Genomic DNA, 72,089 nt, shown 5'->3' with positions numbered 1-72,089 from the left:
CCGTGGTTTCCTACCCAGTATCTGGTAGGTGTAATCCCCTCCTTGACGGTTATCATTATCCAATATTCGGTATTGATAGTCCTTCACCCCCTTTTTTGAGTATATCTCCCGGATCATTACCTTCGTTAATGTATCCTCAGCGAGTCATCTTTCAGGTACCGTTTGTCGGTAATGATCGTTTCTCCCTTTGAATGGTCATCATTTTGTACCTAGTTCGCGGTATCCCGATGTCTTTTCTTTTCGGTCGATTTATCCTTTATTAACCCAGTAGCCGGTTGTGGATAGTCCTCCATGCGAGTATGTTATCTATGTTCTGACGGTAATAGATAATATATCTCATGCACTCTTCGGTCGAAGTCTTTGATCTTCCCCAGTCGAGTAAGATTTGTATCCCCTTTGCGGAATCGAATGCCTATCCTGTAGTCGAGTTTGCTATTAGCCCTCTTTTGGATGATGAGTGTCTTGGAAATATTCCCTAATTCACGCCCTGGTCGGTCACCTATTATATATCCAGTAATCGGTATCCCTGGTGTTCCTTCCTCTCTGCTCCCTATTATGACTTTTGTGCCCCGTGGAGTCAGATTTTCCTGAGTTGAAATATACCTTTAGGTTTTCCTCAGATGATTTTGGGATGTTTGATATCTCTCACCCTTATACCGGTCTTAGATAGTCATTCTCCCCGAGCGTGTTGTTCTCTCACCCTTATACCGGTGTTTTGATCACATGTCTCCTTGAGCTTATTACCCAGTAATCGGTAATACCTCATCCTGTTGTTTCCTCAGAGGAGTCCTGTTGGGATTATTCCCCAGCAAGTTCCTTTAGTGGATTCTCCCCACCTGAGTCTGGATTTTCATCTGAAGTATCCTTTGTGGATAATTTCGCTGTATTGGCATATTCCCCAATACATGCGCCTTTGAGTCAGCTCGGGTCTTTCCATTGATTTATTCTTTGGAATCCTGTTCTCCAAGCTTTGAGTCGTGCCCTGCTCACGCAATTTACCCCTTTTCTATCCCCATAAGAGTCCCTGTGTCTCTATCCCATTGAGTGTGTCACTCATATGGATTGTTGGTTTCCCCTGATTTATTTCCCTCTCTATGGACACATATCTCCACAGAGTATTACCCTTTTGCATGCATACATTTGCATCATGAGGTCTCTTAGGGACCCAGAATTCGTCTCTGTGTTATTATTTAAGCCCATTCTACCTCGTCGAGACGAAGATTTTAACCTTCATATCTCCGGCTAGAATGACCTTAAATAGAGGCATCTATAAGACCCTAATTTTGACCCTAAGATCCCTCATGGCATCATAACATTGCATTTGCATAGCCTCAAGGATCATAAGCATCTTGGTTCCCTTTGCCTTTGGGTGAGGTCTCTCTTGTGAGTGGTTTGAGATCACCAAGCATGTTTGAATTGTATATCATTGCTTTTCTAATTTTATTTATTAACCAAAAGCACAAAAATATGTCACTAACATTTCTTGTTTGTAGCTTGAGCAATCATAAGGTTTAAAAGCTTCTAGGAGATCTTTTGTGCAATGATAAGACCAAGAGGAACATGGCAATGGTTCCCAAAGCTCTCATCCCTCAAATATGCTTCCCTAGTATCTCAACTCATCATGTTTGATCAAAGCAAGTCAAAGGATTTGAGGTTTGTTTCCCAAGGAAACCCTAATTCATCTGATCATCAATAATGCCTTGCTCATGAAGCAACCTCAGCCCATGATCAAATACAATCAAGGGAAGTTCTTTAATTCATCATTTCATGCATATTTGAACTTATTTTAGTATCCTCAATCATCAATTCATCAAGATATGAGTTGTGGACTTGAGAAGTTGATCAGTCAATTCATCTGACTATTTTGGAATGCACTGAGACCTAACTTTTTATGTGTTGGTCAAATGGTGATGATCCCAAGAGAAAAAATGTTCTTAAGGAAAATATGAACAACTTTAATGTTCATCAAAATTGTATTTGAAGCTTGGAAGATCATCATCCATTCCAAGACATTATAGGTCATTTTGACTAAAACCCTAATTTTAGGTCAACTTCCCAAGACCATAACTCATTCATTTTTTATGATTTTGATGTGGAACCAAATGCACTGGAAAGCTTATTGTGTCTAACTCAAATTTTATGTTGAGTACAATTTCAAAATCTTAAAAGAAATACATGTGATAATGCAAAACATTATAGGTCACTTTGGGCCAAATGCATTGGAATGGAAAAAAAGTCCAACTTCAAGTGCCCATAACTTCTTCATCAAAAATCCAAATTATGCAAAATGTAAGTCCAAATTTGTTGTCTTGAAAAGGTCTACAACTTTCATGTTGAAGGTTTTGTCATTTGGAGCTTGCATCATTGAGACAAAAGGGCTTGAACATTGGCCAAATTTGGAAACTTCACTTATGCATGTTTTGCACCTTACACTTTAAACTCAAAATTCACTCATTTCCAAGGCCCAATTGAAATTTTGGTCAACATTTCATTTGTTCCTTATGCAACAAGCTTTCTAACCATTACTCATGAGGTAGCATTTGGAGTTTGGAAACACCATTTTCGAAGGCATGAAGATTTAATGCATTTTGTGAAATTCAATTCAAATTGCCATGCATGAGCTGTTTATACTCAATGTACACGTTCATTTGCAATTCACCTGAGCTCAACAGATCATGCAAGGAGAAATCCATTTGCCATGCACACGAGTAAACTCACTTGTTCAGCCATTTCCAGCTATAAATACATGTGCTATGCTTCATAATTTTCCAACCTAAGGGCGCCTGAAATGCTGCAAGAGTGAATCCTCAACCATACCAAAGGAACTAAATTCGTCTTTCTTCAAAAATTCAGATCTGAAATTCAATTGCATTTGGTAGAATTCTCAGATCTAAAGTTCATAAACCTTCATCATTTGATCCATTGAAGTTCTGTTTTGCAAAAGGAACCAAGGAAAGGGACTTAAAGCTTCACAATCCAAAGGTGTGGATCAACTGGTTTTTGCTTCGAATCTCTTTGTTCTTTGATCTATTGGCCTTGATATTTTGTTGTCTGAAGTCCTCTCTATAGAGGCACCATTGTTGTATGCTTAATTTTTGAAATCGAGCAAGTTCATGAACACCATCAAGCTTCCATCTCTGATTTCTCTCTTAATAGGAATCTAGAGTGGAAGTGAGTGGTATAGAAGTGATGTACATCACTTCACCTTTCGAACGGTGCCTAGATCGTCCATTTTGGTGAGCATTTGAACCTCTGTGTTTTTTGGCCCTCGCTGGAGCTCACCGGAGAAGATGGTGGCGCTGGCCACCGTCTCATTGCCAGATCACATGTAGATCGTTTGATCATGTTTCCAGTTTGAATCGTGGCCCTTGGATGATATGACTTATTTTAATTCAGTGTGTGGTTGAATTGACTTGAGCCTATGGTACGCGCGCGCTTCATGACCATCCAAGCGCTGTGGTTTTTTCTGATTTTTATAATTTCCATTTTATTTCTTTTATTTCATTTAATTTCAAAAATTCATAACTCTCTCATTTTAATTCCAAAAAATATGGGACCAATTGCATTATTTCTCTTTTAATTTCTAGTTTCTAAAAATGATTTTTAATATTTTTATTTTATCATTTGCTATTTTTTAATAATTTTCTCTTTTCTGGTTATTTTTAATTTATTTTAAATAGTTTTTGATATCCAAAAAATATAAAAATATTTTCTTAACCTATTTGAATGATGATGGATCTATGAAAAATATTCTCATCAATTTATTAATTGATTTGAGATTTATTTGAGATTTTAGTTCAATTAGGTTATTTTTATTCTTTTTTAATTGATTAAAAATAGTTCCTGACTTTTAAAAATGCTGAAATTTTTTGTCAAAGTTTGTTTGACCATGTTGAACTTGTGATAATTCACTTGGACTTTTTAAAGTTGATTTGAAGTTAATTTGAAGTTTGACCTTTCTTTAATATTTTAATTCAAGTTTATTTTCAAATATTAAAATGCCAAAAATACTTTGTTTATTTTTCTTGACTTCCAATCTTCATCTCACTTCTGTTTTTGATTGTTTGACCATGATCCTCAATATCTTTGGTCAACTCTTAATAGATTGGTACATTCCATTTCATTCCATGCACTTTAATTCTTCATCTCCATTATTCATCTTCATCTTCTTCTTCTTTTCTTTTTTATCAATGAGTTAAAGGTTGATAAGTTAGCATTGATTAGGGAGGTTTAATCTTCCTTGATTCAAATCTAATTCATCTTGATCAAATGATCAAGTGAGTGGCTTTGCATTAAGGATAGATTACTTCTTAAATCATGCAAAGAACTTAAACCAATACAAGATCATTTCTCTTCTTCTTTTTGGCATGGCAAGTTGTTGGAACTTGGTTCACTAATCAAGACTTCTAACTTGTGTTGTTGCCTACATTATTGATGACCGGCCTCAGATAGTTGTGACTTCTACATAAATCTAATTACGATTGCTTAACATAGCGCTAAATTTGCCTTATGGCACACTAACTACTAACATTAACCATTAACAATTAACATTTACTTTTTTGCTCTTTACTTTTATGCAATTTACTATTCTTGTACATATTATTCATTTGTTTTTTCCTTTGTTCATTTGAGCACATGTTTATGTTAATGCAATTTGCCTTTTGCTCACTTGAGCACATAATTGTGTATATACTATTGTGCTTGTGTTTTGTTTTGATTGTTGTGGACCAAATGCAAAGAAGTGGACAAAATGGACTTAGATTTTAGGACTTTCCCTATGCAAATGTGGAGTCAAAGAGCAACTAGGCATTGAGCCTTTAGAGTGCTATAAAAGTCAAAGAGCAATTAGGCATTGGGCCTTTAGAATGCTACAAATGTTGAAGAGGACTTTGAAAGGACCAATCTCTAAAACTCCTTTTTGTTCATTCTTGATTGTTTGATGGAACTTTTTAATGTGTGTGTTCTTGTGCTAGGGATTCCAATATTGAGCCTAAGTGTGGAACCATTGCCATGTTCACCCAAAGTGAAAGAGACAAGATGCATTGAGGATCTCTTAAGAGACTTATGTGATTGTTGTTTGAGCTTACTATAATTTTTCTTGTATATTCCAAAGGATGGGAGCTACTTGGATCATCAATATGATCTCAAGAGGGGAACTCCATTTGTGGTCTTGTTTCTTATCCCTTATCTCTTGTATGATTAGGACTTTAGCCATTCTTCTTCTTCCCTCCACTCTAACCCAAGCCAAAACTTTTTGTGCAAACATTTAACACTTGTTTTCAAACATTAGAAACCTAAGCCTTATGCTTTTGATTTTCAAACTTTCTTTTCTTAAACACTTATTTTGAATTGAACTTCTAAGTCAACTTTGATCATATTTTGTAAATACTTTTCATTGGTAAATACCACTCATTCAAATGTCTTTTGTGGTTTCAATGGCCACCTTCTTAATCAAATTTTTTCATAACCTTTAGCTATTAGGTTTGAGTTATCCTTGAGGTAGATGTAATACTCACATATATCCTTAGTGATGGACAATGAGTCTTCCATGCTTATTATAGGGTTAACCCCTCACTAGCATGTTGAAGCTATCCGCACATGGTGGATTTGTGGTTTTAGGTTGAGTCTTCTCCCTTGGATAACAAAAGATCTTAAGGCTTTTGGACCAATCAATTCACCAATTCATTTTGAGATTTTTACCCCGAACTACGAGGTTTTGATCCTAATCTTTTTTTAAGATGGTACGTAGGCAATGGGTTTATCCATCCAAACACAAAATGTAAATAAACTTGTATATCCTCTTCTCATCTCTTCAATCATGTTTGCACAAATAAATTTTCACAAAAATACCAACCTTACAACAAATGTGAAAAGGGCTCCCTAGGAGTACCTAGGATGTTTTGGGTGCTTAAAACCTTCCCATTGCATAACCAACCCCCTTACCCAGATCTCTGACATTTTTACTAGTTTTTTATTCGATAAAACTCTTAGGTTTTTGTTCGCTTTCTAACCATTCCTTTGGATAAATAGAAGTGCGGTGGCGACTCGACTTGTATGGTTTACCTTAGATTTAGTCAATATCTTTAAAGGTAACGAATACCCCGCTACATGTAATCACATAAGAATACATCTTACAAAAGCACAAAGCTCCCCCTGAGATGTATAGTCCTATAAAGATAAACTCAGAATGAAAGAACACTTTCCTGATTTACCTTTTGATGTACCAGAATGAATATTTAGTCAGAATATGGTTTAGCTTCAGAAGTTAATTGATGTTGTCCAGAGCACTGGTTGATAACATCATCCTTTTGATAGACCTTACATCAGAATCTTTTCTTTAGAAGACCTTTCTTCATAAACTTCTTTTCTTTAGAAGACCTTTCTTCATAAACTTCTTTTGATAGCCTTGATTTTTGAGAAGTAGCCCTTCAGAACCATTCTGATTCTTGAAAGTTAACCCTGCAAAAACACTTAACAAACTTTTCTCGAAGCATTTGTTAATAGAAACATTTAAACAATGTTTGGGTCTTTACTTAGGAAATTATATATCAAAATAAACACTTAATTCTTCCCCTTTAGAATGTTATGTTTTCTCCCCTTTTGTCATCAATCAAAAAGATAAAAGACAAAACTAAATAAAGAGAAGCAAAATAAATTTCATTGATTAAAAAGTGCCAACAGGCAGTGCAGAGTACAACTGGTAAACATCAAAACGGAATAACAAAGTACTGAAATGAACTACAAACGAAATGTAGTAAGAAAAGCATTAAAAAAAATACACACGTGTGAGAAGAAATTAGAGAAAAACTAAGGGTTTTGGGAAGAAGGAGGAGGCGGAGGAACAAATGGGTAGTCATCCGGAAGATTTAAGGGATCTACTATCGGATCGATACCCTCTTCAAGACAGATCTCCATGTAGTGTGCTAAAATATCAGGTGGGTCGATATTCGTGAAGATATGATAGTTTTCCACCGGAGTAATACTGCCGTTTATTTCTTCCTTGACTGAAGGAGTCCCTTCAATAGATACAGATCTAGAATGAGATCTAGTCTGATCTAGTTGCAGTTGTTTAAATTGTTGTTGAACCAGTTGTTACTGGGCAGTCTTTGATCGACTTTGAGAGAGTTGTTGTTGTTCAGCTGTCTTTGAAGATTGTTCAGCCATTGATGATTATTGTTGTTCAACCATTGAGAGAGGATGAAGATGAAGATGAAGAACAGTTTAAGAGAGAAAAGAGAGTTTGTTTGAGGTTTGAAAAACTTGAAAGTGTGGGAGAATTATGCGTGTAGTGTGAAAATGTGAGTGAAGTGGGTTTAAATATTTTTTTTTACAATGATGACAAAACAAAGTGCGCAGTCATGGGGGGAAGTGTAAATGTTTAAAACTAATTCCAAGAATTGTTAAACCCAACGTGTTATGCTTTAATCATGCATGCTCAGAAAGTGGGACAGCTGTCTCCACTAAGAACCACACGAAATCAAACGACAAGACAACCATTCAATGTAGCAACTGTTCAAAATCAAGAAGACAAATCGATAAGATTGCTTCTGATCAGAATCTTTCTGATTCATGAAAACTTCCTTACTTTAGAAAGCTTCATGTTTTAGAGTCAGAAAGCAAAACAATCTCAGAGTTCTAAAGACTTAACATTCTGAATCACATCTTTTCATTTTGGACACAGTTTCATAAATAGATTTTTCAGAATGAATATGAGTCTATCTTCAGCAAGGGGTTTTGTAAAGATATCATCCCATTGATGGTTTATATCAACAAATTTTAAGTGAAAAATTCCCTTTTGAACATAGTCACGTAAAAAGTGATATTTTATTTCAATATGCTTAGCCCTAGAATGTAAGATAAGATTATTAGATAAATAGATAACAAAAGTATTATCACAGAGAATAGGAATGTTACTCTCAAATATCTAATAATCATCCAGCTGAATCTTCATCCAGAGTATTTGAGTGTTACATCTAGAAGCTGCAATGTATTCAGCTTCGACTGTTGATAGCGCAATTGTTGATTGTCTCTTGCTGGACCATGAGATCAAGTTATCTCCCAGAAATTGGCAACTTTCAGAAGTACTTTTTCTTTCAATTATATCTCCAGCATAATCAGCGTCACAATAACCTACTAATTTATACTCACTTGATTTTTTATAAAATAAACCAAGATTAGTAATACCTTTCAGATACCTAAAGATTCTCTTAACAGCAGATAAGTGAGTTTCCCTAGGATCTGATTGGAAGCGAGCATATAAGCAGACACTAAATAAGATATCATGTCTAGAAGTTGTTAGATATAGAAGAGAACCTATCATACCTCTGAAAAACTTCTGATTTACCTTACTGCTTACCTCTTCTTTTTCCATAATGCATGTAGGATGCATTGGAGTCTTTGCTAGCTTACATTATGATAAGTTGAATTTCTTCATAAGTTCCTTTGTATATTTTATTTGATGAATATATATGCCTTCTGGTCTTTGATCAATTTAGATTCCCAAAAAGAACTTTAGTTCTCCCATCAGACGCATTTCGAATTCTGCCTGCATAGACTTATCAAAATCCTTGCACAACGACACATGAGAAGAACCAAAAATAATATCATCAATGTATATTTGCACAACCAGAATGTAATTCTTGAAGGTTTTGTAAAAGAGAGTTATGTCCACTTTTCCTCTGGTAAAATCATTTTCCAACAAAAAGTTGCTTAGTCTATCATACCAAGCTCTTGGAGCTTGCTTTAGACCATACAGAGACTTTTTCAGTTCAAAAACAAAATCAGGATTTTAAGAGCTTTCAAAACCAGGAGGTTGATGCACATAAACTTATTCAGAAATATAACCATTCAAGAATGCACTCTTAACATCCATCTGATAAAGTATGATGTTATGATTGACTGCAAAAGAAATTAAAAGACAAACAAACTCTAACCTGGAAACTGGAGCAAAGGTTTATGTATAGTTTATACCTTCTTGCGTACTATAACCTTGTACTACCAATCGAGCTTTATTTATGATGACTTCGCCTTTCTCATTCAGCTTGTTTCTGAAAACCCATTTGGTTCCAATGACATGGAAGCCTTTTGGTTTCTGAACAAGATCACAAACATCACTTCTGGTGAGTTGATTCAATTCATCTTGCATGGCCATAACCCATGCATTATCTAGAAGAGCTTCATCAATGGATGTGGGTTCTATCAGAGACACCAAACCTAGAAGAGTCTCTTCAGAAGGTCTAAATGAAGATCTAGTTATGACTGGAGCATTCTTGTCTCCTAAAATCAGTTCTACAAAATGAGAAGTTCTTGATCTACTCTTCTTCTGATGAGTTGGATCAACAATTGCTTCTGGTTGAGTCGTTTCTTCAGATTCTTTGGCTTTGCCTTCTGAGTCTTTTTCTCCATAGACAATATCTTTGTTTTCTGAAAGGTTGATCTTTAGATCTGCAAATTTCTCAACTAGCTTTGACTTTTCAGGGTCAAGCTTATCATTGAATCTAACATGAATTGATTCCCCAACAATTTGTTTTTATGTATTAAAGATTTTGTAGCCTTTAGAGCGGTCAGAATATCCTAACAGTAAACACTTATGTGCCTTAGAGTCAAACTTGCCAAGATTCTCTTTAGTGTTTAACATAAAGCATTCACATCCAAAAGGATGGAAGTAAGAAATGTTGGGGCTTTCTGTTCTTCCATAATTCATAAGTAGTCTTACCCAGAATAGGTCGGATAGAAATCATGTTCTGAATATAACACGTTATGTTTAATGCTTTTGCCCATAAATGCTTAGCCATATTAGTTTATTGGATCATGGTGCAGGTCATTTCTTGCAACATCCTATTCTTCCTTTCTACAAGTCCATTTTGCTGTGGAGTTCTAGGAATTGAGAAATCATGGGAAATTCCATTTGAATCAAAAAGATTTTCAAAATGTTTATTTTCAAATTCTCCACCATGATCACTTCTGACTTTGACTATTTTGCAATTCATTTATGTTTGCACTAGTGAGCAGAAGGTAGAAAACATAGAGTGTGACTCATCCTTGTGTTTCATGAACTTTACCCATGTACAACGATTGTAGTCATCAACAATGACTAATCCATACTTCTTTCCATTGATAGAAGTAGTTTTCACTGGTCCAAACAAATCAATATGCAGAAGTTCTAATGATCTAGAGGTAGAAACAACAATTTTAGCTTTGAAAGATGTTTTAGAAGACTTGTCTTTTTGACATGCTTCACAAAGAGCATCTGAAGCGAACTTCAGTTTGGGTATATCTCTGATTAATTCAGGTTTGTTTAGATGATAATCCTTCTCATGCTAACATGACTCAAACGTCTATGCCAGACCCATTGCTCTTCATTAACAGACATTAGATATTTTACATTTTGATCTTCAAGATCAGAAAGTCTAATTTTATAAATGTTGTTTTTCCTCTTTCCGTTAAAAAGGATTGTGCCATCTTTCTGACTAAAAGCCTTACAAGACTTTTGATTAAAGATGATATCATAACCATTGTCACTAAGTTGGCTAATAGATAGTAGATTATGCATTAGACCATAAACTAAAAGAACATTAGCATTAGAAGGAAGTTTACCGTTACCAATGGTTCCAGAGCCAATGATATTCCCCTTCTGGTTACTTCTGAAACCAACGAAGCCTCCAGGCTTAAGTTCCAAATCTTGGAACATAAACCTTCTTCCAGTCATGTGTCACGAGCATCCACTGTCTAGGTACCATGAATGGTATCTCAATTTAGCTGTTAAGGATGTCTCCAACATAAATGATTTTATCCTTAGGTACCCACTTTCTGGGTCCTCTTTTGTTATTTTTCCCAGAGTTTCTCATAACTTTGGGTCTTTTAGCATACAGATAATCATGAGGGATTTGTGCATGACACTTAGCTTTCAAAACGAAGTTCCTATCCTTAGTATGCTTTTGTGTCTGTGCAAAAATATCATACTCAGTGCCAGCAGGCACGAAATACACATAGAGAGGTTTTCGTTTGACCTTATAACTTTCGTCAGGTTTTGTAGTTTATGTACAACCCAAACCTTTCTTGCCATTTCTGCTAACTCCATAGATCAAGGAAGACATTTTGCTTCTATCCATGCTTTTATTCAGAAAGTACTGGAATGCTCTTTCATATCTGATGACACAATCAGTTCCAAAAGCTTCGGAAGTTATTTCCTCCTCTAGTTTTGAAGATTTTCTTTTCAAGACAGAGTTATTGAAGGAGAAGGGTGATCCAAAACGCAGCGGAATTTAAAATTTCTCCTTTAATGATCCTTACGAATGGGCATGATCAGTTATAGAATCATTACCTCTTGTGGCGATTGTAACCTTTGATGCAGATCTACGGAGCGATCACGAACATTGAACGATGACAACGCCTCTACTCAGTCCACACAAACGGATTCCTTCAATCTCAGTGCTAGCTGCTACGAATGAAGGCTTTGAGTGAGAGAGAGAGAGAGAGAGAGAGAGAGAGAGAGAGAGAAACGAAATTGCAACTGCTAAATGCTTCTACACAAGGGTTCTATTTATAGAACCACTTGTGTGGGCTTCAAGCTAAAAAGCCCACTTAAGTGTATGTGGCCCATATCTTATAATATGCCAAATTCACTTAAACGCGTGGTACCTTACTATATTTCGTATTCTACTTAAGTACACCGTACCTTACGATGTTCTACAATTCACTTAAGTGCACTGTACCTTACGGTGCTCCTAAGTTACTCTATCTCTCATCAATCCGTCATTTGTGTGTGACCCTGTAGGTTTTCGCGGCATTGGCAATTATATTAAATCACGTATTTAACATAATAAACAGTGAGTGGTATCTAGCAACACATCACTGCTACCCAAGACACGAAAATGTCATGTGATCTGACAAATACTTCTGTGATAATACTAATGTGTATAATTACCCTTTTGCCCTTATGTCTATATTGAACACAAGGCATAGACCGTGTCATCCTTGTCCAGTTCAATATTGGGCCCATAGAAATTTATCATGTTACGCAGGATGGATAAATTCCATCTAGGTCACTCATGTCCCTTAGCATGCTTCGTGGAGTACCCATCAACTGTCTTTATGATCATCCAATTACGGACAATGTTTGATCAGCAATAAGGCACTCGACTCTACATCTAGGGTCCATAGTAGTTTCAGGTCGAAGGGTGGTATACACCATTATCACCATGAGAATAACTTATGACACTTTGCATAACATTCTATATAGTATTCTCATAGCGGGTCAATCCAGTATAAATATTACTCTTAATATTCATACCTATGTTTAAGACTTGATAACTCCTTATCCATGATCCATGAGATGTGATCATCAGTCTATAAACATAATAGTCTTCATGCTATAATATTATCCCACTTCACAATAAAGCTCGACTATGGATACTTTAAGAATAGCGTCCTTATGTTTAATGTGATCTCATGATTAAGTCACACTTGATACATTAAACGGACTAGCTATTCTAGGGACTTTATTAAACAAACATAATAAAGAAAAAGTCTTTTATTATTAATAAATAATTCGATACAAGTACCAAAAGCATTGGCCTCTAGGGCTTACACCAACAGTTATTACTTTCTAAAGAAAATACTTTTTTGTTTATAGAGGAAATATCATTCTCAAGCTCTTTTTGGGTTTTAGAAGCAGTTACTTGGACTTGTTTAAGGTCCTTGTATTTACTCTGAAGACTCTGATACTTTTCCAGCATTTCAGAAAGACAAATTTCAATATCAGAACAAGATAGATTAGAGAATACCTCTTCAGAATTGGAGTCGGATTTTGATGTTGATACAACCATGTCTTTTGGTTCATTAGAGCTAGTGGGATCCTCAGTAGTTGTCATTAATTCAATATTGGATTTTTCTTTGTCAAAATCTTCTTCTTCAGATTCTGAGTCATCCCAGGTAGCCATCATCCCCTTCTTGACTTTGGAGAAGTTCTTCTTGGGACTTCTGTCCTTCTTCAGTTTAGCGCAGTCATTCTTGTAGTGGTCTGGCTCCTTGCACTCGAAACAAATAACTTCTTTTCCATAAGTTTGATTCTTTTAACCAGATAAGGATTCGAAGCGACCAGCAGTCCTTCTGACTTCTTTGAATTTACCTTGACCACTTTGCCCGTGTTTCTAGAGTCTGTTGACTCTCTTTGAGATTAGAGACAACTCATCATCATCTTCTGAGTCTTCATCAGATCCTTCTGATTCTTCCTAAGCTTTATATGCTCTAGTCTTCTCAGGCTTGGATTTTAGAGCTACATATTTACCTCTCTTCTGAGGTTTATCTTCTTCTAGCTCAATCTCGTGACTTCTTAAAGAACTAACAAGTTCTTCAAAACTGATGTTATTGAGATCATTAACCAGCTTTAATGCAGTTACCATAGGTCTCCATTTTTTGGGAAGACTTCTGATAATTTTCTTGACATGATCAACTGTAGAATAACCTTTGTCCAGAATCTTAAGTCCTGCAACAAGCATCTGAAACCTTGAGAACATGGTTTCAACATTTTCATCATCTTCCATTTTAAAAGCCTCATATTTCTGGATTAAGGCCAAGGCATGTGTCTCCTTTACTTGAACGTTTCCCTCGTGAGTCATTCTCAGAGAGTCAAAAACGGATTTGGCAGAATCTCTGTTTATTATCTTCTCATACTCTGTATAAGAGATAATATTAAGCAATATGGTTATGGCCTTATGATGATTTTTGAAGTCTTTCTTTTGTTGATCAGACATATCACTTCTTGCTAAAATATTTTCTTTAGCATTTACTAGGTGAACATATCCATCAACTATGAGATCCCAGAGATCAACATCGTAACCAAGAAAGAAACTTTCTATTATGTCTTTCCAGTAGTCAAATTTTTCACCATCAAAAAGGTGGTTTAGTAATATAATGATCTCTATCATTATTATTAACAATGTTAGCAACATTATCAGGAACCATTGTTTCTCACACAATTGGATTGGTAGAACACTATGAGGTGTTGATAAAAAAAATTTATCACAATCAGAACCGGAGCTCTGATGCCAATTGAAGTTGTGAAAAACGCAAGAAAGGGGGGGTTTCATTTGGGTTTTAAAAGCAAAAGCTTTTTCCAAAACAAAAACACCACTAACAAGTCTAATAATGAAGAGATAAAAAAATGATTTTTATCCTGGTTCTCTTGAAACTCAAAGCTAATCTAGTCCACCCGCCAAGGTGATTTGCCTTATACACAAGGACTTAATCCACTATAATCAACAAATTACAATAAACACAAAGAATAACCTTCTTTGTCTTCTCAAGGATCCAACTAAATCTTAGTCTACTCAAGGACTCACAAAGAACAACTTTCTTTGTCTTCTCAAGGATAACCTCTTTAAGGATTCAAACAAATAGTTTGAAGAATATTTAGTGTGTTACAAGATGTTTCTACAAAAGCAGATTTACACAAATGAATAATAACAACTTAAAGAACATTATATACAAAAGACGATAGCTTTTCATAAAGAAAAATAGCTTATCAAAATACTTGTGTAGATTAATGTTTTCTTCAAGTCTCAAATGCATGCTTATATAGTGTAAGCATGTGACAGTTGGAGGGTAAATGGGGAAATCTCCTTGAGCGGTTGTCCACTGTTGGATGAGAAAGGAATGATACCTTGTACTGTCCTTTCGCCCACATATTTAGTGACAGGTGTGATGAATAGTACAATCCTTGCCCACGAAATCAAGTAGTGCAAAGGTTGTTCGATTTGTACTATGTAGTATTTGATCACGTCCCCATTTGATCTTATCTTCATATTCGTTGGCTTCTGATAAAAGATTATTGGAGCATGAAATGAAGAAGTAGATAGATAGATTCATAATCTTTAGAACCTTGGGTCAGAACCTTGACAGCGTCAATAGTCTGGCTTGAGTTCTTTAGTATCTTCAGAATCTTCAGAGTCTTCAGAATCCTCAGTCAGAACCTTGATAACTTCAATCGTCTGTCTTGAGATCTTCATAATCTTTAGCTACATAAAACAAATTCAGATGCTTGCCATTCTTCAGAAGTTTGGTGATCAGAGTCACGTCTAGAAGCAAAAACTAAGAGAACATTGCAACAGCAATATAGAGTCTCCTCAGAAGCTTCTGATGGGTGAAATAACACATAAGCAGAAAGAACATTGCAATATCAATATTGACGTCTTTCAGAACTTCTAATTGCAGTGCAGAAGCGGATTTGGAATGCTGAGTTCAAAAACTAACGATGATGCACATCATATGATCAGAATCAGAACTGGTTGTTAAAGCTACACAATAAAAAACCATTAGGGTACCAAAATTGTTCTCACACAAATACAACATTATTATCATCAAAACTCAAGGTATAGATGCAAAACCAAATCTTGTTCTAACAGTGTACACACACATGTCGCATACTAGGGAACAATTATAATGCAAAAACCTAGCCAAATAGACTGACCTGCTATGATACCACTATTGTAATACCATAAACCCCGAAACTTATAAATAAAGAATTACTAGACAATTTAAGGTGTCACCAATGACAATCCTTCAACAACACATAGAAATTTTAAAAACATGCAGCGATAATATAAGCCACATACAACACCTGTCATCGTATGCTCACCTTCACTTAGGGTATCATCGCAGTGGAATAATTTAAATTGCAGTAATAAAAAATTTAACTTCAATCTTCATCTTATAAAGACATATCTTTCACAAAATAATCCAAAAACGAAATTCAATATCCAACTCTCAACAACTTCAAAAACATCTCAACATGATAGTTGTTAAACTTCAGAAAAATAAGCACATCAACATTAAACATAATAACAAAAATATCGTTCGCCCCCCAGTGTTACAGAATCAGAGCATGACGACTAATAATAAAAGAGACAACAAATGAAAATAACTCTGAGAGCTATTTCCCACTCACAGCAGCAACTTTACTCCTGAGTAGCTGCAAGACGTCGATGGTGGAAAACATCAAAGAAAAAGGGGGTGAGAATTCACATCAATAAATTAATTGTATACAATTCAAGGTAGAATTCAAACATTTTCTCGTACAATAACAATCAATCAACATCATTCTCACACTCAATCTGTCAATATACACAAACAATAACTTATTCATAATTTAAATTATGCAATGACACTCATAACCTTAACTAGACTCATATGCATGTGGTACCATATCACCATCAATTGTTTCACTCAGGACCCAAGTTCACCCTGCTCGAACCCTAAATCCACCCGCTCGGATTCGAGACAAATCACCAATCCACCCTGTTAGGATTATAACTTTACTCTTTCATCAACAACAATGACATAATGAATGCATGTCATAACACGTCAATCCACTAAAAACATAATGTTTAAAGTCCCCTCCCAACAATAAACAAAACATGTATTGACCCAATGATAACAATTGCCCTACCGAATTGTTATCCTACAACGACATCAACATAACACTTTTCATTATCAATATGCTCAAGAATTTTTCATAATCATATTCAACATCATATTTATCGGCAACATTTAATTAATTGTAATAATTTGCAACACCAATTAAAGTCATTCTAAATCGGCAACTCACATTAAAACAATAACTAACACTAGTCAAACAATTCATAAAATTCGAAAAATTAAATTCTGTAACTCATTACAAGAAAACAGACAATTTGCGCAACTCCCAGGCTCATGACGCCCGTCATCAACAACCAACACCAACCCATCACCATTGTACGCTCTATATCAACAAGCGTGATCGGGAACCATGATGGGATATCTGCCATTGCTTCAAAGGGCATGACGCCCTGGGCATCACTAAGTTGACGCCCGTCAGCAACCTGCTGCAACATCAGAAACGTGATTTTGAAGGTGAAGACTTATGGAATCTCCCAGAATCATTTCCAAGCTCTCAATTTCTACCCGAAACATATCATACATGTTATAATACATTCATAACAGATTAATTTAACAGTTTTAACACATTTAATCACTTAATCTCATATTATCATGTTCATCCCAAAAGCTTCAAACCCCAACAATGGTGAACATATCAAAACAACATCAAAACATAATTTATCCACATAGTAGTGCACGAATTTCCACATCCAAAACAACATATAATATTAGGACATCATCAAACTCATGATTAAATAAAAATCCCAATTTCCCTAATGGAGGTTAAGGACTCCTTAATTCTATTCCTCATGCATATACTCATTATTGATATAGTTCTCCCCCTTACCTAGTTTTGCTAACAATAATAGAAAAGTTATAGTCTTTGGTCGTTCTTCCGCTATCTCCAAAGATCTAACCTTCTATCTCCCTTGTGCCTCAAATCCTCTTTTTTCGTACTGGTAAAAATCCTTTCAACCTAGGTTATCTCTTAACCTTATAGTTAGGGTAATCTAATTAAAATTATAATTATCTCCCTTACTAACAATTATTCTTACTCCATCCTCCCTTATAGTTCTCTTAATTTACAAGTTGAACCCAACTCTCTAAATTTTTATTTTTAATTAAATAAATCCAATAAAATAGTATTATTTTAATTATTAAAATAAATTCCAATTATTCTAAATAAACTCCAATGTCTTCTACTTACTCTCTAGACCTCCATCTCAAGGTCACACCCCCCCAAATCAATTCAATTATCCCTCATCATAATTAAATTAAAACATTCATAAATCAATTAAAATAATAAATCAAAAATTAGGGTGTTACATCATCTGCTACAAAGTTGCTTATAGAGTTATAAAATCCTGGTAAAGGATTTTTGTTGCCTAGAAAGTTTGAGGCATAAGTTCTAGGATATGTAGATGCAAACTGGACAGGTTGTATTGAGTCAAGAATATCAACCACCGGTTTACTTTTCTTTCTAGGTAGTTCACTTATATCTTGGAGAGCAAAGAATCAACAAACCATCTCAAGGTATTCTTCAGAGGCAGGGCGTCGTGCTTTATCCACTACACCATGTGAATTACAACGACTTTTATACTTTTTGAAGGATTTAAGTGTCAATTGGAACAAACAACTTGTGTTATATTGTGATTCACAAAGCGAAATATATATTGCACCAAACCTTATATTCCATGAAAGAACTAAACAGTTGGAGATAGATTGTCACTTTGTGAGAGAAAAGGTTTAAAAGAGTGTTCTTAGACTACTACATATACCTACACAAGAACAACTAGCTAATTTGTTAACAAAGGCATTGGCTCCACCAAAGTTTAAGACCTTTTTGTCCAAGCTTAAAATGATAAATACTTATCATGGTCAAACTTGTGGGAGGGTATTAAATGACAGAAAATGAATATTAGAAGCATGGAAGATAAACTAATGCGACATGTATGAAAATAGAATGATGATCATAGATTACCTGCATTACAACTTATAGACTTTGAGAAAAATTTGATTTTTAACTGTTTTTCAAATTATGTTATGGCAGTTAGCTTAGATCATGGGCACGCCATCCATTATAGTTAATGTGTACATGTTTGATGTTAGTATAAAATCTTAAACACAATTTGTAATCAACTAGATAATGTAATAATAACTTGGTATTCTCTCTGTTGTAACAAATGCCACACCAGGAACGAATAAAACTATAGAAAGATTGTGTTTCTTGAACAAACACAAAAAAACCCTTTTAGTTTTATGAAAGAGAGATAAGAGGGAATATGAAGAAGAACAAGAATTGGTTAAAACTATTTTTCTATTCACTTTTCCAGTTAGGGCAAAAGGTTACAAGTGAATAACAATAACCATCATTTAACCCCTTCTCTCAACAACCTGAGAGAGTAGTCTATTTATAGACTGCAAGGTAACTTAACTAACAAGCTAACTTATACAATTGCATGCTATAACATGCATCGACTACAACACATACATCTTAGACTCTTGTATGCTTGAACATACTTCGACTATAACATGCACAACTTTGTCGAAACATGAAGTTATTCCTACCTCAAGATCGATCTAAAATACCATAAATCTCCATCTTGGAACAAACTCTACAATATTAATGAAACAAACTAGATTTCATCATGCAGCTTTATCAACTGCATACAATGGAAGAACTTGCTAATTAGGAATGACTTGGTGATCATATCTGCAACATTGTGATATGTCAAAACCTTCATCCCTTTGACTTATCCATTTTCTATTTTCTCCATGACGAAATCCAACCTAACATCAATGTGCTTTGTTCTTTCATGTGTGAGTGAAACTTTCTGTTATATGTATTTTGCATGATGTCAAAACTAGGATACTTTAGCGTCAATTTATATTGGATGATATCCTTTAATTATTTATGTGCATCTTAGCATTATAAAGCATAAAAGTATTTTGAAATAAGTTTGAAAAAGGTTTCATGCATAAAAAATGCATCAAAAACTATTTTTGAAAAAATTAAACTATAGGTCGACACATGCATATCATAGGTCGACACATAGAAGAATCTTTTTTCTATGTGCCGATACATCCATTGTACAGGTCAACTCATTTACGGCATTATTAAAGCATGTAGGCTCTGACAGATGTGCCGCCTCTACAGGTCGACACATAGGCAGCACATGACCTTTACAGGTCGATGCATGACCTATATAGGCTGGCCTATGAGTCAAACAGATTAGCACATGGCTTTCACAGGTTTACATATGCAATGAAAATTTCAAAAAATTCACAATTTTTTTAAATCTTTTGCATTGTTTTTCCTTCAAACATGCATGCATATAAATACTTCATACATGCATGATCCGCTGTCGCACACGGGTCAAAAACGAGTATAGAAAAAAATATAGTAAACAGGAAGCGACACCTTGAGTTGTATCGCAAGGAATATTGGCAAAATTAACCAAATAAGAAAATGAAATATGGGGTTTTGATTCGATTGAGAATAATTTATCATAAAAAGTGATTATGAAATAAGTTGATCTACTGATTTGGATTCCTAACTTATCATTGGCTATTATAATTTTAATTCCCTAAACGAATTCTCATTCTCATTCGATTACAGTAACAATCAATCAAGCGCTAACGATGTTGTATGAATTATGTTCATGTTTTCCTAACTAAGCATTCAGTTAGAGATAACGTGAATTAACAAATAAGTTGAGTTAAAGCGATTAAAATTAGGGAACATTCATCAATCGAATTTAACAATTTCTGCCCTATAACAACAATCGAATTAAGCAAATGATTGTACTCGAATTAAGCAAACGATTAATAAGAAGAACTTGAAAGGAAATCGAAATTCAATTGCATAATTATAATAATCTCAATGTTTTGGAACCTAAATATAACAGATCAACTTTGAGAGTGTTAGTTCTCCATAGGTTCGTACAAAGTGTTTTATTTTTCGTGAAAATCCAGAATAGATCTATTGTAGCAGCGACAATCCTAATATAACAAAAGGAAAAGTCGGGCCTTTATGGAATCCGACCCGAAAATTACAAAAACTGGCTCAAACTAACTATTTTAATCAAGTCTGGAACTTCAACGAATTATTCGACCCTACTTCACTCCCAATCAGATTTTGACTTCAACATAAAACTTGTAGCCTTCTCTCTTAGCTTTCTAATTCATATTAGAACGCATCAATTTAATTCTCATAGCTCAAGTTATGGTCTGCATAGTGACGATGTATCAAATAACTCTTTATGCTGAAAATAAAGTACGACAATAAAATAAAGCCAAAAATAAACTTAAATATAAAAACACATTAAAATATTAAAAATAATAGAATAAATTATATATTTGCCTAAGTACAATAGTAGAATAATATGCATCAAAATGCATTGATCAATGCATTATTTACTAGTAAGGTTTTTAGTGAGTAAAACCTATATGAAATTGGGATTTCAAAGATTCTCATCATCTTCAATCTCTCTTTTATGCATACACACAATCAAACTACACATAATTATTTTTTGATTGCGTGTCATCTATATTAGGGTTGATAGTGTCCGATTTAGGTTTTTTGTACTGTAAAATTGGGTTGAGAACTTTGAGGGTTTCAAATCATAAAACCAAGGTAGGGTTTTCCTTCAAAATCTTTTAGGGTTTGAAGGTTTTAGATAATATTACTAAATCCGGATCTGATCGAGTGAAGCCTTTGAAAAATGGTAGATTCTTGCAAAGGAGTAGCGTAGGACAATGGATCGCATTAGTAAATCTTGGGTTTCAACAACTTCATATTTGGGATTCGATCGAGTGAAAGCTTTGAAGAACAAGGTGTTTCTTGCAAAGAAGTAGCGTGAGACAGTGAACCGAAGCGACATTGTTGGTTACTTGATCAATCGTTGATCAAGGGAAGAGAAGGTGGTAGAATCAACATAAAGCCTAGGGTTTGTAAGGTTAATTGCTATATCTCTCTTGTATACATATATTTGCAAAGTAAGACATGTTACATTATCTCAATTCACATTCGAATTAAGGGCAGACGTACCCATAACAAAGTTGATTGGGGAGTTGCCTAAACAAATCCTTTTGTACTCTCTCTCTCTCTCCCCCCCCCCCCCCTTTTATTTTCGGTTTGCAAATTGTCAATTTCATAGACCGTTTGATCAATTTTTTTGGATAATAATTTTTTATTACATTTTGAAATTGGTGTTGTTGAGTTAATCACAAACCGTTAGGTTGTGATTGAATTTTAAGATCAACAATACCATATAAAACTTCAAACAATATTGATCGCACATTAAGTGTTCGACAAATTGCTTCAATTGATTTTTTGTGTGATTTTTCATTGGAAGTAGACTTTCCTTATTACCTTGCATTCAACAAGGTATGATTAGTTGTTGTTGATCGATTTGTGAATCATCAGCATATCATTATCACTACTATGCATATCCGAGCTTTTTGATATCGGGTTCCGTTAGATGATTTTTGATCGAGTATATTTTAAACTTGCTTTCGTACCATAAATTTTTAAACCTATTTTTTGTCAAAGTTTTAACTCGGGATCTATTCACCCCATCTAGATCTAAGCATATCGTCTAACAAGTGATATCGCGAGCTCCGGTTAATTTCGTGCTTAAAATTTTCTTATTAGAAAATGGCTACCGAACCTAAAGGGGTGTGTAATAGAATACCAATTTTCACCTCAGAAAATCATGGCTATTGGAAAGCTTTTATGCATATTCATATCAACTCGGTTGATAAGGGTGTATGGTACGTCATCATCAATGGTCCTCATGAAATTACAATGACCAATGGTGAAGGAGTTGTTGTACAAAAATAGGAAAATAAATGGAATGATAATGATAAGAAGTTGTGGTCTTATGATTGGAAAGCACAAAACATTCTCATATTCGCACTCGGTGTTGATGAACTTTATTGTGTTTCCCATTATGAAATTGTCAAGGCTATGTGGGACACATTACAAGTTACCCATGAGGGAACTAATGAGGTTAAACAAGCTAGAATCAACACATTGAATGGAGAGTTTGAACTCTTTTGTATGAAGCATGGTGAAACCATTACTGAAATGCAAAAGAGGTTCACACATCTTATTAACCAGTTGAATGCTCTAGGTAAGCCTATTTCCAATGATATTGCTACTAATAAGGTTTTGAGATGTCTTAATAGGGAATGGAAACCCAAGGTTATTGCAAACAAGGAGGTGAATGATCTTAAAGTACTTGATCTCACTACTTTGTTTGGCAAATTGGAAGAACATGAGCAAGAACTTTCTTGCTTGGAAAAACATGAAAAAGAGCATGATATGAAGGTAAATAAAGAGAAAGATAAAGACAAGGTGGAATAGAATAAGTTGTTAGGCGATAGTACCGATCTAGAATGGGGGTTGAATAGATTAGTTTTTTGAAATTTAGCGCTTTTTAAAATTGTTTTCAACGGTTGCAAAAGCACCCTAGATTATAATCGTCTAAACAATCAGTTAATAGAAGGATCGGATATGCGTGAAACCGAATGGAATAACTACGATAGAATAATCAACCACTATCTAAATCAATCTATTAACTACCACAATCCTTGATATCGTTACCTCTAATAATGCATTAACACAATAAGAGAGCAAGTAAAATATTAATAGATTTGTGTGAGATTAATTTTATCGAACACTTGGTGAGCACTCAACACCAAATCTCAATTTCACTCAAATTGAATGTGCAGAATTTTACTCAGTTGCAATCAAAGTGATTGCACCAATTTATTGAACAACTACTATGCACAACAATCAAGCGAGATTTTGATTTTACTATTAATTTCACACAAAATGTAATTAATGCAGAATTTAAAGAGTTAAGAGAAAGAGAGAATAACACCATATTTGTTTAGGCAGTTCCCCTGCCGTCCTCGCTTAGGGTACGTCTGCCCTCAATTCTAAATCTAGAATTGAGATATCTTTATTATTAAGTTGCAAAGTTGATACAAGAGAACAAATTATCACCACCAATCAACCCCTAGTGTTGTTGTAGATCTTATTCGCTTCTCTCCCCTTGATTCGAGTTGAACCAAGTCCTTCAAGCGCTTCGAACAAACCTCCGGTTATAGCTACCTTATTGCAAGAACTCCACGTTCTCCAAAAATTCATCTCGGCTGATTTCGATTGCAAGTCTCTTGAACCCTAAGCTTTCTTCACAATCATCCGGTTACCGTTACTTGTTTGACCGAACCCACCGTTCTTCAAACTCTTCACTCAGCTGAATCTATGAAGCAAAGGTTAGTGCAAAAAACCCCAATTCTTGGAGGACAAAACCCCAATGGTTTTATTCAAGAAAAACCCGCACAAAGCCTCAACCCAAACTAAGATTACACCATCCTATTTGGACGTTATCACCACAGCAATGCACAATGATCAACAAAAATTATTGTGTATTTGTTGAGAATTGCAATGGAGAATGAAGATGAAGAGCACTTTGATGTATATATTTCACTTTTCTTGTTGTTTGTTAAAGAAGAGACTCTAGAATATTTATATGATGCATGGACCAAATAACAGACATAACAGAATTATTTTGCACAATTACACAGCAGAAAATTGAGTTCAAGCAGCAAGCACTCGACCTGTTCACACAGGTCACTCGACCTGTTCAGACCCGAGGCAAAATTATTCAAGTGAAGCAGGCGATGAGCGACTCAAACAGGGGATGAGTCAACTCAAATAGAGTTTTTTCAGGGTTGAGTCGACCTATGATTCGACTTGTTCAGACCCGTGGCTACATGGTCAAATGGAAATAGGCAATGAGTCGATGTAACATGTGGATGAGTCGACTCATTCAGTTTTCCTAGGATTGATTCGACCTGTGACTCAACCCGTTCAGACCCGAGAGTTACACTCTGAGTCATGAGTCGACTCACAGTTCTTAAACTCTCAAAAATGAGTTTTGAGATGTATTTTGATCAATTTAAACCAATCTCTTATGAACCTAGGGTATTAACGGTGATCAAGTGCATGATTCATATCTATGATATGCTCCTATATGCCTCGACACGTTGAACTTATATTTTGAACATGTTAGAGGATGAATGCATTCTATGATATGATGACACCATCCAAAGTACACGTTATGGGAGACTAGAAAGGTTTGACATCATTAAAATAAGAACTAGACATATTTTCCCTCGCATACTCCCCCTTTTTTATGATGGCAAACCGTGGCACAATCGTGTACTTTGATAGACATCCTCCCCTTGATTTTATGCATGCCTTTAAACATTCTGCTAAATCAACTATTATGTTTCCATTGCTTCTCCCCCTTTGACAACATCAAAAAGAAACAATGAAACGGTCAACATGAAACAAAGATATTCATAAGCACTTAGTCAACGACTTTGCAACATATAAACATTAACAACCATGCACATAACATGATGTCAATGGAAGAAGTATAGGCATAAATATTACATGGAGCAAAAGAAAATAAGTAAGTAACATTTCCACATTTGGTTATCATAAACTTTAAGACAAATAACTAAATACAGTAACATGCATGTTAAATATGATACCTAAGCAAATTCAAGTATAATTCAAACATAGAAATTGATCAAACTTAGATCAAGCCATAAAATGGACATCAAGAATTACATAGATCAGGTATATACATACATAGTTGATTAATATAGGTCAAATGGATAGGAACGATATTACCTCCAATGGTGATAGACGACGAGTGCCCTCACATAGTCGCACTTATAAATCAAGGAATAGACAAGCATAATATATATGTTTAAATGCGATCCGAGATATCGAGAACACCAAGTTCCCTACGGATGTGGAAGAAAGGCTCTGTCGCAAGTGGTTTTGTGAAAATATCGGCAAGTTGATTTTTGCTATCGACATGCTCGAAGACAACATCAACTTTCTCAACATGATCCCTAAGGAAGTGATGTCGAATTTCAATATGTTTAGTGCGTGAATGTAGTATAGGATTTTTGGTTAAATTGATGGCGCTTGTGTTGTCACAAAAAATGGGAATACGTTCAAGTTGAACATTAAAGTCTAGTAATTGTTGTCTAAGCCACAGAATTTAAGCGCAACAATTACCCGCAATAACGTATTCCGCCTCGGCTGTTGACAAAGCAACTGAAACTTGCTTTTTGTTGTGCCAACTCACTAAGGAATTTGAATAAAAATGACAAGTGCCACTAGTGCTTTTCCTATCCGATTTGCAACTGGCAAAGTCGGAATCGGAGTAGCCAACCAAAGAGCAATCGCTTCCCTTAGAAAACCAAAGCCCATACTTTGAAGTACCGCATAGGTATCTAAGTATGTGCTTGACGACCTTTAAATGTGATTCTTTGGGACATGATTGATACCTAACATACATACATACACTAAACATAATGTCTGGTCGAGATGCGGTAAGATAGAGGAGAGATCCGACCATACCTCTATACCTTTTTATATCTACGGCCTTACCATTTTCATCCCGATCCATATTAACAGCAGTAGGCATTGGAGTGTTGATTACTTTGGAGTTTTCCATATCGAAGCGCTTGAGTAGCTCATTACAATACTTTGTTTGGCTCACAAAAGTTCCTTCTTCAAGTTGCTTGATTTGAAGTCTGAGGAAGTAATTTAGCTCCCCCATCATGCTCATTTCAAATTCTCCTTGCATTAACTTAGAGAATTCCTTTACCAAATTTATGTTAGTAGATCCAAAAACAATGTCATCTACATAGACTTGAACTAAAATAGAGTGTTTTCCTTGACGCTTAATAAAAAGGGTTGTATCAACCTTCCCTCTTGAGAATCCTTGTTCTAGTATAAATTTGCTAAGACGTTCATACCATGCCCTAGGGGCTTGTTTGAGACCGTACAAAGCATGTTTAAGCTTATAAACATAGTTAGGATGCTCATAGTTTTCAAAATCGGGAGGTTGAGATACATAGACCTCTTCATTAATGTGACCGTTTAGGAAAGCGTTCTTAACATTCATTTGAAATAATTTGAAATTTTGAGAATAAACATAGGCAAGAAAAAGGCGTATAGCCTCGAGTCGGGCAACCGAAGCATAAGTTTCCTCATAGTCGATGCCTTCCTCTTGGTTATATCCTTGAGCAACAAGGCGAGCCTTGTTGCGAGTTATAACTCCATTTTCATCTAACTTGTTCCTAAACACCCATTTAGTGTCGATTACTCGATGGTCTCGCGGAGGGGGAACAAGATCCCACACCTCATTTCTTTTGAACTGATTAAGTTCCTCTTGCATTGATAAAAACCAATGTTCATCGAGTAATGCATCTTTGGAGTTTTTAGGCTCAATTTGAGAGACGAAAGCAAAATGATAACAAAAGTTACTTATCTTTGACCGTGTGGTAACTCCCTTTGAGATATCTCCTAGAATATTATCGATGGGATGATCCTTAGAAGATTTCAATTCCAAAGGAAGATCATTTTTATTAATTGAATGATCCTTCTCTTTCTTTTCAGATATGTGATCCGGCTCCTCCTCGGCTTTTTCCGGATGGGGTTCAACACTCTTTTCTTCTTGATCTTTTATTATGTTTTCCGAAGGAACACCTGCACCATCAATGATAGTACCTTCTCCGACAATTTTCGGATAAGATTCATCAAAGGAAACATGCACAGATTCTTCAACAATAAGTAACCTTTTGTTGTATACCCTATATGCTTTACTAGATTGTGAGTATCCAAGAAAGATATCTTCATCGGCTTTTGAGTCAAATTTACCAAGGCTTTCTTTACCATTATTTAATACAAAGCATTTACATCCGAAGACATGAAGATATGAAACATTAGGCTTCCTTCCCTTTAGCAATTCATAAGGGGTTTGTTTAGAATAAGACGAATGAGTATCATATTCAATATATAACAAGCAGTATTTATAGCATCGGCCCAAAAATATTTAGGAAGGTCGCTTTCATTGATCATAGTCCTTCCAAGCTCTTCTAAAATTCGGTTTTTACATTCAACTACTCCATTTTGTTGTGGAGTTCTTGGAGCAGAAAAATTATGATCAATGTCGTTTGTTTCACAAAGTTCCTCAAAGAGGTGGTTTTCAAATTCACTTCGTGATCACTTCGAATAGTAACTATGCTAGTGTTCAATTTGTTTTGAGACATCTTGGTAAACTTTTCAAAAGCAGAAAAAGTGTCACTTTTACTTGCTAAGAAGATGGTCCAACAAAATCTAGAGTAGTCATCTCCTATAACAAAACCATAGTAGTTTCCACCTAGACTTTTAATTCTAGATGGCCCAAAAAGGTCCATATGGAGAAGTTCAAGGGGTCTCGTTGTGGAAACAATATTTTTAGATTTAAAATAGATCCTTGTTTGCTTTGCCATTTGGCACGCATCACATAAGTGATCTGTTGAGAATTTAATTTTGGTAAGACCAACTACTATATCTTTTGCAACAACTTTATTTAGCAAATCAAATTTGACATGCGTTAATCGCCATTGCCAAAGCCACGAGTCTTCACTCATGGAGACGAGACATTTAGAGCTAGTCAAAGATACTTCATTCAAGTCAAGCATGTATACATTATTTTCCCTCCAGCCCTTAAGCACATCATTCTTTTTATCATTATGTTCAATCATGCAACAATCTTTTGAAAATGATACTTTATATCCTTTGTCACATAATTGGCTAATACTAATGAGATTGTGCTTAAGGCCTTTAACTAAAAGGACGTCTGAGATAGTAGTAAAGGATGGATTACCTACACTACCTTTTCTGAGTATAACTCCCTTGTTATTAGCGTCGTAGGTTACAAACCCTTTCTTCTTAGCCACAAAGTCAAAGAACAAGGAAATGTCACCCGTCATGTGTCTTGAGCATCCACTATCAAGAACCCGTGTTCTCTCTGTATCCTTAAGACATTCCACCTACAAATTTAAACAAGGGAAGGAGGTACCTAATTTTCATTGGGTCCTAGTGTGTGAGTTAAACTTTGGTTGCATTTGGGCAACCATTCAAAAATGCCTTTAGGAACCAAGGATCTCCTAAATTGATATTTAGAAATAATATGTCCCCTTTTGCAACAATATAGACAATTTAAGTTCGGATGAGAGTTGCTTTTGCTAACTTGATCCTTTACCATATAAGTGTACTTTTGATAAGTATTATTCATGTTACTTCTAAAATGTGATTGATCAATAGCAAATGTAACTTTAGGTTGTAAAGCCTTGTCTAATTTAGCTTGAAGAGTTCTAACTTCTCTTTGCCAAATGTGACAAGTTTCACATTCGGACCATCTAAACCAAAATCCCTTATCATCTTCAGTTTTTCCTTTAGTGATCTCTATCATAGATTTCTTAAGAGTTTCTAATTCCTTTTCGTAATCAGAAATCTTCTTTTCTAAATAATCGAAATTTTTCTTATTTGGGGTTAGGCGTTTGAAAGTTTCCTTGGCCTCATTGTGTAGAGTACTAAAGGCATTTTACAAATCACAATAAGACATTTAATCAACATGATCATATTTAGAAATACTTACATTTTTTTCTTCTTTTGATGATCTGTAAGACAAAGATTGACATTTTCTTCTTCATCACTTGAGTTATCATCGCTTGAGGACTCACTATCACTCTCCCATGCAATGTATGCTCTTCTAGCTTTGATAGATTTGTTGTGATGTTTGTCTCTTCCTTTGTCTTTCTTCAACAGGGGACAGTCCGACTTATAGTGACCGGCCTTTCCATAATTAATGCATTATCATTTTGACTTAGTTGTCTTACTTTCCTCTCGATTCAAGAATTTTGTTTGTCTTCTATAGTTGACAAGATTTTTATCCGAATGTTGGACTTCATTCTTTCTAAGGTATCGGTTATACCTCCTTACAAACAGCCTCATGTCTTCATTCGAATCTTTATCATCATCACTTGATTCACTCTCACACGCATCATTGCTGGATGGCTTATATCTTGAAGCCTTTAAAGCGATAGACTTCCTTTCGGTGTCCTTAGCTTTCTCCTTCTTTTCCTTCTTTTGACTCTTCTCATGTTTCTTAAGATTCATGAGCTATTTCTCATGCTCTTGAAGCTTACCAAACAATGTTGTCATGTCCAATGTTCTTAGATCATTAGCTTCCTTAATCGCGGTGACCTTTAGTGGCCAATCCCTGTTAAGACATCTTAAGATTTTGTTAGTAGAAACATCATTAGGGGTAGTTCTATCAAGAGCATTTAACCGATTGATTAGATGAGAAAATCGCTTTTGCATATCGAAAATGGTTTCATCATCCTCCATATGAAAAAGGTCAAATTCTTATGTTAAAGTGTTGATTCTAGCTAGTTTGACATCATTGGTTCCCTCATGGGTAATTTCTAATGAGTCCCACATAGCTTTAGCACTCGTACAATGGGAAACCCTATAATACTCATCAACACCTAAGGCGGTGATGAGTATGTTTCTTGCTTTCCAATCATAGTTATACTTTTTCTCATCTTCTCCATTCCATTGTGCTTCAGGTTTAGGTATAACAACACCATCCGCATTGGTCATGGTTATTTCCATAGAACCATCTTGGATGACTTTCAACACCTTCCTATCAATAGAGTTGATATGGATACGCATACAATCTTTCCAATAATTGTAGTTTTCACCGGTAAAAATAGGCGCCCTATTGTACGTCCCTTTAGGATCGTTACTCATTTTCTAAAAAGTTATATGTGAAGCACTAGAAGAACCGGCGCTCGTGATACCACTTGTTAGACGATAGTACCAATCTAGAAGGGGGGTTGAATAGATCAGTTTTTGAAATTTACCTCTTTTCAAAATTGTTTTCAACGATTGCGAAAGCCCCCTAGATTATAATCATCAAAACAATCTGTTAATGGAAAGATCAGATATGCGTGAAACCGAATGGAATAACTACGATAGAGATAATTAACCACTATCTAAATCAATCTATTAACTACCATAATCCTTGATATCTTTACCTCTAATAATGCATTAAAACAATAAGAGAGCAAGTAAAATATTAATAGATTTGTGTGAGATTAATTTTATCGAACACTTGGTGAGCACTCCACACCAAGTCTCAATTTCACTCAAATTAAATGTGCAGAATTTTACTCAGTTGCAATCAAAGTGATTGCACCAATTTATCAAACAGTTACTATGCACAATAATCAAGCGAGATTGATTTTACTATTAATTTCACACAAAATGCAATTAATGCAGAATTTAAAGAGTTAAGAGAAAGAGAGAGTAACACCGGATTTATTTAGGCGGTTCCCCTACCGTCCTCGCTTAGGGTACGTCTGCCCTCAATTCTAAATCTAGAATTGAGATATCTTTATTATTAAGTTGAAAATTTGATACAACAGAACAAATGATCACCACCAAATAACCCATAGTGTTGTTGTAGATCCTATTTGCTTCTCTCCCCTTGATTCAAGTTGAACCATGTCCTTCAAGCGCTTCGAACAAACCTTCGGTTACAGCTACCTTATTGCAAGAACTCCACGTTCTCCAAAACTTAAGCTCGGTTGATTTTGATCGCAAGTCGCTTGAACCCTAAGCTTTCTTCATAATCCTCTGGTTACCGTTACTTGTTTGACCAAACCCACCGTTCTTCAAACTTTTCACTCAGCTGAATCTGTGAAGCAAAGATTAGTGCAAAAAAAACCCAATTCTTGAAGGATAAAACCCCAATGGTTTTATTCAAGAAAAGCCCACACAAAGCCTCAACCCAAACTAAGATTACACAATCCTATTTGGACGTTATCACTACAATAATGCACAATGATCAACAAAAATTGTTATGTGTACTTGTTGAGAAATGTAATGGAGAATGAAGATGAATAGCACTTTGGTGTATATCTTTCACTTTTCTTATTGTTTGTTGAAGAAGAGACTCTAGAATATTTATATGATGCATGGACCAAATAACAGACATAACATAATTATTTTGCAAATTACACAGCGGAAAATTGAGTCCAAGCAGCGACCACTCGACCTGTTCACAGAGGTCACTCGACCTGTTCAGACCGAGGTAAAATTGTTCAAGTGAAGCAGGCGATGAGTCGACTCAAACAGGGGATGAGTCGACTCAAACAGAGATTTTCAGGGTTGAGTCAGCCTATGATTCGACCTGTTCAGACCTGTGGCTACATGGTTCAAATGGAAATAGGCAATGGGTCGATGCAACATGTGGATAAGTCGACTCATTCAGTTTTCCCATGATTTAGTCGACCTATGACTCGACCTGTTCATACCCGAGAGTTACGCTCCGAGTCATGAGTCGACTCACAGTTCTTAAACTCTCAAAAATGAGTTTCGAGATGTATTTTGATCAATTTAAACCAATCTCTTATGAACCTAGGGTATTAACGATGATCAAGTGCATGATTCACATCTATGATATGCTGCTATATGCCTGGACACGTTGAACTTATATTTGGAACATGTTAGAGGATGAATGCATTCTATGATATGATGACACCGTCCAAAGTACACGTTATGGGCGGCTAGAAAGGTTTGACATCATTAAAATAAGAACTAAGCATATTTACCCTCACAGAAGTATATTTCTCTAAAGACTTAAAGCTCAAAGCCCTCACATATTGAGCAAAGTGATCGTGAAACAAGAGACGACAAGAACTCCGATGATGAGAACCTGGGATTGTTTTTCAAAAGGTACCAAAGGTATATAAGGACGAATGGAGTCAAGAACTCCGAAAAAAACCTAACCATGTTTAGAAGGGTGGCTAAATACTCAAAGGAAGATGAGAATAAGAAGGTAAACTTAGGAGTTTTTGCTACAACTATGGAAAATTTGGTCATTATAGACCGGAATGTTCTAAGATTAAGAAAGATAAAGAGAAAGGCCATCATAAGAAGTCTAGCAATTCTAGAAGAGCCTATGTTGCTTGGAAGAGTGCAAGTTATTCCTCAAGTGATGAAAGATCTACTTCAAGTGTAAAATCGGCCCAAATTTGCCTCATGGAAAATAGAAAGAAGAAGAAATTAAACTGGCATTATTGGTTACTTGATCAAGCTTTGATCAAGGGAAGAGAAGGTGGTATAATCAACATCAAGCGTGGGGTTTGTAGGGTTAGATTTCTACATCTCTCTTGTATATATACATTTATAAAGTAAGATATATTACATTATCTCAATTTGAATTCAAATTGAGGCCAGACATACCCATAACGAGGTTGATTGGGGAACTGCCTAAACAAATCCTTGTGTACTCTCTCTCTCTATCTATCTTTTATTTTTTGTTTATAAATTATCGACTTCATAGATCGTTTGATCAAATTGTTTGGATAATAATTTTTTATTATGTTCTGAAATTGGTGTTGTTGAGTTGATCATAAACTTTTAGGTTGTGATTGGATTTTGAAATCAATAATACCACATAAAACTCCAAACAATATTGATCACACACTAAGTGTTCGATAAATTGCTTCAATTGATTTTTTGTGTGATTTATCATTGGAAGTAGACTTTCCTTATTACTTTGCATTCAACTAGTTATGATTAGTTGTTGTTGATCGATTTGTGAATCATTATCATATCATTGTCACTACTATGCATATCCAAGCTTTTTGATAGCGGGTTTGGTTAGACGATTTTTGATCCGAGATATTTTAAAATTTCTTCCACACCATAAAATTTTAAACCCATATTTTGTCAAAGTTTTAACTATGGACCTATTCACCCCATCTAGATCTAAGCTTATCGTCTAACATCCTGATGGGATGAATTATTTGACAGATGTATGACACTTTGATTATCACATTTAACAATGATAGCTTGACCTTGAAGTTTCAGTTCCTTGGAAAACCCTTCAAACTATAATGCTTCTTTCACAACTTCAATGAGAGGAATATATTCAGCTTTAGTGGTTGATAAGGCAACAACCTTCTGAAGAGCAGCTTTCCAACTGATTGTTGTACCAAATATAGTGAAAACATATCCAGAAAGAGATTTTCTGGTATCCATACATCCTTCATAGTCAGAGTCGACAATCCTTCAACTTCGGCTTCACCATCACTCATGGTTCCACCATAAACCAGGACCCTACTCAGGGATCATTTTATGTATCTCAGAATCCACTTCAAATCTTACCAGTGTGCCTTCCCAAGATTGGCCATATACGTGCTTACAAGGATCACTCTGTATTCTATATTTGGCATCGTATAGACCATAACATACATCAAAGAGCCTACTATACTAGCATATAGAATTTTATTCACATAGGATCTTTCGACTTCAGTACTAGGACTTTGAGTCATACACAACTTGAATTAAGGATTTGTCGGTGTTATAACAAGCTTTGACTTTGACATACCAAATTTGTCAAGAGTATTCTTCAGGTATGTCTCATGAGATAAGCATAATCTCGACTGCTTTCTATCTCTTTGGATGTCAATCCCAAGAATCCTGGTGGAAAATTCCAGATCCTTTATGTCAAACTCTTTATCGAGTTTAACCTTCACCTCCATAACATCCTCGACATTGTTGCTTGCTATGAGGATGTCATCCACATAAAGCAACAAAATAACAATTGAACTTCTAGGTTGAAATTTGAAGTAAACACAGTGGTCAAACTTCAGTCTTCTTTTGGAGTTGGTTGACAGATGCTTGTTGTAGCCTCACATTCTTGTCATCTTGTTCAAGAAAAAGGCCAAAATCAAACATGAAGTGAAGGAGTGGGTCAGGCAAAGCATGGTCACCAAGTTGGGTTAATAATTGTTTAACTTCAGACTTGACAGAATGATCATCTTCCACAGCTTCGAAGAAGTCCAAATCAAAAACCTCCGCTTTCAACTGGCCAACAAGTACAGTGATATGGTCAACACTAATATCTCCACCATACATGACTGAAGAGCTTAAAGATCTCACAATAAAACTGGACCCTCGACTCTTTACCAATTTCCTTAAATCCTATGTAGGATTTCTATCCTTGATGACTATTATCTCTTATCGACTAAGAGAAGTGTTGGATGAAGAGTCATTAGCCAAAATCTTAGAGGTTGCAACTATAGATTATGAAGGATTACTAGTTCCCATTGATGGTTTTTCTTGGATAATCTAGGTTTGTTTCGGACCAGCGGCATCAACCTCACTCTCTCTATGATCATGGTCTTGTTATGTTTGATTGGCAGGATTTGGATTGTTTGGAGTGTCAATGGAGCTATCTCATTCCTCAATATCTTGACATGCTTGAGGAGATAGACACCCAAAATTACTTCAATTCAAATTGAATAATTGATTACCCTCTTCAACCACAAGTGCTCGATAAGTGCATCATCGAATAATCTCACATGTTGTGTTAGCTTGACTGGTGGAGAGCTAATGCCTTTGGTTGGCGCAAATTTGTTAGAGAGTGGATTTTCCTGCGAAACAAGAAATCAATATTGTTTCCAGATATGGATCAAATAAATAATTGAATAGCGCAATGCAATCTTTACCTGAAAGTTGGGAGTCACGTCCTTCCTCTATCTCTTTGGTTTGGAAGGGATGAGAATTGACTTCTTTGTTTTCTTCTTATTTTTCTCGATTGCTTGAGAATCAGGGGTTTCAGTGGAGGATTTATTCTTCTTGTCATGACTAGGTCTTGCATCTGTTGCTTTGTTTTCCAAGTCTTCCCGATGCTTAGCAGGGGCATGAATAGGAAACACCATGTCATTTGTGATGTGATCCGAGGACTCGAACTCTTTGGGCTTCTTAGCTTTCTTCTTTGGGACAGTAGCGGAAGTACTATTTTCCCTTTTTTGAATCTAAGAAATGACAAAAGTAAATAGAGGAAAACTAAATTTGGTTGAAAGAAAGAACATGTCTGCAAGTCATACCTGTTTGGGCTCTTGTATATGATCAGATTGGGCAACCTCCTTAGGTGCTTCTATTGGTTTTTTCATTTCTCAAGCGGTAAGGCATGCATCTATAAACATTCGACATGAGTAAGTAAAAGGCATAAGGAAATTTAAAGAGTTTCATAAGAATCTTGTACGTCACCTAGTAAAATGGGTTACAAGACTCGGACCTTTTCAATGTCTTCATGAAGACAGACTTTATAAATATCCATGTAATATTTAGTCAAGACTACTCTATGGAGGGGGATTTTCAATGCGTTATTTAAAGCTGATAAGGACCCACAAAGCAACCAGACTGGAAATGGTGGGTGAAAAGCCAAGCCAAGTTCACAGGTCGAGAATGGTGGGAACTTAGAAAAATAAAACTTTAAAGCAAAGTTATACCTATCGGTTACATAAGTAAGAGTTTTTCAACAACTTTTTGTTTTAAAGTAAGAGTTGGATCATAGATGGTTCGTCGAATACCACGAGGATTATAGACATCCTCAAAGTAACGTTGGAAATCCTGAATTTCTTTTATATGTGTGCTTGTGCTCTTCTTGAATCAATTTTGCACAATTGAAAAAGCATTCGACAGAGGCTGTAGAACAATTGCAGATGAGACATACTGACCATTGAGGCGGTTCTAGGGGTTTGACCCCCATGTTGATAAAACATTTGAGGCGGTTCTAGGGGTTATCTGAGTTTAAACGCTAAGCTCTCCACTTGGCCATACGCTCTGTCATCTCACCCGGGGGAATCTTGGACATCTTCTATGCAATAAAGGTAAGAATAAATTATTAACATAAGTTATGTAAGCAACATTATAAGACAACGTCATTAATACTTGCATATGTGTTTCCATGGATTCATCATCTCTTTGGTCTAAAATAATTTTGGTGTGGGACTTCGTAACTTTAAACTCATCCAAGGTCTGGAATACCTCATCCTCGCCAGCAGTAAGGCAAGTGTAATTATACTTGTTGATCCCCGTGAGACTACCAATCCAGGCAAGGGGAAATATAGGGGCACCACTCGCCTCAATAGTAACTAATGAATAACTGTCTCATTCCCTTATCTTCATAAATTTGGTCTTCCAACCTTTGAAATGGTTAGAATGGGATTTTAATAAGCCCCTCCCAGGAAAGGGTTACCAAGCCTCAACAAACAGACACTTTGGTGAAGTAAAAGGAGAAAAACATCATGATGGTTGGCTAGGCCCTTAGCCGCTGACATATAATCTCAAATGTCTTAATCAGGCTATAGTCGTTGGGCATGGTTTGAGAGAGGGCTACATTAAGCACAGTGAGAACCTCCACCATGAAGGGAGAGAAGGGGAGACGAACCTTAACCTCATGAATCGTGGGTAAGTCAAAGTAAAAGGAAGAAGTGGAAAAGGTGTAAAAGGCGGCCATGTTGGCCCTCTCTGCACGAGAGCATGCCTCCAGAATAATTTCTTCTTCATAATCTGAGGAAGAGAAAGTAAGTTTCTACTAAAGAGAGGTTATTTGGTCCTCAGTGGTGTAGATGGACCCAACTTCCCTTACATTTTTTGGCTTAGAGTCGAAGGTGGCTATAATCTTCATGTTTTCTAGGAAAACAAAAAGAAAAGAGGAGTCATTTTCATTACCACCACTGTTATAACTATCGTAATTAAGAGAACTCTCGCAGTTGTCAAACATTCCTAGTTCCCTTAGTTTATTGTCAATAATCTCGTTAAGACATTGAGTGTTCCTATAACAATAGTTCCATAGAGCTATACATTCATCATGAGTTGAAGGTTCAACCAAATTGCCATCCTAATCTAAATCCCTAATAATCACCATAAAGGAAAAAGGGAAAAATGAGTATTGAATTTATGTCATTATTGGTGACATTAAATGCCTCACATGTTTCCCCTCCAACAAGTATTTTGGGATTTTCCAGCTGACGTATGGCTCACAATTTGGACGCATGTGTCAAGACTCGCTGTCATACGGTGAACTGACTTGGGGTATTTTGCTTTTTATCGCAATGTCGCGGATAGCAAGAGTCGCCACCGACTTTTCTTTTATCCAATAAGGAAAGGTGGAAAAGAACAGGAAAGACCTCAATAGATTTTGGGTTCGGGAGGTACATTATACAAAGGGAAGGTATTAGCACCCTTTGTATCCATGGTTATCCATGGGCTCTTAATTGCTGGATCACTTATATTTTTGTCTGAAAAGTGTTGGTGAATTGTTTAAAAATGTTTCGAAAAGAGAGTTTAACTTTGTAATGATTCTCGTATGAATATATACAAAGTATTTATCTCGTTTGATTTTGAAAGACAGTTTAGAAAAATATAACTTGGTAATGATTCTAGTATGAATGTATACCAAGTGGTGATTTTCTAGGACTTTCAAAGTGTGAGGGGTGGAAAATGTTTTAGGTTATGATCCAGTAATTGAGAGTTATACCTTCCTAAGGTCGTTATGGGCATTTCCTATCCTTATGAGGGTAAAACTGTCCTTACTATTGAGAAGTAAGTAGTTTTATCCTTTGGATGTAAAAGGGTCATTGTAGGGTCATCGATAGGTCATTGAAGGCAACAGTTGTAAGGATACCTTAGCATTCGAAGGGACGATCATCATTTAACCGTAGGCTACACCGAAGGGTCATCGAGGGACAAAATCGTATTTTCGAAGGCAACATTCGAGGGGCTATGATGATTTAACCGAAGGGTCTTTGCTAAGTGTATCCCCACATTCGCGGGACATGACCGTAATACCGTAATCGTAGGGTAACAAAGAGAGGTCCGAGATCACTTATTTAAAGGCAAAGTTTTACATTCAATTAGGTAGCCGTCATCAAGTAGGTAATTAGGTCCGTATTAAAGTTACCATATTAAAATCAATTAAGCCATTAGGGTGGATCTTCGCCATAAAATACATTAAAATCAATTGAATAATTCAAAATAAATCTCCATAAGGGTATCCCACACATAAGGTGGAACACCTGGCTGGCCGTTTCTTCGAGAATAAGTAAGCCCTTACATAATTCAACACACGGATTAGAGCATTGAGGTAAAGCATAATTGAGAGTTGCACCATAAAATAAACATAACAGTCATGAACTCAGGCCAAATGATGCAGAACTATAATAAATCATGATTTGATAAACATAAGACAGAACAGCGAAGAGACAAAGCAGCCACTGTCCCGTTCGCCTCTGCTTCGCCTAGCGAAGGCCTAGCGAGTACTCGCTACTGTCTCGCTTAGCGATGTGCTAGCGAGCGACTTCTGGTTTTGAATTTGATGGCAGCATGATCTCTGGAAACCTGAACTTTTATGGCATTGGATTACAGGCATAGCATAGACAAGTATTCAGGATATTTAGGCATATTTAAATGAAATCAAATTACATATCCGAAAACTTAATCATGATGCCTTTCATGTGTAAAGATTATCGATTAAAAGCATGAAGCATTGGTGATACGCAAACCTGTTTGTAACTGAACGTGGTATCGGATGGAGTCGGGCGGCGGTAACTTTGGTGCGGAGGAGCGGCCTTCAGGGTTTCTCTGCTCGGAACTCTCTAAGTCGATCTTCAGGGTTTCTCTGCCAGGGTTTCCGTCCCTCTTCTTCTGTGTGTTTCGTGGCTGAAGGCTTGACTATTTATAGTACTCTTGTTGTGACCTAATGGGCTTAGAATGAGGTCCAAAACTTCTGATATTCGCAAGCTTCGCTAGGCGAAGGAATTGCTCGCCTAGCGAGCAAGCTAGTTTGGGCTTTTACTGGATCTGATGCTTCGCTGGGCGAGTGTCATGATGAAGTGTTCGCTAGGCGAAGGAATTGCTCGCCTAGCGAGCAAGCTATTTTGGGCCATTTTTGGATTGGGCCTGTTGTGAGCTGGGCTTTTGTTCATTTGATGTCAGTGCCTTGCAGAATAAGTCGGAGTGTCCTGAAAAATGTCTTGTAATGCCAGCGGGCAAATTTTGGGGTATGACAGCTGCCCCTGTTCAATATTCTTGAGCCGAGAGAGTTAGGACGGCGAGTATGTCGTTCGTGGTCTGGAGGTGAGAGATTATTGAACACTAGAATGCCCCGAAAATTTGCGCTTGTCAATTAGTCTTGGTGGAGATGGGCTTAAAGATCCCATCCAGGAAGTTTGATGATGAGAGCTTCAGATTGTGTCGTACGTTAGACGATATCTGGAGGCATGGGTGTCATACCGGGTCATACGCTAGACCGTATAGTGAGTCATCCATTATGCTGTCGACTTCGCTGGGGAGTCAGAGTGTGTTATACGCTGCTGGGGATGGAAGATCAGAATGAATCGTACGCTAGATCGTATCTGAGTTGCAGGATGAGCCGTACGTTAGGCTGTATCTGACGAAGGTGGAATTAGAATGGATCGTACGCTAGATCGCATCTGATTTGAAAGTCCAAATGGGTCGTACGTTAGACCGTATGGGAGTTGCAGAATGAGCCGTACGTTAGGCTGTATCTGAAGATTTGAAGGTCCAAATGGGTCGTACGTTAGACCGTATTGGAGTTGCTGAAAGTCAGAATGGATCGTACGTTAGATCGTATCTGAGTTGAAGGTCCAAATGGGTCGTACGTTAGACCGTATTGGAGTTGCTGAAAGTCAGAATGGATCGTACGTTAGATCATATCTGAGTTGAAGGTCCAAATGGGTCGTACGTTAGACCGTATTGGAGTTGCTGAAAGTCAGAATGGATCGTACGTTAGATCGTATCTGAGTTGAAGGTCCAAATGGGTCGTACGTTAGACCGTATTGGAGTTGCTGAAAGTCAGAATGGATCGTACGTTAGATCGTATCTGAGTTGAAGGTCCAAATGGGTCGTACGTTAGACCGTATTGGAGTTGCAGAATGAGCCGTACGTTAGGCTGTATCTGACGAAGAAAGTAGTCGTACGCTAGACTACACCCCGGAATGTACCGTCCGCTAGGAAGCTTCTGAGGATTTGAAGGTCCAAATGGGTCGTACGTTAGACCGTATTGGAGTTGCTGAAAGTCAGAATGGATCGTACGTTAGATCGTATCTGAGTTGAAGGTCCAAATGGGTCGTACGTTAGACCGTATTGGAGTTGCTGAAAGTCAGAATGGATCGTACGTTAGATCGTATCTGAGTTGAAGGTCCAAATGGGTCGTACGTTAGACCGTATTGGAGTTGCTGAAAGTCAGAATGGATCGTACGTTAGATCGTATCTGAGTTGAAGGTCCAAATGGGTCGTACGTTAGACCGTATTGGAGTTGCAGAATGAGCCGTACGTTAGGCTGTATCTGACGAAGAAAGTAGTCGTACGCTAGACTACACCCCGGAATGTACCGTCCGCTAGGAAGCTTCTGAGGATTTGAAGGTCCAAATGGGTCGTACGTTAGACCGTATTGGAGTTGCTGAAAGTCAGAATGGATCGTACGTTAGATCGTATCTGAGTTGAAGGTCCAAATGGGTTGTACGTTAGACCGTATTGGAGTTGCAGAATGTCAGAATGGATCGTACGTTAGATCGTATCTGAGTTGAAGGTCCAAATGGGTCGTACGTTAGACCGTATTGGAGTTGCTGAAAGTCAGAATGGATCGTACGTTAGATCGTATCTGAGTTGAAGGTCCAAATGGGTCGTACGTTAGACCGTATTGGAGTTGCAGAATGAGCCGTACGTTAGGCTGTATCTGATAATATTGGTGGTTGTATTTGCAATGAATGTCTGGGGTGGGCTTAGAGATGCCACCATTAGAAGAATGTCTGTCACATGGATTATATCCGAGAGCTGTATTCGAATCTTGAATGTGATCAGGAGGATAATTAGCCTGAAAAATAAAGTTAGTTTCATGCAATGTCATGATGCATGAGATGTTTTATGCTTGCGAACATGGTATGCATATACATGCTATGAAATGATGTAAAGTATATGATGCGGAAATGAAGTAAATGTGAGGATTGTATGCAGGTATTGTCGCAACCCGAAAAATAACAGAAGGTGCGAAAAAACAACCGGCGAAAAAAGAAATGACAGAAGAGTCGCCACCGTGCGTTATTTATCCCAAAGGAGGGAAAGGAAACGCTCGAAGTAAACCTGGAGAAAGGAAAGGAAAAGACAAGGTCTCGCAACCAAATCTTGGGTTCGGGAGTCGATTATGCGAAGGGAAGGTATTAGCACCCCTACGCATCCGTAGTACTCTACGGGATCCACTCTTGTTGTTTCTTGTCTGAAGGGTGTGTGTTTATCTAATGTACTATTTACTAAAAGAAAGGGTTAAAGAAATGACTCGCATAGATGTCGCATCCACTGCATACGTATCTCATCTGAATATGAGAATCAGAGTCTTCGTAGCTCGGGTACCTATGGGTGAAAGAGATGTGTGCTCGCTAAGACATCGCGTCTTATGCCTACATATCTCATCGGAAATGAGAATCAGAGCATAATGTAGTTCGGCTAACTACGAGAATAAGGGTCTCGATTGCAACTAGGGCAAGAGAAAGGGAAGGTCTCGATCGCAACGAGGGCGAGAGAAAAGATCGCAACGAGGGCGAAAGCAAACAAGGATTAGTTGTTAGTTGTTAGTCAAACTCGGCAAGACATCGCATCTTGTGCCTACGTATCTCATCTGAACATGAGAATCAGAGTTGCCGTAGTTCGGCTACACGCACGCCAAACAAACAACACACAAGCAGGCAAACATGGAGCCTGAATGCCAATCACTGGACTTATATCAGCATCCGAACCAAAACACACACACAGAAAGGCAAACATGGAGCCTGAATGCCAATCACTGGACTTACATCAGCATCCGAACCAAACACACACAAAGGGGCAAACGTGGAGCCCGACTGCCAATCACTGGACTTACATCAGCATCCGAACCCAACAAACACAAAGGGGGCAAACGTGGAGCCCGACTGCCAATCACTGGACTTACATCAGCATCCGAACCCAACAAAATCACACTGGAACCCGAATGCCACTTGATGGACTTACATCAGCTTCCAAGCACACAACAACCAAACAAGTTGATAGGGAGTCGGGAACTCGAGCCTATAACTGTCAAGCACACACAAAAAGAAAAAAGAAAGGTGCCCGGAGTGGCCTCGCACGACCACCTGCCTACATACCTCGTCTGGAACAAGGATCAGGGCGATGTAGTTCCCCTTCATAGGGGAAAGGAACACACGCAAAAAAGAAAAGGGTGCTCGGAGAGATCTCGCACGGTCTCCTGCCTACGTACCTCATCTGGTATGAGGATCAGGGCGACGTAGTTCCCCTTCATAGGGGAAAGGAACACACGCAAAAAAGAAAAGGGTGCCCGGAGAGATCTCGCACGGTCTCCTGCCTACGTACCTCATCTGGTATGAGGATCAGGGCGATGTAGTTCCCCTTCATAGGGGAGAAAACAAACTAATAGGGAGTCTGGAACTTGAACCTAATAGTTATCACACCAACACAAAGAGACGCTGAGACGTCAAAAGAGACAAACAGGTTTAAAAAGAAAAAGGGCGCCCGGAGAGATCTCGCACGATCTCCTGCCTACGTACCTCATCTGGTATGAGAATCAGGGCGACGTAGTTCCCCTAACATAGGGGTTGCCATTCGAACATGGACTTACAAAGGAGGACACCAGTTGTGTCAAAGGAGAGTGGGCAATGTGTTCACGTCCTAGCAGTAGGTGTCGCAGCTCGCTGAATCGAGTCTTAGGCAGTTACCTCTTTGCAATAGAACGGACTACATGCCACAAGATCGGAGACGCTCGGAAAGGTCTAGAAGTGGGGGAAGCTCTGCCCTAGTGTTGTCATGCAATATGTACTTAAGTATTAGGATTTACGAATGGGAATATCTACCTAAGGTTAGCATGCAAAGAATATGGGAATTCTACCTATGTTATCATACAAAGGGTTCTATCTAATGGGTGCTACCTAATCGGAACGAGAATCGACGAATGGAGCAAGGAGAAGTGTTAGGGATAAAGGTAGATGGCGATGCATGAAGCAATCGACTTACAAGGTTGATGGCGATGCATAAAGCAATCGACTTACAAAAGGGTGGAGGAATACGTGCTGGTTCTGTTAGGTTTTGAGAAAAGTGATCACTCGACGTTGGATCGAGGTTTTGGTCTTGCTTTGAAATGGTTATCGGATGTTCGTTTTAATTCTTGTATTAGCAGATGAATAAAGAATGAAAGAATATTATACATTTCATGGGAGAGGGATACATTTGTTATGAATGGGGGTTGTCATGGCAATCAAACAATATAAATATATGCCTCATACATCATACAAGTAGGCAACAGTTAATCAAACAAGTAAAATATAAACAAGTATATAATCAAATCAAATAATCAAAGAAATGAAATGAATAAGCATTAAACAACGCATGAGTGTAAGTGTAAGGGAACCGGCTCATTGTAAGAAAGCCCAAGAGTAAGCTATGTGAGGTTGATGGCGATGCTTAAAAAGCAATCGACTTACAAGGGTGTAAAAAATGGGCTCGATATTAAATCGAGAAAAATATGATTTTTATAGTTTTAAAATGGTTTTGCATGCATGATGAACTTAATAGACAACAAATCTATGATAATGAAACTATGAAAAATAATAAAGCATAAACATGACAAAAAAAAATGTTAAAAGAAATAAAATACTAAAAGGAAATAAAATGCTAAAAGAAAAATACTAAAAAAATGCTACATATGAGTATTGAACCCACCCCACTCAAGACTATGATACCACCCTTCTCCACCAGACCACTTATGATCATCTACTACTGTGATACTAGGTTAAATATATGAACCGGGCTAAAATATAAAAAGATTTAAAATAAAAAAACAAAATAAACATTTTTTATGGTTTTTGTATCTCTGTTAAAAAAAACAAATTAAATTAAATAAAAGAAAAATAAAAAAACAAAGGCCTCACGAAATCCCTCTCTTTCGCGTCCTCTCCTCTCTAAATCACTACCAGCAAGCTCTCTCCCAACCTTCAGTGAAAATCGCTCCCTCACCGCTCTCTCAATCTCCAATCTCTCTCAATCGCTCACCTAATCTCGCGCTCAACCCTCTCTCTCGCGTCCTCAACCTTATTCCAAAATGCATAAAACCCACAGCTTAAAGGAATCTGAAGTTTACCTCCGGTAGCGATTTGGTAGTAACGATGAACGATGAAGCCAAAACTTCACTCTTTCGCCTCTCCGATCCAGGTATGTTTCGATTTGGGATTTAGGATTTTTGTATTTGAAAATCTCTTTGCCGTTTTTCCTCTCCGCCTCCTCAATTTTTTTTTCTCTCTCTGATTTCTCTCCTTCTCCTTTTATGCCCACAGGTTAGGGTTTCAATTGGTACTCAGAAGCTCAAAGAAGCAAAAAATTCAGAAGTGCTTTTTTTGGTGCTCAGAATTGGAGTGCCTATTTTGATGATTGGACTTGAAAAAGGTAATCTGAACCACACTTTTTCTTCTTCATTTTTGTCTTAACTCTGTTTTGGGTAATTTCTGAAATTTGAATTTTACTGTTGGCTAATTAACTTGTGTTTTTTTTTTGTTTTACCGCAGTGAAAAAAATGGAGCATTCTTGGACATAGGAAATTCATCTCTCAGTGATGTTGAGTCTGTGTATGTTCACTGCAGGTTACCATGTTCCCATGAGCATTTTGGTCTATAACCATGGAGTTGGTTTGTTGTATTTTGGTAACAGGTGAATTGGTTCATAGATGCATTGGTTCTATTATACCTTGGTCTTATGGTTTGAAAATATGCAGGGCTTTCAATAAGACCAAGTTACTTGTTCATTTGGCTTGGAGCAGCAGGGCTTAAATGCAAGACATGTTTGATGTAAATGAGGTTTTGTACCAGCTGGATGAATCAAAATCAAAGGCGAGGTAGTCATGATCAAGGTTGACTTATCCATCAGTTCATGCTTTTTGATGATGAAATATTATAATGCATCCTTGCCCTGTGTCTGCTTGAGGTTCAAGGCAATGCTAACTGATTTTACATGTTGTTGCTGCTGATGCAGGTTGAGGATGAGCATGAGGCTCGACACACGCCTGCTGGTACTGATTCTGGTCCAGGGTATTTGCTGCAAGTTATTTCACGTTTTGACTTAGCTCATTTGCTTTAAGCACTTAAAGGTCATAAGCTTTGAACCACACCTCAATTTATTTTCCTGCAGCCAAAGCGTGAGAACACCGATGGTTTGAATGAATTGAACAGGGGACCTAGGGCCAAAGGTGGCAAGAACCAAAAGGATTTTGCACCGACTGTTCTTGCTGTGAAAGGGCAGAATTTGCCTACTGTTGCTGATGAAGAGAAATAGAAGACTTCTAATATTCCAGACCGTGAGCAATACAACAAGGCTGATTTTCTAGAAGAATACACAAGAGGTCCAGCAGAAACCTGGTGGCTGCCCTATATGCCTTTTGTTCTCAGTTAATACAAGTTGGCAGTTTGTTGGGCTTGCAGAGATGATTGGTCCTGTTGATTTTAACAGAAGTTTGGACTACTGGCAGCAAGACAAATGGAATGGTTGTTTTCCTTTGAAGTGGCACATTGTTAAGGATGTTCCCAACAATGTGTTGAGGCACATTATTTTGCTGAACAATGAAAACAAACCTGTTACAAACAGTAGGGATACACAGGAAGTATTGTTGGAGCCTTGTCTGAAATTGATCAAGCTTTTTTTAAGGAATACCCTAGCAAGACGTGCATTCTGGATGATTTTGGTTTCTATGAGGGCCGTCAGAAGACTCTGAGTTGCTTAAGGAGTCTACCACCCTAGCTGTGAAGGACATTGAAAACCACACACTTTCTGAGAATGGAGTTGTCGCTAAAACTGGAGATGCCCCAAAGGGTGCTAAGCCAGTTGTATTGGAGAGTAAAATTGTACCCAATGGGGTTGCTAATGGTTGCTAAGATCTCTCTACTGTTTCCAAAGATGGCGGTGATCGAGTTTAATGGAATATATTCATCCTTTGCAATACTAAACTCAGCAACTTGGTTACGCCTGATTGGATCCGTCTCGCCTTCTCTTGCTGTGTGAAGATGAATGGGTGATTAGTGAGATCTGTACATCAGAAACTTCAAATTCTTGTAGTCCTACAATACAAACTTGCTGTCGTCCATCCTCTCTCATTAAGAGTTTCTTCCTGTCACCAAGAAGATCATACAATTCTCCACCATATATCTCAGAGTAGCTAAGCCAAAATTTAAATTTTTGATTTCGGTAAACTGGTCGATGCAACTGTCTAACAAGGTCGTTCGCAGCTCTGAGTAGTAATGGTTGGTGCACCAGATAAGCCTTTGGAGCTTCCTGTCTTTCCTTTACTTCAAGGCAGAAAGTTGGTTGCTGGAAGTGCGATTGGAGGGTTGAAAGAGACTCAAGAGATGATTGATTTTTCTGCTAAACACAAAATAAAACCTGAAATCGAAGTCATTGATATGGATTATGTTAACACTGCAATTGAGCGGCTCCTGAAAGCAGACGTCAAGTATCGATTTGTGATTGAGATTGGAAACTCTTTGAAACCAACTTCTTAAATTTCGCAGTTTGAATAGTCATTTGTTTTTTACTTCTTGTATGCAATAAGTGTTTTTGATAGTAGACATAGAATGTTTGTTGTTAGCTGCGATGCCGTTTCGGCATGTTGCAACTGGTTTTTTTCAATTGCAGCTTGTTTACATTTGTATGTCACTTTGCGGTTACGTTTTGGTTGTTTAGCTGGCTCGTGTTTGCTACTGTCTAAGTCCCTTGCAATAGACGCCACACATAACATGTCCTATTATTATTTGCTACTACTACCAAGCTGCCATCCCACATCACTGTCAGATAGCGTACAAACGTATCCACCTCTGGCACCTATATTTCAATTCACAGCTGCATGAATTTGCTGTCAAACCTCACACATGAATATTGCCATCTTGATCACCAGACATTAGTTCAGTCTGATTTGGGTGCAACACAACACTGCTAACTGCTGCACGACTTTCATATTCCCTTTGACAACCTGGTGCCCTCAAATCCTAGATCTTAATTGGGCCGTCCTCTAAACTAGAATACATACAGTTCCCATCACATTGAAAACCCAACCGCCATTACATTATTGGCATGTGAATCATAGCTCATTACCGACTGAGGGCTATTTGAGCTAACATCAAACAACCGTATGTGAGGATTACCAGCTGCAGCTAAGAAGTGTTTATCCGGGGTTATCTCTAACCGGTTTGCTCGTGTATCAGGATATAGAATGGTGCGATAACATCGACCACTCTTGGCTTCCCAAAATCGAATGGTGTGGTCATAGCTGGCAGCGGTGAGTATCGCTGATGGTTGACTCATACTATAATACAAATCTTCTTCTTTTTCTTCTACTGTCAATATACATTCATCTATCAACAGAAAAGATTTAGGACCAAAATCGGGGTATGACAGGTATGTAATATGAAATGATGTGATGAGTGCACTATGCATCTGAACATTCTTCCAGGGGATTCCACTGGGGAATAAATCTCAGTCTTCTGATCGGAGATATTTATGTTGATGACCCTTTCTTAGCTGGGGGTATTTGATTTCTGTCTGACGGTAGAAACATTCGACAGAGCCTGGCTGGGGATAGAAGAGATGACCAATTCGTATAGTGATGCCGATTTCTTCTAGGGAATACCTGGCTTAGCCGAGGAATAGAATTGGCAACGGACTCATTGGAAAGCGTGGTTAGACATTCTCTTTGGTCCTGAAGTCTCGTAGTAATGGCTATTTCTATTTGAGGCATATATTTTTTTTGTAAACATTGATCATATTCAAATGCATAAATCAATTCAAATTAAATCAATGGACGTTTATGCAAACAAAATAGAAAAAGTGAAAAAAAAAAACATCTTTTTTGTATTGATTTCGAAAGAGGGCCTACAAACAGGCAATTCGTGTACAAGAAGACAAAAATCCTAGTAAGAGGAAATTGTCAGGCAGACAAAGAGAAAGCTATGCAGAAAAAGTCTTATCGATTCTAATTCCACCCCCGTCATTATGTCTTCAAGCATCTCGTCTCCTGCTGTCGGATAGAAGGGATTGGCTTGTTCAGTCCCTTGAACTTGGTTGAAGCTGACAGAGAACGGGACATAGTCATACGCTTTTATCCTTAATTTTTGCCTGGACCGCCTTTTCAGGTTTTCAGTCCACCAGGATACCAAGCCGCCTTTTCAGGTTTTCGACTTGCCGGGTGTACGTCTTTATATATTTATCCCTAATTTTTGCCCGAACCCTTTTGGTTCACCGGGATGCCCTTACTTTTGCCTAGGCACGTCGACCTAGCGGGTCTCTTTTATGCGTAGTATTTTTTGACTATGTCTGCGTTCACGGGATGCGGGAAATCTTCGCCATCCATTGTAGCAAGTATCATGGCTCCACTGGAGAATACCTTCTTAACCACAAATGGCCCTTCGTATGTGGGAGTCCACTTGCCCCTGGGATCACCTTGTGGTAGAATGATACGCTTGATCACCAAATCGCCAATTCGATACACCTGTTTCTTGACTCTTTTGTTAAATGCCTGGGTCATGCGCTTCTGATATATCTGCCCATGACAAACAGCCGCAAGTCTCTTCTCGTCAATCAAATTTATCTGATCGAGTCGAGTCTGAATCCATTCATCTTCATCTAAGCCCGCCTCTTTCATGATTCTTAGAGAGGCAATCTGGACTTCCACTGGTAAAACGGCTTCCATTCCGTAGACTAAAGAGAAAGGAGTTGCCCCTGTCGAAGTGCGTACTGAAGTGCGATAACCATGAAGAGCAAAAGGTAACATCTCATGCCAGTCTTTGTACGTCACCTTCATCTTTTGTATGATCTTCTTGATATTCTTATTAGCAGCCTCCACGGCGCCGTTCATCTTTGGCCGGTACGGAGAAGAGTTATGGTGTTTTATTTTGAACTGCGTGCAGAGTTCAGTAATCATCTTGTTGTTCAAATTGGTACCATTGTCAGTGATAATTCTTTCAGGGATGCCATACCGACAAATAAGACTATTCTTGATGAACCGTGCCACCACATTCTTGGTAACAGAAGCAAATGAGGCTGCCTCTACCCACTTTGTAAAGTAATCAATCGCAACAAGAATGAAGCGATGTCCGTTAGAAGCAGTAGGTTTAATCTCCCCAATCATATCAATGCCCCACATTGCAAAGGGCCACGGGGCTGTCAAGACGTTTAATGGAGCAGGAGGCACATGCACTTTGTCCGCATAGATCTGACACTTGTGGCAGGTTCTGGAGTGATGGTGGCAATCAGCTTCCATGGTAGACCAATAATACCCTGATCTCAGAATCTTCTTGGCCATCGTATGTCCACTAGAATGAGTCCCAAAAATACCATCGTGCATATCTCCCATAATCTTTTCTGCTTCCTTTTTATCCACACAGCGAAGCAAAGTCGAATCGAGGTTACGTTTGTATAATACTCCATTACTCAAAAAGAATTTAGCAGAGAACTTCCTCAGGAATTTTCTATCATTGATAGATGCCCCCTCAGGGTACTCCTGAGTTTCTAAATATCTTTTTACTTCGTGGAACCAAGGTTTCTCTTCCGCTTCATCAGTATTAAGCTCATAACAATGTGCTGGTTCATCCAATCGCTCAATGGTGATCATGGGAGCTTCATTGTCCCATCTGACTCTGAACATAGATGACATGGTAGCCAATGCGTCTGCCAACTGATTCTCTTCTCGTGAGATATGTTCGAATGTAATCTCTTCAAAGTATGGGATTAATGTCATCACCCGTTCTCGGTAAGGGATGAGATTCGGATGCTTAGTGTCCCATTCTCCTTTGATCTGACTGATTACTAATGCTGAGTCTCCGTACACACTCAAAAACTTGACCCGCCGGTCTATAGCAGCCTTGAGTCCCAAAATACATGCTTCATACTCAGCCATATTATTGGTACAATGAAAACATAGTCTAGCAGTGAAAGGCGTATGGTAACCCTCGGGAGAAATGATTACCACACCAACACCATTGCCCAATGCATTAGAAGACCCATCGAAAACCATAGTCCATCGGGATCCTAGTTCGGGTCCTTCATCTGGTCCGGGTTCTTCATAATCAGTAACAAGCATGACATCCTCATCTGGGAACTCAAAATTCATAGATTGGTAATCATCCACTGCTTGATGAGCCAAATGATCGGCTAGCACGCTTCCTTTGATTGCTTTCTGAGTAGTATACTGGATGTCATACTCTGTTAAGATCATCTGCCATCTTGCTATTCTTCCGGAGAGAGCGGGTTTCTCAAATATGTATTTGATAGGATCCATCTTAGAAATCAATAAAGTGGTGTGATTCAACATATACTGTCTCAGTCGGCGAGCAGCCCAGGCCAAAGCACAACAAGTTTTCTCGAGCAGTGAGTATCTTGTTTCACAGTCGGTAAACTTTTTGCTAAGGTAGTATATGGCATGCTCTTTTCGACCAGACTCGTCATGTTGTCCCAACACGCACCCCATTGAATTTTCTAACACGGTTAAATACATGATTAGAGGTTTTCCTTCAACTGGTGGCATCAGAATTGGAGGTTCTTGAAGATACTTCTTGATTTTGTCAAAAGCTTCTTGACATTCCTTATTCCATATCATCTCTTGATTTTTCCTCAGTAGCTTGAAGAGGGGTTTGCAGGTGGAGGTCAAATGGGAGATAAATCGGGCAATGTAATTCAAGCGTCCCAAGAAACCTCTGACTTCTTTATCCGTACTGGGAACTGGCATTTCTTGAATAGCTCTCACCTTGGCCGGGTCAACCTCAATCCCTTTACCACTGACAATAAAGCCCAGGAGTTTGCCGGACTTTACCCCAAAGGTGCATTTGTTCGGGTTCAACCTCAACTTGTATTTCTTCAACCTCTCGAACAGTTTGTATAAATGATCGAGATGTTCCTCCTCAGTATGAGATCTGGCTATCATGTCATCCACATATACTTCTATTTCATGATGGATCATATCATGAAACAAAACCACCATAGCACGCTGGTATGTTGCTCCTGCATTCTTCAAACCGAATGGCATTACTTTATAGCAGAAAGTGCCCCATTGCGTCACAAACGTAGTTTTCTCCATGTCCTCAGACGCCATCTTAATCTGATTATAACCCGAGAATCCATCCATGAAGGAGAATACTTTGTGCTGAGCGGTGTTATCTACCAGAACATCGATGTGCGGGAGTGGAAAGTCATCTTTGGGACTCGCTTTATTCAAATCTCTATAATCTACGCACATTCGCACCTTACCATCCTTCTTCGGCACTGGCACCACATTAGCAACCCATTGAGGATAAGAGGTAACGGCTAGAAAACCGGCATTGAATTGTTTCATAAACTCGGCTTTGATTTTGTCGGACATTTCAGGACGCATGCGACGAACCTTCTGCTTAACAGGACGACAATCTTCCTTCATCGGCAGCCGATGCACTACTATATCAGTATCCAGTCCGGGCATGTCTTCATAAGACCAAGCAAAGATCTCTACATAGTCATGTAACATCCGAACCAACCTTTCTTTGACACTATTTTCCAAGCCTGCTCCTATTTTGACTTCTTTTCTGTCTACTTCAGTACCCAGATTCACCGTTTCGATTGACTCTTCATGCGGCTGTATAGTCCTTTCTTCTTGCAGTAACAGTCTGGCAAGCTCTCCAGGTACTTCACAATTTTCTTCACTTCCATCTTCGGCTTGGTAGATCGGATTCTCAAAGTCATAATGAACAGTAGCGGAGTTATTATCAATAGGATCCAGAGTGGATGCGGATCTGCAATTTGTTACGTGAGTGTGTGTAAGAAAGCATAGCTTGTTTGAAAGATGACAGGAAAGATAAAGAGCGCAATATTTGAATGCAAAAAGGTCCATTGATTTATTGAATATGAATATGCTTATGAAATGACAAAACCCTTAACAAATTAGCTATTGTGCCCCGGGCATAGACACAACGCTTGGAGAAGTTCAATTGTAAAAAACAAAAATTTGCAACACTAAAATAGACAATAACAATTACTCCTGACTAAAGGAAATCGGGATAGTGTCTTCAGCCTTCCAATTATTGAGTCCGTCACCAATTGTTGGGAAAATCCAGCTATCCAGGTCGCAATCGCTGTCAGCATCTTCTACAGCATTAATTTGACTCCTGTCAGAGCTGAACCCCAGGCCAAATTTGTCAGACTTGTACGGTACGTCGATCAATTGACCCCAGCCAGTACGACCACCATCTTCAACCACGACTTGAGCGTCCTTCAGAGAAATCATAGCAGGAGGAGCACGAATAACCTTGGGTACACAGGAAGTTGGCTTAAGGACAGGATTTGTCGGAGGGACTACTTCAAATGACTGACAAGGAGTCTCAATGAATTCACCATCCATCTCGACGTATCTGAAGGTGTGCACACTACTGACAATGTACTCTTCTTCTCCACACACGGTGACAATTTTGCCCTTTGTGGGATACCTCAACTTTTGATGGAGAGACGAGGCTACAGCGCCTGCCCCATGAATCCAAGGGCGTCCCAGTAAGCAGGAATAGGCAGGACGAATGTTCATTACATGGAAGGTAGTGTTGAAAACCTGAGGTCCTATCTTGATAGGGAGAACGACTTCACCATGGACAACACTCTTCGCGCCATCGTAAGCACGTACCACAATGTCACTAGGTTTCAGTTCAATGTTTTTACAATCCAGCTTATCCAGCACAGCTGTCGGTAGCACATTCAAGGAAGAGCCATTATCGATCAACACATGAGACAAAGTGATTCCCCTACACTCAATGGAGATATGCAGGGCTTTATTGTGATTCTTTCCTGCTGGTGTCAGATCAGCGTCGGAAAAGCCTAGGCCATTGTCAACAGTCAGATTAGCAACATAGTTTTCGAACTGATCGACGGATGTTTCCTGAGGTACATGAGCAGTCTTCAAGAACTTCATCAAGGCATTAGCATGAGATTCCGAAGATAACAACAAGGATAACATCGAGATTTTGGAAGGAGTATGCCCTAACTGTTCTACCACATCGAAATCACTCTTGCGGATGATTTTCAGCACTTCTTCCATTTCTTGTTTGGCAACATCTTCAGTAGTGACTTCGACCGGTATCTCTGACTGAGAAGGGTTGACTGGTTCCTTTCCTCGAGTTTCGGGAACTGGAGGTGAGATCTCTGGAGAGAAGATCCTTCCGCTTCGAGTAACTTTACTAGTCCCAACAATGTCATTAGGATTAGCAGAATTACCAACTTGCTTCACGCCATGGATGTAAACATCGCCTCCATAATTCCACGGAATGGCTTTGCTTGAAGAATACGGTACTGGGCCCGGTGCAGTAATGATTAGGGGAGCTACCTTGGGCTCAGCAGTAATCTTCACGGGTACTCTGGGAGCAGTAATCTTCACCGGAACTTTGGACCTTGCGATCACAGATATTTCTTCAACAGGGTCTTCCACCTTAGGAATCTTTTCGAAGAGAATGGTATGATCGTCCATCAGCCGTTGGATACCATCTCTCAACTTCAAGCAATCATTGGGTCGGGATATACAGAGATTGCAATTTTCTGCACATCCTGGAAATAAACCAGCTTGCAACAACTTCTTCTTGATGGCCAAGAGAGGAGATGTTAAGTCCGCTACAGCAGTGATGAGAGAATCGTCATCGAGAGCATTAACAGCCTTGTCATGGTTAGGCATAGGTGCAGTGATGACATTAGGAGTCTCCGGAGGCTCGAATTCAATTTCCCCAGCGTCGATCATATCCTGAATTTTGTTCTTCAACAACCAACAATCGTTTGTATCATGCCCGGGGCTATCGGAGTGATATGCACACCTGGCATTGGGATTATAACGAGGCGAAGTAGTGTTGACATTTGCAGGAGGACCTCTGAGAGTGATTAAGTTTGCCTTTAGCATACTTTGCAGTGCTTGTGCTAAGGTCATATTGATCTTGGTAAACTGCCTTCTTGGTCTGTCTTATCTGTGCTGGAAGTTTTGAGCTGGCGGGGCTGCAATTGTAACTGCTCCAACGGCATGGTCACTATTTTTCTTATTACGACTCTTTTGGCCGTACACAGCATTTGATTCATTCTTCCCCTGATAGGACCTTTTGCTACTTGCAGAGGTAGCTGCTTGTATCTTTCCACTTCGAATGCCGTTCTCCACCCGTTCACCTGTCAATATAAGTTCAGTGAAACCTGATGAAGAACTTCCCAGCAGATGGCTGTAGAATGGGCCAGTCAGTGTACCCATGAACAGGTCTACTAATTCTCGGTCAGTCATAGGGGGTTTGACCCTGCCGGCCAAATCTCTCCATTTCTGAGTGTACTCTTTGAAGCTTTCTTTGGATCCCATAGTCATACTCTGCAACTGTAGCCGAGTAGGTTCCAGTTCAGAGTTATACTGGTATTGTTTATAGAAAGCTGTTGCTAAATCAGTCCAGGTGCGAATGTCAGAGCTCTCGAGCTGATAATACCATTCCAACTGTGTGCCAGACAGACTTTCTTGGAAGAAATGGATCCATAGCTTTCTATCAGTGGTCTGAATACCACCGCGGTCTGAATACCGGAATACTGGTCTGAACACTCGGTCTGGATACCGGAAACTGGCCTGAATGCCACAAGTTGCATCCACCTGAATGTCGGAAACTTCTTCGATCTGAAAATCGGAAACTGACTTGAATGCCACTTCGGTCTGAATACCGGGAAAACTGGCCTGAATGCCACTTCGGTCTGGATACCGTCTCGGTCTGAACACCGGAAAATTGGCCTGAATGCCATAAGTACATCGACCTGATCGTCGGAAACTTCTTCGATCTGGAAATCGGAAATTGGCTTGAACGCCACTTCGGTCTGGATACCGGGAAAACTGGTCTGAATACCATAAGTTCTTCGTCCTGATTGTTGAGAACTTCTTCGATCTGGAAATCGGAAACTGGCCTGAATGCCACTTCGGTCTGGATACCGTCTCGGTCTGAACACCGGAAAATTGGCCTGAATGCCATAAGTACATCGACCTGATCGTCGGAAACTTCTTCGATCTGGAAATCGAAAATTGGCTTGAACGCCACTTCGGTCTGAATACCGCCTCGGTCTGAACACCGGAAAATTGGCCTGAATGCCATAAGTTGCATCGACCTGAATGTCGGAAACTTCTTCGATCTGAATATCGGAAACTGGCCTGAATGCCACTTCGGTCTGGATACCGGGAAAACTGGCCTGAATGCCACTTCGGTCTGGATACCGGGAAAACTGGCCTGAATACCATAAGTTCTTCGTCCTGATTGTTGAGAACTTCTTCGATCTGAAAATCGGAAATTGGCCTGAACGCCACTTTGGTCTGACTATCGCCTCGGTCTGAATACCGCCTCGGTCTGAACACCGGAAAACTGGTCTGAATACCACCTCGGTCTGAATACCGGAATACTGGTCTGAATACCATAAGTTCTTCGTCCTGATTGTTGAGAACTTCTTCGATCTGGAAATCGGAAACTGGCCTGAATGCCACTTCGGTCTGGATACCGGGAAAACTGGTCTGAATACCATAAGTTCTTCGTCCTGATTGTTGAGAACTTCTTCGATCTGGAAATCGGAAACTGGCCTGAATGCCACTTCGGTCTGGATACCGGGAAAACTGGTCTGAATACCATAAGTTCTTCGTCCTGATTGTTGAGAACTTCTTCGATCTGGAAATCGGAAACTGGCCTGAATGCCACTTCGGTCTGAATACCGCCTCGGTCTGAACACCGGAAAATTCTTCATGTCTATCTGCATCGGCGAAGATAACAAAACAGTGATACGTGAGCCGGCACGCATGCCAAAGACCTATGCTGGGGATAACAATCGAAAGATTGACCAAAGAGTGCATGAGATATATTATCTATAGCCGTCAAAACGTAGATAATACACTCGCATGGAAGATTATCCATAACCGGGTTGCAGGTTGTTAAATGGATAAACGACCGAAAAGAAAAGCAACGGGGTACCAGACTAGGTATGCAAAAGATGACCAATCAAAAGAGGATAAAGTTGCTTACTCGGAGCAAGTATCCAAAAAGAAGGGGAAGACCCAATGGGGACAATACTGCTTGATCAAGGCAAGTATCCAAAGGGAACAAGACTATCAATACCACAAAGAGGGGATTACATCTACCGGTTAGTAGGCAGAAAACCACGGAAAAGTAACCAGTCATCGATAGGATGAGCACACAGGGTTAACTCCACCAAGGGGATGAAAGTGGGATTTTACAGCTACCAGTTAGTAGGTAGAAAACCACAAAGATAGGACTTACAACTACCGATTCGTTGGTAGAAGCCACAAACAGTCTGCTGAGAGACCGAGCGAGAAAAAAGGATTTACAACTACCGGGTAGTAGGTAGAAGACCGCAAAATCCGCCAACAATCAGAATGAACCACAACGGTTACCTCTGCTAGGGGATGAAAGTGGGATTTTACAACTACCAGTTAGTAGGTAGAAAACCACAGAAATAGGACTTACAACTACCGGTTTGTAGGTAGAAGCCCAAAAATTCCGCTGAGGATAAGATGAATGAGTGCCGATTAGTGAGCGACTATTCACTTATGCCCCAGGGAAGCACGGGAGACAGCCAACAGGAAGCCAATTTAGGATCGATCCAAAAAGGCAGACTGAAACAGGACTCATCCTAATGAGGAAAGAACTCAATAGGGAAAACCCATCCCGTGTAGGGAGGGAACAGAAACAACCGTCATCCACGAGGATGTATCTCAGTGGGGAAATGGCAGGAAAGGATAGACACTTTCTGCTTAAGGGGTTGACTCTATATGGAGAGACCAGACACACCCACATATGCTAGGGGAATTGAACCAAGCTTGCAAAATGATGCCAACTTCGGGGAGTAACAATGTTGGGGATACCCACTCAACTAAGGAGTCACTTGTTGGGAAAACACCAACCTCTCAACCATGCTGATGAACCCAATTCTGAAACCGATCCAATGGCGCGATGCTAAACTCTTTCCAACAACCCACTCTCGGCTGGTCACCACGGCCTAGGGCTAATGGATATGTTTGCAATGTTGATGCATGAGTTTTTTTTGTTTTACACAATGCCCCATGATCATGGAAATGCTATGCACTAATGATGCAATATGCTATGCTTATCTAAATGATGAATACATAAACACACGTCTCCTCCAGAGACAACACCGGGGAACTCCAGGAACTGTGCTGAGGATCCTATAACCATGTCAACTTCCACCCGGCTGGGGAAAGACAAACCTTGCTGGGGATGCACTCCATCGAACCCGAACTGCTTGGAGATTACCCTACTAGGGGAGGCAACCCATTCTTATCTCTACTGGGGATGATTTTCTCCGAACCCGATCCGCTTGGGGATCTCACTGAGGGAAAACCATCAACACAAACCCTACTGGGGAAGGCAGTAACCTTCAGGCTCGCTGAGGAGACACTGATCTCAAATCTGTTAGGGAGGATCTACTGGAGAGATCTGTATCAACAAATAGCAAGAGACAACCATCAACAGATACACGGCAACAGCTGCATCATGAGTATCTGAATGCTATGATTATGCATGTATGCATGATACCTAAAAATGTATGATGAATGCTGACAAGCAGACGTGCTCAACACACAGGTCCGGGAATCAACCATCCGGTACCACTCTTCCGGAGGGAAAACCAAAGTCACCAGAGAGCCGAGAAAATCCACTGGAGACTGGGATATCAGGGAGCAACACCATCCTGCAGGGGAGGAAGGCCACCAGAGGCTTCCGGAGGGATCGTCAGTCATAACCGGAGAAAAGAGTTCAACATACTGGCGGACGCGCCACAACAACTCGTGCTGGAAATCAGAGATACTCAGAAGCAACCAGATCTCTGATGAAGATAGATAGGCATTAATAAAGCTCCTCATGCTAACAACTCCGTTGGGGATCTATCTGAGGACATGATGGAGTACTGGATGTCAATCCACCAAATACTGAATCTTCCAAGAAGAGCACCCATGCTGAGGGAGGGAGGAAGACTGCTCTGCTGGAGAGAGGAAAGTTGAAGTCTTTAATAAATGCTCTGCCTAGGACTGCCCCACAAAAAGCGTCCAAACAGCAAACTTGCTAGGGATGCCCCACAAAAAGCGTCCAAACAGCAAACTTGCTAGGGATGCCCCACAATAGGGCTCAAACAGCACTCTACTGGGGATGCCCCACTATAGGTGCTAATAGGGACTTGGAAGAAAAAAAAACTGCATTGCCGGGGACATGAAGATGAACAACTTCAACCAACACTACACTGGGCAATCTCGCTGAGGAGAAACCATGAGAGGTTCTACAGGGAAAAGATACAGTCATGCTCGAGATACGAACAATTATCTTACCTGTTGGTAATCATACCGCCCTTGGGAGAGCATTGTGGGTCTCCTAAGTATCCTTCCATCATTGTGAATATTCACTTAGTTTGAGAACAATTTTGAAAAATTTGTTTATTTTGAAAAACAATGATACTTTATCAATTAAAACATGCAAAACGTTTGTTGAGTTGAAACAAATAAGAGTGCAAATAATTGGATAAAAGCTCAAATTGATGTGATGGAATGGTGGTCTGCAAAGGGCGAGACTCCATAGATCTGTACAAGTTTGAAATTGGTGATATATATTGGAGAGGGCTACATTGAACATAATGACCCTTACTCTACCATTCTGAATTTCGATGTATTCAGAGCTTCAGTCGACGACGCATCGAGGATTCCTGACGGATGACAGATATAGAACACAGTCTTGTCAAGATGCAGTTACTTGCCAAATCCCTAATTTTTGCCTAGATTGCCCCAGTGTGAGATGCTCAATCTAGCGGGATGCGAATTCTTTTTTTTTCAATGTCCCTAACTTTTGCCTGGATCGCCCTTTCGGGTTTTCAATCCACCGAGACGCTCCTTTTTGCCTAAGTTGCCCTTTGGGGTGTTCGACTTAGCGAGCTTTTTGTTCTTTTTTTGTTTTTTTGCGAAGTATTTCTTGACTGCATCGGGAATTCACAGGACGAGTGAACTTCTTCATCCATTGCTGTAAGTCTCAGAGCACCGCCTGAAAAGACTCTCTTGACAACCTATGGGCGTTCATAGCTTAGGGTTCACTTGCCCCTGGAATCGGGTACGAAAGACAAGACTTTCTTGAGCACAGGGTCCCTCGGAACACACGAGGCTTGACCTTCTTATAGCGTGCTTTCGTCACTCTCCGCTGATATAACTGACCATGACACATGGCAGTTAATCTCTTCTTTTCGATCGAATTCAGCATCAGTCAACTTGGGACTTTGAGGGTGCTATTTTTTCTTTTGTTTCTTTCTTTCTTTCTTTTGATTCTGATTTCTTTTGATTTTGCATCCTCTTCTTTCTTTGTATTTTCTTTTTCTTTTTCTTTTATGCCCCAGTTGGCTGTTCTGCTGATTCTCGAGATACAGCTGAGTGATCTTCTTTTCTTGCTCAAGAAGTCGGGAAATCTCGTCAGGAATCCCTTTAACATCATCTTCTTCCGCTTCGAATACAGGGAATTCACAATTGGGAGATGACGTCAGATCATTGTGTTCAATGGGTTTAAGAAACAACCTGCATAATGATTTTGATATGAAAAGCTTTTTGGAAATCAAACAAGACAATCGTTATGCAGATGAAAAGATTGTTTTTATTCCTGTTTTTAGGGTTTTTTGTGATCACCAATTTCATGTAAAAAGTGAAAAAGGAAAACAATTGGAAAAAACAAATGTTTAACATGCATTTATTTGAATGAAAATATCATTGCACAAAATGTTGCCAACAATGTCATCACTTCTCCTTTTGGCATGGGAGAAGGGTTTTTAAACAAAGTGATTATTACTCTGACTTCTGAACAACTGTAGGAACACCCACAGTGACCCATTTGTGATAGATCCCACCAGGGATAACAACTGTCAGTATCCTTTGCATCAGTAACTTCTGCTTTTGAACAAACCTCTTCGTTGAAGACCTCAGAAGAATAACCATCACCAACCCGGGACTTGCCGTCTTCAAGCTTGATTAACACGGGGACCTAAGTCTTCAAAGCTCGGAATCCCTGACCTCACAAGGTCTTGAACCTTCATCTTTAGCTGGAAACAACTATCCACATCATGACCAGGAGCACCCGAATGATACACACAATGTTGTTCAGGCCTATACCACCACCGAGGGTTGACGGGTATGGGCGGCGGGTCTCTGGGAGTAATCAAGTTCCGCTCTATCAAAGAGGGATACAGCTCTGCATATGACATAGGGATCGGATCAAAAATGATTTTCTTCCTCTCATTACTCGTACTGGCTTGATTACCATTGGGAGGCCGGTAAGCCTGCTGCTGAGGACGATGTTGTTGATGTTGATATTGCTGAGTTGGTCTTCTCTGTTGTTGTTGAGTTTGAGTGGCTGGAATAGTCACAGCAGCAACTTGCCGATACTGTCCTTTGTTCACACTCCTCCGACGGTGCACAACGTTTGTTTCACCCTCTCCCCCTTCTGGGTGCCCCAGAGGATGGCTTTTTAGAACTTGAAGGATTTGAAGAGCCAGGATGGCGAACCGGAGCAAGAGTTGCTCTGACATTAACAGTCTCTGTAGCAGGGGGCTGTCCACTGATTATAATACCCCTCAAATCTTCACCCACGGCATAGTTGTTGACGGGAATAGTGACAGCAGTAATTTGATCATTGACAAGGACCCCCTCTGGTGAAGCACGACTGGGCGGCAGAGTCACAACTTCCTGTCTATGGGCTAAGGCACACAGCTCCTCTTGCCCCTGAACAACCCCTTGCATCATGCTCATGAACTGAGCCATGTCCTGTCTTTGGGCTAAGGCACGCAGCTCCTCTTGCCCCTGAACAACTCCTTGCACCATGGTCATGAACTGGGCCATGTTTGCCCTCATCTCAGCCAACTCAGCTTGGACTTGATCCATACTCCTCTGATGATTCAATCTGGTTGCGGTGCGGACGATGATCAACAATCCAGTCTCAGTCAAAACCCAGAGTGAGAAGTCTCTCCCAAGCATGTCTGCAATGCAAGGATGATATGTGCATGATATGCATATGATGTGGATGCTATTTTATCATGAATGATCCTGAAAAGGATATGCACATGCGAGTTAACTTTTTTTCATGCATTATTATTTTTTTGGAAAATAAACATGCTATGATGCAAATGATGGAGCCAAGACTGGCAGGCTGTGCATCTCGGCACACAGGATCCGAAGCTTCGGCTTGAACTCTGATCACAACCATCTGAAACCCAAAGTCAACCTGATCAACTGGCATCTGAACCCATGTCTGGAGAACTGAGTCACCATCTGAGTGAGCACCCACAGATTCAGCCCAGGGATCCGAAATAAACGGAACCCGCTGATAAACCACGGACAGAACTCCGGCGTCCCAGAAATAAATGTCCATAAATTTGGCTGAACCAAAGTCACCATCACAGCACCACTGGCAGAAACCGTATCTGTAAACCCTCCCTTCACTGGCAGGTTCTAAGAATAGAAGTTTGTCAGCTTCAGCCCTTCAGTCGAGAATAATACGTTTACCACTGAAGGTTTAGCATTATTACGGGATAAAAGACCTCTGCTGACTCCCCTCAACAGGATATCCTAAAGCAAGTTCCCAGTCTCGGGGTCCTCGGATTGAGCAGCGAGAATGTGCCCACCAGAGCTAACATAAACGCGTCTCGGAGGAGAGGCCTCGACTGAGTTCTCGGGAAATGGTCACCAGAGTCGACGATTTCTAAAGGAATATCTATCGTTATGGAACACCCATAGGACAGAATATATCCAACAGAAACCTCGTCTGGAATGTGGGTCTCATGAACGACTTAACGTAGCAACATACCACGCAAGCCTCATGACTATCCACTCTAACACCTATGTGTACACTCAAGCCTGGGTAGTGGGCTTATCTCTCATAGAACAGTCCCAACCCAACAAACAAACAACCCACAGATACAGCAAGCATATGTACATGAATGCAATAAGGTAAAGCAGGTAAATGCTGAAAATAAATAACTGTACAAAAGAATAAACACCCAACAAACAAGAAACCTACAAAAGCTAGGAGGGACTCGCTTAGGGAAACCATGTTCCCCAGCAGAGTCGCCAGCTGTCGCAACCCGAAAAATAACAGAAGGTGCGAAAAAACAACCGGCGAAAAAAGAAATGACAGAAGAGTCGCCACCGTGCGTTATTTATCCCAAAGGAGGGAAAGGAAACGCTCGAAGTAAACCTGGAGAAAGGAAAGGAAAAGACAAGGTCTCGCAACCAAATCTTGGGTTCGGGAGTCGATTATGCGAAGGGAAGGTATTAGCACCCCTACGCATCCGTAGTACTCTACGGGATCCACTCTTGTTGTTTCTTGTCTGAAGGGTGTGTGTTTATCTAATGTACTATTTACTAAAAGAAAGGGTTAAAGAAATGACTCGCATAGATGTCGCATCCACTGCATACGTATCTCATCTGAATATGAGAATCAGAGTCTTCGTAGCTCGGGTACCTATGGGTGAAAGAGATGTGTGCTCGCTAAGACATCGCGTCTTATGCCTACATATCTCATCGGAAATGAGAATCAGAGCATAATGTAGTTCGGCTAACTACGAGAATAAGGGTCTCGATTGCAACTAGGGCAAGAGAAAGGGAAGGTCTCGATCGCAACGAGGGCGAGAGAAAAGATCGCAACGAGGGCGAAAGCAAACAAGGATTAGTTGTTAGTTGTTAGTCAAACTCGGCAAGACATCGCATCTTGTGCCTTCGTATCTCATCTGAACATGAGAATCAGAGTTGCCGTAGTTCGGCTACACGCACGCCAAACAAACAACACACAAGCAGGCAAACATGGAGCCTGAATACCAATCACTGGACTTATATCAGCATCCGAACCAAAACACACACACAGAAAGGCAAACATGGAGCCTGAATGCCAATCACTGGACTTACATCAGCATCCGAACCAAACACACACAAAGGGGCAAACGTGGAGCCCGACTGCCAATCACTGGACTTACATCAGCATCCGAACCCAACAAACACAAAGGGGGCAAACGTGGAGCCCGACTGCCAATCACTGGACTTACATCAGCATCCGAACCCAACAAAATCACACTGGAACCCGAATGCCACTTGATGGACTTACATCAGCTTCCAAGCACACAACAACCAAACAAGTTGATAGGGAGTCGGGAACTCGAGCCTATAACTGTCAAGCACACACAAAAAGAAAAAAGAAAGGTGCCCGGAGTGGCCTCGCACGACCACCTGCCTACATACCTCGTCTGGAACAAGGATCAGGGCGATGTAGTTCCCCTTCATAGGGGAAAGGAACACACGCAAAAAAGAAAAGGGTGCCCGGAGAGATCTCGCACGGTCTCCTGCCTAGGTACCTCATCTGGTATGAGGATCAGGGCGACGTAGTTCCCCTTCATAGGGGAAAGGAACACACGCAAAAAAGAAAAGGGTGCCCGGAGAGATCTCGCACGGTCTCCTGCCTACGTACCTCATCTGGTATGAGGATCAGGGCGACGTAGTTCCCCTTCATAGGGGAGAAAACAAACTAATAGGGAGTCTGGAACTTGAACCTAATAGTTATCACACCAACACAAAGAGACGCTGAGACGTCAAAAGAGACAAACAGGTTTAAAAAGAAAAAGGGCGCCCGGAGAGATCTCGCACGATCTCCTGCCTACGTACCTCATCTGGTATGAGAATCAGGGCGACGTAGTTCCCCTTACATAGGGGTTGCCATTCGAACATGGACTTACAAAGGAGGACACCAGTTGTGTCAAAGGAGAGTGGGCAATGTGTTCACGTCCTAGCAGTAGGTGTCGCAGCTCGCTGAATCGAGTCTTAGGCAGTTACCTCTTTGCAATAGAACGGACTACATGCCACAAGATCGGAGACGCTCGGAAAGGTCTAGAAGTGGGGGAAGCTCTGCCCTAGTGTTGTCATGCAATATGTACTTAAGTATTAGGATTTACGAATGGGAATATCTACCTAAGGTTAGCATGCAAAGAATATGGGAATTCTACCTATGTTATCATACAAAGGGTTCTATCTAATGGGTGCTACCTAATCGGAACGAGAATCGACGAATGGAGCAAGGAGAAGTGTTAGGGATAAAGGTAGATGGCGATGCATGAAGCAATCGACTTACAAGGTTGATGGCGATGCATAAAGCAATCGACTTACAAAAGGGTGGAGGAATACGTGCTGGTTCTGTTAGGTTTTGAGAAAAGTGATCACTCGACGTTGGATCGAGGTTTTGGTCTTGCTTTGAAATGGTTATCGGATGTTCGTTTTAATTCTTGTATTAGCAGATGAATAAAGAATGAAAGAATATTATACATTTCATGGGAGAGGGATACATTTGTTATGAATGGGGGTTGTCATGGCAATCAAACAATATAAATATATGCCTCATACATCATACAAGTAGGCAACAGTTAATCAAACAAGTAAAATATAAACAAGTATATAATCAAATCAAATAATCAAAGAAATGAAATGAATAAGCATTAAACAACGCATGAGTGTAAGTGTAAGGGAACCGGCTCATTGTAAGAAAGGCCAAGAGTAAGCTATGTGAGGTTGATGGCGATGCTTAAAAAGCAATCGACTTACAAGGGTGTAAAAAATGGGCTCGATATTAAATCGAGAAAAATATGATTTTTATAGTTTTAAAATGGTTTTGCATGCATGATGAACTTAATAGACAACAAATCTATGATAATGAAACTATGAAAAATAATAAAGCATAAACATGACAAAAAAAAATGTTAAAAGAAATAAAATACTAAAAGGAAATAAAATGCTAAAAGAAAAATACTAAAAAAATGCTACATATGAGTATTGAACCCACCCCACTCAAGACTATGATACCACCCTTCTCCACCAGACCACTTATGATCATCTACTACTGTGATACTAGGTTAAATATATGAACCGGGCTAAAATATAAAAAGATTTAAAATAAAAAAACAAAATAAACATTTTTTATGGTTTTTGTATCTCTGTTAAAAAAAACAAATTAAATTAAATAAAAGAAAAATAAAAAAACAAAGGCCTCACGAAATCCCTCTCTTTCGCGTCCTCTCCTCTCTAAATCACTACCAGCAAGCTCTCTCCCAACCTTCAGTGAAAATCGCTCCCTCACCGCTCTCTCAATCTCCAATCTCTCTCAATCGCTCACCTAATCTCGCGCTCAACTCTCTCTCTCGCGTCCTCAACCTTATTCCAAAATGCATAAAACCCACAGCTTAAAGGAATCTGAAGTTTACCTCCGGTAGCGATTTGGTAGTAACGATGAACGATGAAGCCAAAACTTCACTCTTTCGCCTCTCCGATCCAGGTATGTTTCGATTTGGGATTTAGGATTTTTGTATTTGAAAATCTCTTTGCCGTTTTTCCTCTCCGCCTCCTCAATTTTTTTTTCTCTCTCTGATTTCTCTCCTTCTCCTTTTATGCCCACAGGTTAGGGTTTCAATTGGTACTCAGAAGCTCAAAGAAGCAAAAAATTCAGAAGTGCTTTTTTTGGTGCTCAGAATTGGAGTGCCTATTTTGATGATTGGACTTGAAAAAGGTAATCTGAACCACACTTTTTCTTCTTCATTTTTGTCTTAACTCTGTTTTGGGTAATTTCTGAAATTTGAATTTTACTGTTGGCTAATTAACTTGTGTTTTTTTTTTGTTTTACCGCAGTGAAAAAAATGGAGCATTCTTGGACATAGGAAATTCATCTCTCAGTGATGTTGAGTCTGTGTATGTTCACTGCAGGTTACCATGTTCCCATGAGCATTTTGGTCTATAACCATGGAGTTGGTTTGTTGTATTTTGGTAACAGGTGAATTGGTTCATAGATGCATTGGTTCTATTATACCTTGGTCTTATGGTTTGAAAATATGCAGGGCTTTCAATAAGACCAAGTTACTTGTTCATTTGGCTTGGAGCAGCAGGGCTTAAATGCAAGACATGTTTGATGTAAATGAGGTTTTGTACCAGCTGGATGAATCAAAATCAAAGGCGAGGTAGTCATGATCAAGGTTGACTTATCCATCAGTTCATGCTTTTTGATGATGAAATATTATAATGCATCCTTGCCCTGTGTCTGCTTGAGGTTCAAGGCAATGCTAACTGATTTTACATGTTGTTGCTGCTGATGCAGGTTGAGGATGAGCATGAGGCTCGACACACGCCTGCTGGTACTGATTCTGGTTCAGGGTATTTGCTGCAAGTTATTTCACGTTTTGACTTAGCTCATTTGCTTTAAGCACTTAAAGGTCATAAGCTTTGAACCACACCTCAATTTATTTTCCTGCAGCCAAAGCGTGAGAACACCGATGGTTTGAATGAACTGAACAGGGGACCTAGGGCCAAAGGTGGCAAGAACCAAAAGGATTTTGCACCGACTGTTCTTGCTGTGAAAGGGCAGAATTTGCCTACTGTTGCTGATGAAGAGAAATAGAAGACTTCTAATATTCCAGACCGTGAGCAATACAACAAGGCTGATTTTCTAGAAGAATACACAAAAGGTCCAGCAGAAACCTGGTGGCTGCCCTATATGCCTTTTGTTCTCAGTTAATACAAGTTGGCAGTTTGTTGGGCTTGCAGAGATGATTGGTCCTGTTGATTTTAACAGAAGTTTGGACTACTGGCAGCAAGACAAATGGAATGGTTGTTTTCCTTTGAAGTGGCACATTGTTAAGGATGTTCCCAACAATGTGTTGAGGCACATTATTTTGCTGAACAATGAAAACAAACCTGTTACAAACAGTAGGGATACACAGGAAGTATTGTTGGAGCCTTGTCTGAAATTGATCAAGCTTTTTTTAAGGAATACCCTAGCAAGACGTGCATTCTGGATGATTTTGGTTTCTATGAGGGCCGTCAGAAGACTCTGAGTTGCTTAAGGAGTCTACCACCCTAGCTGTGAAGGACATTGAAAACCACACACTTTCTGAGAATGGAGCTGTCGCTAAAACTGGAGATGCCCCAAAGGGTGCTAAGCCAGTTGTATTGGAGAGTAAAATTGTACCCAATGGGGTTGCTAATGGTTGCTAAGATCTCTCTACTGTTTCCAAAGATGGCGGTGATCGAGTTTAATGGAATATATTCATCCTTTGCAATACTAAACTCAGCAACTTGGTTACGCCTGATTGGATCCGTCTCGCCTTCTCTTGCTGTGTAAAGATGAATGGGTGATTAGTGAGATCTGTACATCAGAAACTTCAAATTCTTGTAGTCCTACAATACAAACTTGCTGCCGTCCATCCTCTCTCATTAAGAGTTTCTTCCTGTCACCAAGAAGATCATACAATTCTCCACCATATATCTCAGAGTAGCTAAGCCAAAATTTAAATTTTTGATTTCGGTAAACTGGTCGATGCAACTGTCTAACAAGGTCGTTCGCAGCTCTGAGTAGTAATGGTTGGTGCACCAGATAAGCCTTTGGAGCTTCCTGTCTTTCCTTTACTTCAAGGCAGAAAGTTGGTTGCTGGAAGTGCGATTGGAGGGTTGAAAGAGACTCAAGAGATGATTGATTTTTCTGCTAAACACAAAATAAAACCTGAAATCGAAGTCATTGATATGGATTATGTTAACACTGCAATTGAGCGGCTCCTGAAAGCAGACGTCAAGTATCGATTTGTGATTGAGATTGGAAACTCTTTGAAACCAACTTCTTAAATTTCGCAGTTTGAATAGTCATTTGTTTTTTACTTCTTGTATGCAATAAGTGTTTTTTATAGTAGACATAGAATGTTTGTTGTTAGCTGCGATGCCGTTTCGGCATGTTGCAACTGGTTTTTTTCAATTGCAGCTTGTTTACATTTGTATGTCACTTTGCGGTTACGTTTTGGTTGTTTAGCTGGCTCGTGTTTGCTACTGTCTAAGTCCCTTGCAATAGACGCCACACATAACATGTCCTATTATTATTTGCTACTACTACCAAGCTGCCATCCCACATCACTGTCAGATAGCGTACAAACGTATCCACCTCTGGCACCTATATTTCAATTCACAGCTGCATGAATTTGCTGTCAAACCTCACACATGAATATTGCCATCTTGATCACCAGACATTAGTTCAGTCTGATTTGGGTGCAACACAACACTGCTAACTGCTGCACGACTTTCATATTCCCTTTGACAACCTGGTGCCCTCAAATCCTAGATCTTAATTGGGCCGTCCTCTAAACTAGAATACATACAGTTCCCATCACATTGAAAACCCAACCGCCATTACATTATTGGCATGTGAATCATAGCTCATTACCGACTGAGGGCTATTTGAGCTAACATCAAACAACCGTATGTGAGGATTACCAGCTGCAGCTAAGAAGTGTTTATCCGGGGTTATCTCTAACCGGTTTACTCGTGTATCAGGATATAGAATGGTGCGATAACATCGACCACTCTTGGCTTCCCAAAATCGAATGGTGTGGTCATAGCTGGCAGCGGTGAGTATCACTGATGGTTGACTCATACTATAATACAAATCTTCTTCTTTTTCTTCTACTGTCAATATACATTCATCTATCAACAGAAAAGATTTAGGACCAAAATCGGGGTATGACAGGTATGTAATATGAAATGATGTGATGAGTGCACTATGCATCTGAACATTCTTCCAGGGGATTCCACTGGGGAATAAATCTCAGTCTTCTGATCGGAGATATTTGTGTTGATGACCCTTTCTTAGCTGGGGGTATTTGATTTCTGTCTGACGGTAGAAACATTCGACAGAGCCTGGCTGGGGATAGAAGAGATGACCAATTCGTATAGTGATGCCGATTTCTTCTAGGGAATACCTGGCTTAGCCGAGGAATAGAATTCGCAACGGACTCATTGGAAAGCGTGGTTAGACATTCTCTTTGGTCCTGAAGTCTCGTAGTAATGGCTATTTCTATTTGAGGCATATATTTTTTTTGTAAACATTGATCATATTCAAATGCATAAATCAATTCAAATTAAATCAATGGACGTTTATGCAAACAAAACAGAAAAAGTGAAAACAAAAGCATCTTTTTTGTATTGATTTCGAAAGAGGGCCTACAAACAGGCAATTCGTGTACAAGAAGACAAAAATCCTAGTAAGAGGAAATTGTCAGGCAGACAAAGAGAAAGCTATGCAGAAAAAGTCTTATCGATTCTAATTCCACCCCCGTCATTATGTCTTCAAGCATCTCGTCTCCTGCTGTCGGATAGAAGGGATTGGCTTGTTCAGTCCCTTGAACTTGGTTGAAGCTGACAGAGAACGGGACATAGTCATACGCTTTTATCCTTAATTTTTGCCTGGACCGCCTTTTCAGGTTTTCAGTCCACCAGGATACCAAGCCGCCTTTTCAGGTTTTCGACTTGCCGGGTGTACGTCTTTATATATTTATCCCTAATTTTTGCCCGAACCCTTTTGGTTCACCGGGATGCCCTTACTTTTGCCTAGGCACGTCGACCTAGCGGGTCTCTTTTATGCGTAGTATTTTTTGACTATGTCTGCGTTCACGGGATGCGGGAAATCTTCGCCATCCATTGTAGCAAGTATCATGGCTCCACTGGAGAATACCTTCTTAACCACAAATGGCCCTTCGTATGTGGGAGTCCACTTGCCCCTGGGATCACCTTGTGGTAGAATGATACGCTTGATCACCAAATCGCCAATTCGATACACCTGTTTCTTGACTCTTTTGTTAAATGCCTGGGTCATGCGCTTCTGATATATCTGCCCATGACAAACAGCCGCAAGTCTCTTCTCGTCAATCAAATTTATCTGATCGAGTCGAGTCTGAATCCATTCATCTTCATCTAAGCCCGCCTCTTTCATGATTCTTAGAGAGGCAATCTGGACTTCCACTGGTAAAACGGCTTCCATTCCGTAGACTAAAGAGAAAGGAGTTGCCCCTGTCGAAGTGCGTACTGAAGTGCGATAACCATGAAGAGCAAAAGGTAACATCTCATGCCAGTCTTTGTACGTCACCTTCATCTTTTGTATGATCTTCTTGATATTCTTATTAGCAGCCTCCACGGCGCCGTTCATCTTTGGCCGGTACGGAGAAGAGTTATGGTGTTTTATTTTGAACTGCGTGCAGAGTTCAGTAATCATCTTGTTGTTCAAATTGGTACCATTGTCAGTGATAATTCTTTCAGGGATGCCATACCGACAAATAAGACTATTCTTGATGAACCGTGCCACCACATTCTTGGTAACAGAAGCAAATGAGGCTGCCTCTACCCACTTTGTAAAGTAATCAATCGCAACAAGAATGAAGCGATGTCCGTTAGAAGCAGTAGGTTTAATCTCCCCAATCATATCAATGCCCCACATTGCAAAGGGCCACGGGGCTGTCAAGACGTTTAATGGAGCAGGAGGCACATGCACTTTGTCCGCATAGATCTGACACTTGTGGCAGGTTCTGGAGTGATGGTGGCAATCAGCTTCCATGGTAGACCAATAATACCCTGATCTCAGAATCTTCTTGGCCATCGTATGTCCACTAGAATGAGTCCCAAAAATACCGTCGTGCATATCTCCCATAATCTTTTATGCTTCCTTTTTATCCACACAGCGAAGCAAAGTCGAATCGAGGTTACGTTTGTATAATACTCCATTACTCAAAAAGAATTTAGCAGAGAACTTCCTCAAGAATTTTCTATCATTGATAGATGCCCCCTCAGGGTACTCCTGAGTTTCTAAATATCTTTTTACTTCGTGGAACCAAGGTTTCTCTTCCGCTTCATCAGTATTAAGCTCATAACAATGTGCTGGTTCATCCAATCGCTCAATGGTGATCATGGGAGCTTCATTGTCCCATCTGACTCTGAACATAGATGACATGGTAGCCAATGCGTCTGCCAACTGATTCTCTTCTCGTGAGATATGTTCGAATGTAATCTCTTCAAAGTATGGGATTAATGTCATCACCCGTTCTCGGTAAGGGATGAGATTCGGATGCTTAGTGTCCCATTCTCCTTTGATCTGACTGATTACTAATGCTGAGTCTCCGTACACACTCAAAAACTTGACCCGCCGGTCTATAGCAGCCTTGAGTCCCAAAATACATGCTTCATACTCAGCCATATTATTGGTACAATGAAAACATAGTCTAGCAGTGAAAGGCGTATGGTAACCCTCGGGAGAAATGATTACCACACCAACACCATTGCCCAATGCATTAGAAGACCCATCGAAAACCATAGTCCATCGGGATCCTAGTTCGGGTCCTTCATCTGGTCCGGGTTCTTCATAATCAGTAACAAGCATGACATCCTCATCTGGGAACTCAAAATTCATAGATTGGTAATCATCCACTGCTTGATGAGCCAAATGATCGGCTAGCACGCTTCCTTTGATTGCTTTCTGAGTAGTATACTGGATGTCATACTCTGTTAAGATCATCTGCCATCTTGCTATTCTTCCGGAGAGAGCGGGTTTCTCAAATATGTATTTGATAGGATCCATCTTAGAAATCAATAAAGTGGTGTGATTCAACATATACTGTCTCAGTCGGCGAGCAGCCCAGGCCAAAGCACAACAAGTTTTCTCGAGCAGTGAGTATCTTGTTTCACAGTCGGTAAACTTTTTGCTAAGGTAGTATATGGCATGCTCTTTTCGACCAGACTCGTCATGTTGTCCCAACACGCACCCCATTGAATTTTCTAACACGGTTAAATACATGATTAGAGGTTTTCCTTCAACTGGTGGCATCAGAATTGGAGGTTCTTGAAGATACTTCTTGATTTTGTCAAAAGCTTCTTGACATTCCTCATTCCATATCATCTCTTGATTTTTCCTCAGTAGCTTGAAGAGGGGTTTGCAGGTGGAGGTCAAATGGGAGA

The 72,089-nt window shown here is 39.2% G+C and overlaps 2 pseudogenes; both read right to left on the bottom strand.

The window, feature by feature from the left end:
- Nucleotides 1–46,963: 46,963 nt before the first annotated feature.
- On the bottom strand, nucleotides 46,964–47,560 carry LOC127129091 (target of rapamycin complex subunit LST8-1-like; annotated as a pseudogene).
- A 20,585-nt stretch (nucleotides 47,561–68,145) lies between these two features.
- LOC127129090 (target of rapamycin complex subunit LST8-1-like) lies at nucleotides 68,146–68,742 on the bottom strand (annotated as a pseudogene).
- Nucleotides 68,743–72,089: the final 3,347 nt, after the last annotated feature.

Source organism: Lathyrus oleraceus, chromosome 3 (assembly GCF_024323335.1).
Source record: "Lathyrus oleraceus cultivar Zhongwan6 chromosome 3, CAAS_Psat_ZW6_1.0, whole genome shotgun sequence".
Lineage (NCBI taxonomy): Eukaryota > Viridiplantae > Streptophyta > Magnoliopsida > Fabales > Fabaceae > Lathyrus > Lathyrus oleraceus.
This window is presented reverse-complemented; position numbering and strand designations above follow the sequence as displayed.